This window comes from Sinohyriopsis cumingii, chromosome 14, assembly GCF_028554795.1.
Source record: "Sinohyriopsis cumingii isolate HCF-2022 chromosome 14, ASM2855479v2, whole genome shotgun sequence".
Lineage (NCBI taxonomy): Eukaryota > Metazoa > Mollusca > Bivalvia > Unionida > Unionidae > Sinohyriopsis > Sinohyriopsis cumingii.
The window spans coordinates 62,320,612-62,392,700 of record NC_142974.1 but is presented as its reverse complement, the minus strand read 5'-3'; the positions used below and the strand labels follow the sequence as shown (position 1 = coordinate 62,392,700).

The 72,089-nt window shown below is 34.1% G+C and overlaps 3 protein-coding genes and 1 long non-coding RNA gene across 4 annotated transcripts; all 4 read left to right on the top strand.

The window, feature by feature from the left end:
* Positions 1-28,247: 28,247 nt before the first annotated feature.
* On the top strand, positions 28,248-34,268 carry LOC149783980 (uncharacterized). The gene is made up of 3 exons (XM_089933185.1): positions 28,248-28,486; positions 28,865-29,104; positions 34,126-34,268. The coding sequence occupies exons 1-3, from the start codon at positions 28,312-28,314 to the stop codon at positions 34,212-34,214; spliced, it is 504 nt and encodes a 167-aa protein (XP_089789311.1). The 5' UTR covers positions 28,248-28,311; the 3' UTR covers positions 34,215-34,268.
* A 3,280-nt stretch (positions 34,269-37,548) lies between these two features.
* On the top strand, positions 37,549-41,877 carry LOC149783979 (uncharacterized). The gene is made up of 3 exons (XM_089932926.1): positions 37,549-37,564; positions 40,507-41,730; positions 41,834-41,877. Exons 1-3 carry the CDS (start codon positions 37,549-37,551, stop codon positions 41,875-41,877), a joined length of 1,284 nt encoding a protein of 427 aa, XP_089789052.1.
* Positions 41,878-41,889: 12 nt separating this feature from the next.
* LOC149783978 (uncharacterized) lies at positions 41,890-48,707 on the top strand. Its single transcript, XM_089933184.1, has 4 exons — positions 41,890-42,105; positions 42,388-42,627; positions 45,528-45,620; positions 48,333-48,707. Exons 1-4 carry the CDS (start codon positions 41,952-41,954, stop codon positions 48,470-48,472), a joined length of 627 nt encoding a protein of 208 aa, XP_089789310.1. The 5' UTR covers positions 41,890-41,951; the 3' UTR covers positions 48,473-48,707.
* An 8,593-nt stretch (positions 48,708-57,300) lies between these two features.
* On the top strand, positions 57,301-61,083 carry LOC149783977 (uncharacterized). Its single transcript, XR_016413706.1, has 2 exons — positions 57,301-57,443; positions 60,257-61,083. It is a non-coding gene; the product is annotated as an uncharacterized LOC149783977 (long non-coding RNA).
* The last annotated feature ends 11,006 nt before the right edge of the window (positions 61,084-72,089 follow it).

Genomic DNA, 72,089 nt, shown 5'->3' with positions numbered 1-72,089 from the left:
ACGCTACTGGAATAGATGGAAGAATGTTTCCATTGTGCAAAAGCACAGCCTTGAGACTCAGTTTCGAAGAGTCCACAAATAGTCTCCATTCTTGTGGGTCATGAGTGATTTTTAAAGCATTCATGAGGCCCTCAATATCGGAACAGAATATCAGATTACTTTCCTTTCTGAAGAAAGGCTCCAATTGCTGGTGGCGCTTTCGATATGCAGTAATTGTGACATCTTCTTCTAGAAGATTCCATTGTTAGAGTCTTGATCCTAGCAATTCTGCCTTGTTCTTTGATAAGTCCAAATCACGAATCAGGTCATTTAGTTCTTCCTGTGTTATTCTGTGTGGGGTTGATGATGCACCACAGTGAAAATCTGGATCACTGCATGCTGATGGACCAGGAGAAGAACAGGTCGACTCACCTTTGTCTTCGTCAGATGAATCAAGAGAATATTCTGCTGGAGGTTCTGGAATAGGAAGTCCCTCACCATGTGGAACTGGTCTCAATGCAGACGGAATGTTTGGGTAGACTATTCTCGACTTCTTTCGCTTCGTTATTCCGCCGGAAAGAGGAGGAACCAAGCAGAAGTAACAGTCATTTAGGTGGTTGCTTGGCTCTCTCCACACCATTGGGACTGCAAACGGCATTGATGACCTTTTGCAATTCAACCACTGTGAAAGCTGTGTTGTACATGTAGCACAGCAGATATGCGGAGCCCAAGGCTTGTCTTGGTCACCAACCTTGCATCCGAAGTAAAGATGATATGCCTTCTTCACTTGAGAATTGATACTTTTCTTCTGGTTGGCAAATGTCACTTCCCCACAAATATAGCAAAAATTGTCCGCGGTATTAACACACTTTCGAGGCATTACTGTTCTTTATTGTACGTAAATGGATAAAATAATAAGTTTTATGTAACAGTAGCTTGAACTGTCTCGCACAACGTCTAAAATATTTTAAATGCTGAACCTATCTGATTGGGCTTTATATAGTACACTGCTTACGTCAGCTTCAGCAGCCGCCTGGCATTAGTATAATAGGCCTACACATGTATAGTACACTGCTGACGTCAACTTACTTCAGCAGCCGCATGGCATTAGTATTGCATTGCATCAGAAAATGATGCAATCAACTGTGGATGATGTGAGCATGATGGTATTATGCAATGTTACATCATTATTCCGGATGTTGCTGCAGTCCTACTGGAGAAATTTACACAGTGAAACATAGAAAATGAGGTATATGAATATCTTCAAAACGAGAGCCAATACAAATTTTTCACGGTTATATTCGTGTTCGGCACACCAAAATACTACAGATTAAGGCCTTTTCAAGTCAGTAATGATTTCACTGTTGACCAGTGTTATTAGTGTGTTTGACGATAACCTTTGCATAACAGAAGATGCAAATTGAATACAATATATGTTATAGACAACATAGTCTTAGTATAATTTAAGTTCTTATCAATCGGTTTTATTATCGCTATCGTACAGATATTCAGATACTATGTTGGCTACTATGATAATAATCTGATACAATATTTATTGTGGAATTATTTAAATTGTAACGAAAACCAGTACATTTGTGTAAGATATATTATTAATTTCGTACTTAATGCTTTATCTTGCGTTACACTTTACAGTCAATATATTTAATCCCGATACAGGTAAGAAGGTGAATTCGGCTCGGACGATGCTATCAGATTACTCAAAACGAAGAACCATATCATCAGGATCAACGCCTCTTTAGGGACTAAGAATGCCTTCTAGTAATCATTCAGCATATTGAGAGGACTGAACTATGCGTGATGGCTCCTTGACAATTCAACGAGACCTATGGAGCCGGATATTTGTCGACGTCGTCAAGTGGGCGCACTGATATGCACATAATTTCATTTTCGAAATAAATATGCACCTTATTACTACTATGTGGGGGAAGTATGTACTTCCGTGTCACCCTTGAAGATGTTTGATTCATACATCAATCATATTTGTTTATTTTACAAACGTTGATTACATATAATACATACTCTGATTAGTTCCATTTAAGGACATATACTTATTTAGATCAATTGCTGAACACAGTGCGCATTGTTCTGTTCAAGCCTTCTCATAACTGGATGAGTACGAGTGTGAAATAGGATTCATACATCTTTCAAACAAATTATACAAGATCTCATTTACTAAAAAACCTTCAGTGTCTTCGCTCACTATAGGTTCATCCATCCCGACTTCATCCTTATATATGTTTTATAACCCAAACATATCAAGTCTTCATGTACAATAACATGAATTACTACGTAAGGAATATAAGCAGAGAAGAACAATTCCAAAATAAATTAGCATGACTAACTGTATCAAGATCACATAGGCAATTAGTCTAAAATGACCTTCCAAAACATGACATTATTATCGAGCGAAAGATAATGTAGTCTTATAAATGACCAGTACAGAGCAACAATATGCATCACCAATTATATCACCAATTATATATTTTTTTGGATAATAGTCATTCAATATAATACCGAAACGTATAAATAGAAGTGACTTACAAGGTTATAAGTGCCGTCGCAAATGGTTCAAAATAAATTAAATCCACCCATTTATAGGTTAATATAGTGTATGTTATATATTTATGCCATGGATGTTTACGGACTCCTTATGTTCCATATATTTGGTACGGAGGCAGGAGTGTGTACTTTTGTACCGACAGTAATGTTTGTTTTAAGCCTGTAATTTAATCACATGGACTGATTGTACAATTAGTACTTCCAGGTCACCATTAAAGATACACAGTAAAGGATAGTCTACTAGCACACGATTTTGAGCAAACGATAATGATTGTCTCCGCTTGTGATGTCACCGCATGGGAATACCGTCAGCAATTAGTTTGAATGAGGAGTAATATAACATAAAAATGGTAAATGTATTCGTTTCAGGAGATCATTTAGAACGCATTTTGCAGACTTATCTTCTCTCTGACAATTAATGCTCCAGCAAGAATATTTGCTTGCTCGTTTCGAAAAAGAAAATATCCAGAAGATTCAAGATCCAAAATATGGTTTAATCCACATGACAATTAAGTGACTCTTGTACGTAAAAAACTCTCTTGGAATCATCCAGACTTTAATGGTTTTCCTTTAAATGGTATTAAATACTTAATTAAATGTGACAAATTCGTGAATTAGACGTTGATATTAAAATGTACATTTGGCAATCTAATTACAGTTTGCTCCCAAATATTTAAATTTGCCATTTAGAGAGACAATCTGTTTTCCTTGGAATAAACGAGCTGACGATAAATGCGAATGCTTCTAATACGTTCAGTACATTGCTGTATCTAAACACGTCTGATAAATCTAACAATATTTAAAGTTGGATTTAATTAATTTATTTAATAAGATTTTCATAACCTTTATAGACTGGATGTTCCCTTGCACTTAAGAACGAATATGCAGCATGAAATATAAATATGCTTATTAACATAACTTGTAATAACCGTCAACTAAAACGTTGTGTTTAGATACCTTGCTCAGAATGTAAAGTAGCTGCTTTCAATGTACAGGTGTGCGCGTAATGTATTTCACCAAAAGCTATCGCACTCTTATATCCTTCTGCTGTCAGAATAATGCATGAAATATTTCGTGTGAAATTTTCATTGATATTGGCATTATGTTATCGCCAAATATACTGACTAATAATGAAAGTAAATGTGCTGAGCATCTACAACAGATGGAATGGGTTTAATCACATAATTTGTAGAAAATATACATTACTTTATGATACCGTCTAATGATTTAAAAAATCCACCTTTCATTAATTCCATCACCCCAAATTTCTCAAAAGAATTTGTATCACGTTGCAACCAAAGTTTACTATATTCAAACAAGCTAAACCACCAACTAATAATGCCCCTTCCCTATTTAGCGATCTTGCCAGAAATATATATTTTTTTAATAATGCTCACCATAATTATGAGGTAATTGCAATCCATAATCGACAGCTGTGAATATATTTGGATAGACCGTTAAAGTAAGTCTTACAAAAACAATAAAATCTGACATAGCAACAACAATATCAACATCATAGCAAATTAATAATGCACATTCAACTGTATGAAATCTGCAGAACATGTATGCGATATGGTAACATTCGGTTGCAATGCCAATATCCCTGGTGGCTGAGGTACCTTAATATGAAAACTCGCTTTATCAAGAACAATCTCATATAAAACTAATAATCAAAGGTCCGATATTCAGGTTCATATGGCTATATCCACGGCCACCAATATAACTCTCAAAAACACTCACACACAGACACGCATATATATATATATATATATATATATATATATATATATATATATATATATATATATATATATATATATATATATATATATATTTGTGTGTGTGCGTGTGTGTGTGTGTGCTTATTAATCAACCAATAGCCTATAATTACACTATACCAATGAAATATCAGGGTTATTACTTGTGCTGAAAAAAATTTATATAAAAGATAGATGTCAGTGAGGCTTATCGACTTCTAGCCCTGGTCCAAAGACCTTTTCAGGAAGTATAATTTAGGTCTTACGAATCCAGTAATTAACGCATGTATAATCAACGGAGGTAACTTTAAACGAGTATCATTAACATAGTGTATGTTCTTGAAGAAAGTTTCCAAAGAATTCGTAAAGGTTTGAAATATGTATACCCATCACAGGAATAGTACTTTCAAAAACATGAGTGAATAGTTCAGTAATCTACCTAAAAGAGAAAAGTAGATAATAGCACCAAAAAAATCATAGAGGACCAAAACAGTGGACAGGATTTGTGGACCGTAGGAAAATATATCCAGTAGGCCCCAATGAATCACAAATTAGAACAACCGTGGACGCCCAGACAGTTGTTGTCCCCTGGAATAAGTTATACCCTGTCCGCGAGCATGGGTAGGACTTACAAAGTTGGTTGACCCTTTTCTGAAAGAAAATTGGTGGGTGTACGATTTTCTTATGTGACCAGAATTACAAATTGTACAAATCTGCGTATTTAGATGACTCATCAACACTATACACTGGCGAAAACATGAAGAATTATAAATCTTTGTGTTGCATATAATTAATTTCATAGTGGATCGATGCATAAAGTGAACACAGCATTATCAATGCCAATGTAATCAGATCCCAACCTAAATCCGAGAAGCCAGTTACACATTGTTGATATTACTGTATCAACTGGCCGTGGCCAGTGTATCGCAGGATGCGTCAACCCATCGTTATTATCCATATTTGTTCAAGGAGTTAGCAAACTAAGGAGAGACAGAGTGAATACATTTCTTAGCCAGTCCATTGTATCATACGCAGCTTTGGAATTCACATTCTTTCCCATTTAATGTATTAACTAAATGGCATATATTTGCGGAATCTGCTTAATGTGTGATATGCCGTCTTTAGTGTTCTTAGTTTTCTGCTAATTAGACAATATAACTTTTTTTCTCCGATTACTAATTACAATGCAGTCATAAGAGGGGGAGTTAAGATGTGAGTCACGAACTGGTATCATAAAGCATTATATAATCATTTATTGTTAAAATTAATTGATTAAAAAGTACTGTTTAACCCATATACTTATGGGCTGGCATGGTATTGTTTACTGCTACCTGCTGCGATATAAAATGACAAATGTTCTATTGTTGTAAGAAGTGTAGATCACTCGAGCTGCCCTACGTCAAAATGCGCATGACCGTATAGGATGCGCCCATGTGATAAGTTTGGCCAGCTAAAATAGTATCTGAAAATGATCTATACAAAATATTTTCCAGCATTCGCAGCAAGTTGAAATATACTAGCTAAAACATAATGAATGTATACGTTCAATTCCACTAGAAATAGTCATGTAAACTTTGGCCAACATAACATATATAAGTTTTAATCGTTTTTCTTGTATATTTTGTATTTGCCTTTTGAAAGAGTTTCACTAAGAGTCGACAACGCTTATGCTAGCTGGATACTAGTTTTGCACTGTTGTTTGTAAGTTTTTTGCTTATTAATATATATGTATATACACAAAGATTGTCTAAAGGTGCAAGTTTTGGATTGATTTCAATTCTTATCAACACCTAATTGATGCGTTGCAAGAAGAGCAAGGGTATCACCCAATATGCACGCATGTGTTGGGTTATTAAAATTATCCTTATCTCTGAATAATGGTCAATAGGAGCTTGAAACCGTGGTGCTAAACAATGTGTTTGGGAATGTATGGTGAAAAGAAGAACGTTAATAACGACATAAATGCGTTCATGTGCCTATTTAAGGGATATGTATATAATGGCTTAATTTTAATTGAAACTTTGGAAAAAGTACTAAAATAATTTCTAAACGTGTGTCAAAGAGGAGACAGGTTTATACGTATACAATCCGCTTTATTTAGGTTCACTTTCCCAGATGCATAATTAACGATTGATTCAATTGTGTAATGTCCGCTTTATATCCTGAAATTTAATTGATTCCGAAAATATGCGATCTGATTCACACTAGTCAGCATCTTAATATCCGTCCTGTTTGTATCTCTGTTTAGTGGCCCTGATAGCGGTACTATATTGACTCTTTTAGTTTGTATTATACTCCTTTGCCTATATAGGGGCCCCGAGTGGCTGAGTGGTCTAAAGCGCTCACCGTTACGGATTACTGCCATCTCACCTCTGTCTACGTCGGTTCGAGTCTCGGATTCGGCTAATGTGGTTATGTGAGAAAGCTTGCCAGTAGCTTCGGTGGTTCTTTCCGGGGTTTTTCCGGGTTCTTCCTCCACCATTAATACTGGCCGCCATGTATAGCCTATCTTGTGCTGAAAAATGGTGTTAAGCCCTACAACAACAACAACAACAACCTTTGCCTATATAAATGACAACACATCATTTTCCACTCCCTTTTGCATCATATAATCACACATAAACACACATACTCACACACACACACACACACACACACATATATATATATATGATATCGCTCTGCTTCTGCATGCTCTCTATCTTTTATATCTCTTATTGTTAAAAAGGGCGTTTCTCGTTCATATGTTCTTGTTAGATTATTAGTTTACTAAATGCATGCGTAAATAATTAGATCGAGATGAGTTGATCATATATAATACTAAGTCGTGGTCACGAAAAGCTATAACAATTCAAAATAGCTTGGTATGATTAGATCTTAGATACGGACTTTATACAGTTCACACAGCAATGAAATGTTTTAAAATATTCGATCGAAAGGTTCCGACGATTTAATCTGAGTTGTGGTGGTTTAAATATGTATTTCCCTTTTCGCCCGGTAAAATTTGTCTTGCTCAACTAATAAGATCGAAATAACAGTTTGTTCTTAATAAATAAAACCTGTGCCATATTTCAAACCCACAATTTTATCCTATAATTTGATTTATGGACGTCTGACTTCAATTAGTTCGCACATCATTCAAAATGATTTCCTCCTCCACGGTGCAATCACTTAGACTTAAGTACTTAGATCTGAGTGTCTCTCAAAACACTTAAATGACACTAGAATCTAATGCACGTTCACAATAACTAACTACTAATAGACAATCACATGATCATCCAATTTTTCCGTATGCTAATAATCAACCTTCTAAACTTGTAGTTTTAATATATATATATATATATATATATATATATATATATATATATATATATATATATATATATATATATATATATATATATATATATATATATATATATATATATGTATATATATATATGTATATATATATATATATATATATATATATGTATATATATATATATATATATATATATATATATATATATATATATATATATATATATATATATATATATATATATATATATATATATATATATATATATATATATATATATATATATATATATATATTAGTCAGAATGATACCATACGGGGACAAATGTGCGATCATTGGGGGACTATGTCCCCGAACCTTGAAATTGTTGGTACCCTAATAGTCAAAACACATTTACGGGAAAATAAATGGAAAAAACAACTTTGTTTATGTGTTAATTAACAAAACAGGCTTAATTAACTTAAGTTTATAAATATTTAGAGTTTAGTTAGTCACATTTGAAAAATAAATAGAATGTTCGAAAAGTCGTATATATTTGCTTCTTCTAGAAATAGCGACCTTCGGGGTACCTTTAATTTTTTAACATTTTCTGTTGTACAGTCTATATATAATATGGTTAGAATTTTGTACCATAGTATATAAAGAAGACCTATATTTAAATCAAAAGTGACAATATAAAAATATTCATGACAGAAGAACTGTTCAAAATATATTATTTCGAAGGTGAACAAAACATGGTCTGAATTAAAAACTATTTGTCTTCCAAGATCAAATATTACACGCATGCGTATTAGGTTAACTATAAAGGAAAATGGTGGCACACGGTAATGCAGATGTTGTACTCCTGTGGGCGCAGAATTAAGCTTTGATGAAAGAATGGTATGTACATTGAAAATAACATGCATCTTTTAACTTTATAGTTTTAAGTTTGATTGTTAACAGTAATGGATTAAATGCCAGTTGATGTCATTCACACATGCGCGGCAGACGCGTCGAAGTCTTTGCCAAAGAGTTTAAAACTAGCTACGATGTCGTAGCCTCAACTTGATTTGTTGTGGTTGACGAGGTACGAGTAAGGGTACTAATATTAGTACTAGTTTAAAACATGCTCTAAAGTATTTTTGAAAATCACCATCTCTTTAATATAATTATTAAATTGAACTGCGAAATCCATTAAAAAAGCGTCCTAACTTACGCGCCGGTAGCCGGGTAATTTACAAGCCTATATTTTAAACTATAGCAACCGGCTACTGTTGGAGAAACACCCACCTGTTACTGTCAAATCTGTATGTTATTTCCAATTTTATGGAATGACACGCGAGTTAAATTAATATTTGTTGTGTTGCCAGATAAGTGTTTACTGTATTCGAATATAATAGTCGTACGAAGGAAAATGACACCTCTGGTAGTATCAGGTTGTATGATTTCAAATTGAATATGGCATCTCTAGGAAAAAGTAAAGGAGTCTGACGTTTTATCAATAAAGTAGGGCGAAATCTCTGACAATATGAAATCACCTTGTCGGTAATATAAATGAAAACAAGGACTGCAAGCGTGACCACAGTCCTTCGCTCCATTCGTCTTTTCTCACGCGTCTTTTATCGCTTCAGAATCGCAAAAAGACTGAAAAACTACACATATACATTCAAAAGACAGTGACGTACCAACGCATAACTCTCGGACCACCATCACTCATATGAATCCAATCTGGCGAAGTAACCTTTATTTTCACCATTACGGTTACAAACCCTTTCTAACATAATCCATCAGACGGAAGTAGCCCATTCTACCACAGAAAGTAGAAAGTAATTTCACAAGATAATACGTTTAGCTTGCTTTTTTATTTCAGATTGTATCATTTTATAATTTTATATAAATTTCCAAAACAGAAATATGTAGATTAAGTTCGGATTGTAGAAATAACGGTGATGACATTATCATACTTCAAATATTAAAGACAGATGCTGGACCCGGTAGATTAAAAAATGTGTTTGATCGACTTTCTACAGCTGGCTACCTGATAAGATCATCTGTTGTTTGTACTTATGTTTTTTCATAACAAAAAATAAAAGTGAAGAAGAAAATATACTTGCATGAGAGATGAACTATTTATTATGATGATAAAAATAAAATAAAAGTAGGAAAGGAGAAAAGCTGATACTTATACCACATATTAACCATTGATGATGATGGTGATTGTGTATGAGAGAGAGAGGGAGAGAAAATAGTTGTGATGGATATTATCAATACGTAATATAAAATTAATGATGGTGCAAGAGAGAACAAATGATTCTATTATGATTTACCAATGATGATTGAGAGAACAAAGGCAGATGACAAATGAAAAAATTACTTATATTTAGCATTGGTAACACTGGCGTTAGAGAGGTACAAATGATATTTTACCTGATAATTATACCATGATGAGGTGAAAAACATGGTGATGATGAAGAATAAAAAAAAAGGACAGTGAATGATACATTTATCACATATGACGACGAGAAAGAAGACACACTTGTGAGTACAATATTGTTTACTAGAGATTTACCATAGTTAATAATGATGATGACAGTGAAGAAGGTGGAAAAGAAACATGTTTTACTGTTTAATACCTTGCTCGTGCGAGTGATATAAAGATTTGTACTGAAATTGTTAATAGTTCATCTAATACCTGAAAATTTCTTTAAAAGGTCCGGAAAGGTTACATTATTCAATCTTCAAAACTACCGCCCTTATCTCTCTCTTTCTCTCTCAAATACACATGTATGTATGTATGTATGGATGGATGCATGTATGGATGCATGTGTGTGTGTGGGTATGTATGTATGTATGTATGCATGTATGTGCAGAGTGAGAGCATTTTATTTCCAACTTTTGAAAATAGTAATAATGTAATGCTGTAAATATCATTGTCATGATGCGTTCATTATTCTGAGGAAATTCAACTAATCTATTGATACTGCATTATTAAATTTCCCCAGTATTAAAAGATAACACAGATTCTGCGCTGTGTTTGGCATGATTATTAGAGCCTAACACATATTTACTGCAGGGTAGATACTTTTAGAATGGGCTACTTCCATCTGATGGGTTATAAGGTTGGTTAAAATGCCTGTAAACTACATTTGACCTGTTTGTCTTTAAAAAAACATGTTCATAAACAGAACCACAGTCTGATGATCATGAATAGCATTTTATTATCTCAAAACACCATTTTAAGTTTGTAAGCCACTGAACAGTTCTTAGAGTTATGTGCCTCTCCATGGAACACATTGAAGGCTTTCAGGGATGTGAGCTTCCGCATCAAATACACATCAAATTCTCCAAGGATGCACCTTTTGTGTGTTTAATGCATCTCCACGATGTGCCTCAGTTTCCATCATAATACGCCTCTTTTTATATTTTTTGTTAGCCATGGCCGATCTGCAGAATAGCTAATGATGAGACTTAGGTAAACAGGCATGAACCCAATTTGACTAATTAAGAGCTAATCCTTCTCTGATGTGATGACTGATAGTCTATTGAATGTGTATTTACATGTAAGCACCTGCATTTGTTTGGCACATAAAAGATGCCCCTCATTGTTTAAATCCTGTTTAAGTTGGTATTGATGCATATATAAATCATGAAAGTGATCAAGGCTTTCTCTGAGTTTGAGTTGGACAGTACTGTCCAATCATTATTATGTGACAATAATAATAATAACTGCTACTTCAGTGACTTTAGACTAGGGCACTACTGTATCAGTAGGCACTTTTTAAAGGGTGCAGAAAAATGCTTTGACTCATAAAAATGAGTCACCAAAACCTTTTTTCATATTTAGGAAAATGAACTTACAATGAAAACGACACAAATGTTAATAACAGTCGTTAAATATACAAAAGTTACAGCACAATTAAGACAACAAAGAGAACTACAGGAATATTGAATGCAGACCCTGTCTCAACTATAGTAAAATATGCTGATGATACACCCTAATTGTGAAAAGGTGTCAAAAGAGGCTTTGTTATTCTGAAAGATAACATACATATGATCTAATTGGAGGAGTTAGATTTATTTGTTTTCCCACATCCTACCATATATACTCGCATATAAGCCCGTTCGCGTATAAGCCAACCCCTAAAAACTAAATAGGAAAAAACACTAAAAAGTGCATGACCCACATATAAGCCGACCCACAATTCTGAGGCATCACATGATGCACGCGGCAAGTTCTTGATGCATTTATTTAGGCAAACTTATATTAACAAATATTATGCATATACTTATCTTGAGATTGGCATGTATGATTAATAAAATGAAATGGTATAAACTTGTTTGAAAAGTAATTTTCTGTTTTTTTTATTATTGTTTCTGCTTAATTTAGATTTTGTTTCTAATTTGATCGAACAATGACAAGAATTGTGCATTCACAAGTTGCAGTAACACTACATCTCTCTTTTGACTCAATTATTGTTTGTTTATGCATTATTGCATTGGATATTTTATATCATTGCAGCAGTAATTGTGTTTTTATTTTGCCTTGAAATTGTAAATACCTGACTCACTAAAATGTGATCCCAGTATGAAAGTACAATGAACAACACTACTGTTTGATTCAACGCTCATAATTAGGCTACTGAACGTATTTAAATAATTGCACCACCGCATGTACATTGTAGGTTTGAACACGCATTAATGAAGTACATTCCATTTGATGATGTACACCCCTTAGAGTAGAATCATGGGCACCACTGCACTAAACTTTAATGATATCTCCAAAATACAATAATCAGGTTTCAGAAATAATGCTTTAAAAATTATGCTAATACCATAAAAGCTGAGTTGTAGTTTGCTTTGATGTAAGTGACATTACAGCGGACGTGACAACTTTAACGCCAATAGAGAAAAAAATCCTGATTTTTGGGGTCGCTCCATGCCTACCTCCTGATTTAATATCTCCCGATTTTTGCAGAGAACTTCCAATTATTTCAATATGTCTTTGATTTTCATTTCTCCTAAAGAATCAAAGTCCTACATATTTAGATATATCGTATGCAATCCATGAAAGCCATGTTCTATTGTATCACCTGTGAATATTGTTGTGATGAAATAATATATTACTTTACCAGAAAGAATTCGCTTCTTCACTAAATAGAATGTTAAGTTTAAACATTTTTCACAGAAATTATCTCTACAACAATACAAAAATCAAATTTAATCAAAACAAAAAAATAAACCCCAACAATAAAACTATATGCTATTGCGCCATTCCCATCGAAGAAACTTGTACGAGTGAACATCTGGCATTTTTGTACTGTATATACGAATATTAATTACCATTAAAAAAATAAAAGAAGGAATAAAAATACCTTCCACACATAAAACGTGTGCTCAAAAAACTTTCAGAATACATGTTTTATAGTAAACAATAATAAATGCCTTACGAGTCGACAATAAGGAAATAAGGTCAGATATACAACCAGGGAAAAATAGTTGCCACATGTAAGGTTCTGTGAGGCTGCCTCCTCAGTAAAACAAAATCCTTTATTTGCCAGTCAGTTGCTGGTGCTTGCATAACAGACAGTAGTGTAGAACATGGTTTCTTTGAATTATGATGGAGGGCTAGTCACTTTCACAAAATAGTTGCATCGATAAGGATTAACTTTAAGAGGGCTAGTCGCTTTCACAAAATAGTTGCATCGATAAGGATTAACTTTAAGTTGTGTTGGCTTTCTTACTGGTTTATTTAAGACTAACCTTTAGTTACTATGCATTTTGGCCACAGCTGACCAGAATATGAAAATAGGGCACGTACTTGGGGAACATAAGGCGCGTCACAGGGAGAAACTGCGCATCATTTGCGAATTTCACACATATTGGACCCAGAAGATCTGTTTTAGGTCCCAATATCCCTATATTTTTTTCAATCTCCCTACTTGGCTTTTGAGAAGTTGACAGGTATGCCGTACTCCCCATTTTACAAAACTACGGTAATCTTGCTAATATTATGGAATAAAAGGCAATTGCACATCAATGTACTCGTATAGTTGCCAGTTAAAATTCCATCTTAACATAAGCCAATTTCAGTGTTTTAATGATTAACTGGTTAACAAAAGACAAATTCGCCAACTATCAACAAAGGAGACACTGAAACATAAAGCTGTCCTTTGTGTGGAAAGTTATGATGTTCAGCCAAAACACAAAACTAAAATAGATTGATGATGATCTTTGTTGATCTATAATGAGCATTTTAGCCTTTATTATTACCACTCTTTGTGAGCTTGTAAATTATGCTGATTATGTGCCTTGTACAATTAAACATGCATACCTTTTCATAAATATTACCTCCACTTGTAGGATCGCTTATATCATTGAAAATAAGTAGCTTTTATGGGTGTGATTCAACATAAATGAAACAGCTATTAAGGACTAGCTGGAATGTTATCTGGAAGAATGCAGTTTGGTCGAAAAAAGGAATAAAGCAAAATCTGCATCTAATATACTTGGGAATAACAGGGATTTAAGTGACGCTATGCACACTTTGCACTGTGTAAGTACTGTACATTATAGGTGAGCCTGGTCTCCTGGGTAAACTCAACCGGCCAGCAAATTATGAAGTCTGTATTTACCTTTATTTAATTTCTTGTTGGAGAAATCAGAAAATATGCACATGCAAAGTAATAACAAAATCAATCATGGTACTTTTTAACAGTTTAATAAGTGTCAGGACACCAAAAATTATTTTTTTACATGCATATGTCTTAGGACATGGAAAAAGACTATTTTTACGTGTCTCACGATTTACAGCCATTATAGTAGTCAACAAAAAGACTTTAAATTTTTTTAGATTAGACAATGGCCATTGGATAAGCCGATCCCCCTTTTTCTCATAAATTATTCAGCTTATACGCGAGTATAAGGTAGTTGAAACTTGTGTGTAACTGATAGCAATTACCATGTTTGTTTGCCCGAAAGTCTGTAAAAAAGCATGTTAAATCGATAATTTGGAAAGAAAAACATAAGAAGAAAACAGAAATAGCAATTTTTAAAATAAAAAATAAACATGCCTTGAATATATTTGGAGAACCCCTTTACCTCAAGCCTTGGTGTGTGTCTTTTTTATATGAAGCACTAGACCTGAGATTGCATCATTTTAAAGGTTATGCATTTACATTTAATGTTGGTTTGTTCCCCCTCCCCTTTAAAAAAATACATCATTCTCTCGATCTTGGAGAAACTTTAGTGACTTAGCTGAAGGAGGGGTGTGGGATCAAAATTATAAGGAATCATTAAGATATACAAAAAGAATGGTTTCATGTATTAACTGAGCAGTTCTTTTTCTTCGTCCAGTTGTCCTGGACATGATGGTTTAGAAAATTCACTTGTCCCACCTACCTTTTTCACTTGTCTCAAATTTAGATCACTTATCAAGATTTGATGAGATGTTTCCACTTTAATCCCTAGAGAGAACAAATGAACATTTCTTGAACTCTTCTGATGTATTATTGTTCTTGAATGGTACTTAATTTGTTCTTTATGGTATTCATGTTCAGTTCAAGAATAGTTAATAAAGTTCATAAACTGTTCATAATTTCAAGAACTCCATTTTGCAGGGGCCTGAGTCACTTAGCCTAGTTTTGCAAATTAAATTTCATGACTGTGATTTAAAATGCCTATTATGTGTATATATATATATATATATATATATATATATATATATATATATATATATATATATATATATATATATATAAATTAGCATAAATTAACAAAGAAGCTTTAATATAGATGACAGTAATTATAACAGTTATAAGTGTTGTGAATGAATTTAATTGGTCTCCTAGCAGGTCAGAAAGTAACTGTTTTTCTTTCTTCACATCCTGAATAATCGGTATCAATAAAGACCATACATTAAACAGACTTCAGAAAGTAATAAATATGAATCAGAATTCAAAAAGTTGCAGCATCCACAAAACATTGATTTATAAAAAAAAATGATACTTTAAATTTCACATTTTTATATTCTGTGTCTCTAGACTTGTACCTGCCATTTATAACAGACTCACGGAAAAGGCAGAACCATGGCAGCTGTGCTCACGCGCGGAAAGAGAATGGTAAGAAAGATGGCTTTCTCTGTCATACACGAATGAACAAACAATGTCCATGGGTTTGAAATTATATTGCAGTCTGTTTATGGTATGTGAAATTATTTTCCCTTATTACTAACATCATATCCAGCATTATGATCTTTGCCATTTGAAAGAAATCTCTGGACAATGTGCACATTGCAGATTTTTGTAGAAAGAAAGGTCGCATCTATTTTCTTGTTTTTCAGTATAAGCAAATCAAGACTGATTGATTTTATATTATTTTAGAAATACTATAGGATTAAATGATTATGGGTGGATATTCATCAAAGTGTAAATTTTACCTAATCACTCACAAAATGAACATACAGTCCAGACTTTCTGTTAATTTTGTGAGTGAATAGGTACAAGTTACACATTGATAAATACCCAACCATGATCATTTAATAACTTAATTTCAATTTTCCTACTTTCTGTCATCAAATCACTGAATTCTATCAACAAAACATTTGATTTTAGGTAGTACACAGCTGATATGGATCAAGATTATCAAGCCTATCTTTGCAAACCAATGGTCATTAATCCAGTTAATTCATTGTCAGTGTGGAATTAATGTATCAATAAACCTTGGTTAGTGAATTATCCAGCCTGTAAGGCTTTACAAATCCACTTGCCTCACATCCAAGACAAGCTCAAATTTGGCTTGGGCAAGCTCAAGTTTCCAAGGTAAAAATATTTAGAAAGAGAGAGGTCGTGTTCAATTAATAATGCTTTGTAACAATAGTTTGACACTCTGCAATCTCTCCACAGTACCAGTACATATATCAACACCTTTGTTTGCAATGATATGTACTGCAGTCTTCAATAACATATCGAGCCATTAATCCACACAATATACTGTCAAAGTCTGCCATTTTCATCTTGTAGTCAATGTTAAGGTCAGCCTCACATTTTCAGATGCCTCATATGAATATTTACTGTTTAAGGCAAGTTTTGACAGTAGGAAATAAACATTGATATTTTAACTTGTCAGTTATATTTCAGTTTTAATATTTGTAAGTATACAGATTTTCCGACTTTAAAGTCCTAACCTGGCCATTGGCAATGTGTGCGTTCGAGGTGAAAGAATACTCACTCTAAACAGTCTGCTTGTCAAAGATTGTTTTACTGCCTGTCACTAATTTGAAATTGATGAGGTGATTATTGTTAATAATATAACTCTTGATATTTCTGTCACAGTTGTGTTTGCAAATAAAAGGCACTCATCTCTAATGATTATTCACTTTGAAGTCTAGAGCTCACAATTAGTATTTATTAATCTATTGTTAATGTGATTATTATATGTCACTGATGCATAGTTGCTGTAGGCAAATAGTTAAATGGATAAAAACAAATCTTTGCAAAGTTGGCTTGTCAAAGATTGTTTAGATACATGTTGCGAATTCACAGTGAAAATTGGATGACCTGGAAGTGGAAGCAGACATATGAGTGGACACAACACTCCCCAGAAGAAAAATAAAGAGTGAATTCATTAATATTGGACTATATAATGAGGGAATCGGTTTTAACTGTTTTCTTGCTGGATGGAAACTTAAAGCTGAATGATCAGTTGATCTTTAAATGAAAAGTAGATACAGAAATATGTCATGATATATTGAAACATCATTAAAATTAAGTTCAAATGGTTTTGTTCTTTGCTGTTTAATTTTTAAGTTCGTTTTTTTTTGTACCTAAACGTCTCTTTCTCTCTCTCTTAAAAATCTAGCCATTTCCAAAACCATTATCTACCTATCCATGTATCTGTCTATTTTGATACATGTGTAAGTTTCTCTTTGCTTTTCTAACTATATCTGAGTTCCCTTCCTTTTTATCCCCTCATTTATTTATCTATCTACATATGCTATTTTTTGGATAACTCTAATTATCGACATATGGTTTTAAGGTGCAAGCAAAGATAAAAATCTAAACAAAAGTTCTGTATTTGTGGGGAAGAGACATGCAATAGTCTGGGATTGCAGGGGTGTAGGAGGCTAAAAATGGGTCTTTATTCCAATGAAAAATGCTTATAAATGCAGAATTCCCAATTTTTGGCAATTTATCTACGATTACTCTGTTTCCAATTTGTCCAATTTATCATTAGATCAGATACCCTAAAAATATTCTTTATGGTTTCCTCCTGGAAGAATTACAACAAAGTGTGGTTTACATGCTGTTCTACATGTATTGAATGCACAGGTTCCTTCTCCTGGAAATATATCATTACCAGTTGTACACAATAGCAGCATAAAACATAGTTTTCCAAAGAACACTCAGTTCTTGTTATAATGTGTTTTTGTTATAAAAGTGTAATAAATAATTATATCTAGTTCTTAGTTTTAACCTATTATTTTTGCTGGGTATGACTTTTTTCCCTTCTTTTTTTTCAGCTTAGAGCCAGCCTCAAAAAACAAGAGGAAAAGAATGCTTGTTCACCAAAGGTACATAACTTTACTTTCTATCATTAATTTCTGTTGTATGGTGGTCTTCAAATATCACAGTGGTGTGATGTTTGCAGTTTGGGATCCAAGTAAATGACCACTTTGTGAAGGCATGGAATTTTTCTTTTAACATTTTTTGTATTATTAATATGGCAAGAAATGATGAAGTAAAAAGTCATGATCAGTTAATTAGAGAAGACTGGTATATCATACAATAGGGAATCTGATATTACAACCCATTACTTTTAGAGTTTAAGTTCAAGTAAGCATCACCTTCAGTGAGTTTAATGAGTAAAGTTGGTATTTCCCAGTTATCTAGTTGGCTGTCAAGCGTGTAAAGTTTGCTTATTTCTGTAAGTTAGGTTTTGCATTGATAACAGAACGTAGATGATAACAATAATGTATTCATACAATTTTATGAGAAATATATGTACATTTGAATGAGTGATATGAGTTTTTGCTCTAACTGGTACATTTTCGTTGAGTTTAATAGGATGGACAGCACCTGCAACAATGCAGAGTGGAGGGTTTGTCACGTTTAAATTATTTTGATGTGAAAGCTTATGTGCAGCTGAAAAGAATCATGCCAGGTATTACTTAAATGCATGCGTAATTATGGGTTCAAGATATTTTAGGTATTATATAGTTCGATTGCACCAACACTTTTCATGCTTATGTTGGGCACTAACTTGGATGCTGCATGTAAAACAAATCATAATAGGTGATGTTGTATTTTTTGGAAATAATTGCATTTGAATTCAATGCCTTGAATATTTACTGCAAGTGACCTTTCCAGAATGGGCCAAATCATCCCTTGTTCATTGATATCCTATTAGCTGTACTGGTCATAGAGTAGATTTTATGGGATGGCCTGTTGTTCATCATCTGTCTGTCTGTTGGCTCACGTTATCACTACTTCTTCTAAACTACTTGGAAGATTACCATAAAACGTTACACACACATTCACCCCAAAGTCTATCTAGCTGGTCCTAAATGACAATGGTGCTGCTGGAATGTCCCATATGGCAACTACAGCAACTATCTTGAAAATATTAATGTTACTTCTAGATGAATAGTCATAGTCAGCATGGGATTTCATTAAAAAGCTTTGTATGATGTCTAGTTGGTCTTAACTGAACATGGTGCAAATCTGAAAACCAGTATGACCGTCACATCACTGATGTTCAGAATCTTGTTATTGCTGCTTCACCTGAATAGAAAGTCATACTGACATGGGGCTTTTACCAGAAGGCTTTGAATGATTTTTAGTTGGTCCAAAATTAAAATGGTGCAGATTTGACCTCAGATATGGCTTATGGCTGCCATGGTGGCCATTTTGAAATCTACATGTAAAGGGTTCAGAAAGCCCATAGTCTGCAGACTGAAGCATGCAATCACATAGAAATGCCAGCATTAAGTATAAAACATGCCCAATGCAAAAACCTAGTATTCATAGTGTAGTTGTAATGCTTAGTGTAAATTTTCCAATATAGCACCAGGGCAGCCATCTTGAAAATCTGGATTGGTCCTTGGACTCGATGGATTGTTATATTAACGTAGGGCTTTCAGTGCAAGCATTGTTAGTATGCCAATGATAGATAAGTATGTGAGTCTTTGTATTGAGACTGCATGCAGCATACATTGATAGAGTAATGAATAACAATGTATATTTACATCTGATATAGTTTGTTATTTTATGATCTATAATAATATACTTTTGATTGCAGAAAAGAAGCAAGTGTGTGGACCCAGGAAAAGATGCAGAATGGTGGTGCCATGTGGGACTGGACAAAGATGGCTTTAGCCTCAAATATATTTCTGACTACAAAGGTAGTATTGCATAAATTAAGATTGAGGTAAATCCTTTTGTTATTTGTTTTGATGTAGAAGAGCAGGCTCCCATAAATCCCGGTATTTGTCAGATATGTCCATTAGTTCAAAGGTTTTGACTAGCATATTCTCTGAGCAACCAGACATTGGTCATAGGATATTCCATAAAATCATATCAAACTGTCTTTGATTTGTTTGTCCATGAAACTTACAAAAATACTTTAAAAAAATAAATGTCACTATGTATAGTTTACAGACTGTTTCTTTGTCAGACAAACATTAAAGGGGTCGCCAACTAAACCTAATTTTAAGGTGAGCTTGTTACAGCTCAACTGTATCAAGGATATATTCCAGACATTTAGCTGGCTAAATGGAAGTTAAGAAAGGCAACTTATACTTTTAGCGAACAATAGTGTGGTAAATTTTTTGTTTGTTATTCTATAATTTTGTATTTATATGAGTAGGCTTTATATGCCTAGATGAGACAATAATAAATATCAGTCCTACTTTTACTGCTTGAGAGAGAGTACTACTCACCATGTCAAAACATAAGCATAATCATGATGAAAACTGTAACCCTTAGCCAATTTTGCAAGACATTGGCAGACCTGCCAGCTCTTACGATTCTGCTGTAAGTCTTACAAAAAATTGCCCTTAAAATACAGACTTACGGCATACTAGCAAAAACTATGGAAAAATGATCATTGCCGGAAAAATCCGGATAATAGGTTCATCCGTGTTTTATTGTGATCCAGGTTTCATCTTAGAATTAGTGAAATTAGTCAGGGAAAGAGACTAACTTTACTGTGGCACCTAGACGCTTTAAACTGCACCTATTTGTTGATGTGAAGCATCTGCATGATCAAACTGTTGATTGTAGAATTTTTAAAAATGGCTTCCAGAAAGCGATGCATGTTAAAGGAAAAATAAGTGTCTCGAAAAGTGTTAATAATCAACACAGAAAAATAAAAATGAGAGTTCAGATTCTTGTGAATAAACGCTGGAAAGGACACAATTACGTTTTTTTGGACATCACTTGCCAATTTGAGCATGTCTCGTGGCGGGAGATATGATTGCTGTCGTCATGTGAAATGGAATAACATTCCAAGATTTATGTCAAGTCAAGAGATAGAAACAAGCAATTGAGCTGCATAGGGTTTGGAACTAGAATTTATGCAACTGTACTAGTGGTAAATAAAGTATACACATACTTTGCAAAATTTCGGTTGAACATAACATTTATCATCGATGCGTCAAACTTTTAATTATGTTTTTCAGCTTTACAATAGCAGTACTGTTATTGATATTTTGTTACACCTTACTGAAAACTGGTCAATCTTACGGGAAAAAAATCAACTTCGTTACTGAGACGGACATGTCAGGGTTGGCTGGTCTGCATTGGTTCTACATTACCATGAAGCAACATGTTGATGGATTTTTTTATATCATTGGAGCCTTGGAGATACACCCTATGTGGTGAAAAATTGGTAGCTACCAGGTTTGATTGAGACCCTTTATTGATTGGGACCCTTTATTGTGATGATCAATTGAGAAATCCCTGTGCCGGAACATAATAGTTAATTGATATTTTTGAAATATAAACAAATTTGAGGGCTGAATGCAGTATGTAGTGAATCGACGATAGCAATAAACCTTCTACACTTGAAGTTTTACTGCTCTGGTGGCCTAGTGGCTATAACATCCGCCTTGGATGTGGGAGGTCGTGGATTCGATCCTTGGACAAGTCATACCAACAACTTATAAAAATGGTACTAACAGCTGCCTCGCTTGGCGTTCAGCATTAAGAGGTTAGTGTTAGGACTGGTCAGCCTGGTATCAGAATAATGTGACTTGGTGGGATATCACTATAAACTGACACATTGGAGACATCATAACGATATTACTAACATTATTTAAAGCTAAGTTAAAATCCAAATCACATCACATCTCATCACGCTAAAAGTTTTGCAAATATGTCTTTTAAAAATAAAATTAAATATGACCATTTTGAATAAAGTAAAGCAGGTGGAAAAGAAATGTAAGTAATACAAGGGAGGGTAGGCAAACCACCATGGATTGGGTATAAACTTAAGTGAAATGTATGTTTGTCACCAACATTGTTGGCCAAACGGTCAAAAGAGAAAGTCACTGTGATACAAAGAATGCCATCTATGGTACTCATGTTAGGTACATTATATTCGCACTACTGTCGATGAAGAAAGTTTTGGATTCTAGAAGGTCCCAGAGTGGGTTTGAAATTTGAGTCCTGTTGCTACTTGCTTATTATTGCATTTCTATTGCTTAACAATACACTGGTATTGTTTTACTGAATTCTTGAAATGAAAATAAGCATGTATTTGAATAGGGCATAAATTGCAGATTACCAAATAATAGCAGTCTCTAAGTATATACATGAGCCTTTTGAAGAGAAAACAGGAAGCAATCTAGATCCATTTGGTATTTTTCAGGTTATGGTGTTTTCACTGATGAGAAATGGAAAAGAGGGGATTTTTTGTTAGAGTATTTTGGAGAGCGCATACATATCCAAGAGGCAGAAGAACGTGAGAGAAAATATGTTAAAGATGGGATGAAAATGTTCTATATCGTTTTATACAGATTTGATGGAAAACAAGAGTGGTATGTGTATTAATATTGTGTTTATATGTTTAGAAATAAGATTCAGTAGCCAAAGTCTTTGAGATACACCCACATTGTGCAAGATTTTTGTACTTCATCTCTCTGCTTGGGCGCACATTTTTTACATGCTTTCAAATCTATTGGCAAGATAGGATCTTCCATTGAACCTTTATTATTTGATAAAATAAAGTGGTACTTTGTGAATTTAGCGTCTGCTTTCTATATTATAGCATAGATGCTACATGCACACAGGGCAGACTCTGTCAGTATGTAAATGACGCTTATCCGGAGCCACCAAACTGTGTCATGAAGTTGAAAAAGTTTCAAAATCAGAAGAAACCACGATTATGCCTTTTTGCTCTAAGGGATTTAAAGAAAGGGGAGGAACTGATTTATGACTATGGGGATGAAACAAGAAATCTGTGGTGGAGGAAGAAGGTATGTTTTGAGGTTATCAAAATTATGTATTATACAACAGTTAGTGCATATTGACATTCTTAATTTGTGAAAGCTGTTTTGTCAGGGCTTCACTTTGAGCCACATGTTGATGTACTTGCTTGAGTCCAAAGAGTTTGTAAAAGCTTTTTCCCCTATGGTATCACTTCAACAGCAACGCTGATGATGGCGTCACCATTTTATCATCATTTTTAAAGTAATTGTATGTTCACATTCATTGATATAAAGTTACAATAAATGTTTTGCAAAAAATAAACTCTTACATGCCACATGAAAATCTCATTAATTTTCTAAAGTTTTAAGAAATTTCTGAGTGTATTTATAGTTGCAGAATGAAAGCCCAATATCATGTATGTCTTAAATCAAAGCAACATAAATATTTTGTCTTGTTTTTGTTGGCCGGTTTCGTTGTATTTCCATTGTTTTATGCCCCACCATGAATGTGGAAGAAGCATATGGTGTTACCCATGTCTGTTCATCCTACCATCCATCTGTCAAACAATTGTTAACTTTTGCACCTATGTCATTTCTCAAGGATTAGGGTCCAACAAAGTTGTGGTTTTGCATTCATGTTCATTGAACATACTTGTATATTTTTTGTTTGTTTTTCTAATGTAGAAAAACCGAGGAAAGAATAATGAGATGCTCTCATTTATAGGTAACTGCTGGAGCTTTTTGTCGAGCCACTTTGGCTGAAGCTTGAATAAGCATTCACTTTCGTGGCCATATGTCTGACCAGACCCTAGATTAACCTCAATGTTAAAATATAGATTAACTTCACTATTAGTGTTTTTTTACATTGTTAAATAAAAGGTGAGCTCGACAAAAAGGGATCTCTTGGTTTTGTTTTTGTTGTTTTCTTTTTAATATTTGTTTTTAAAATATTTGCAGCTGCACTGGTAAATACAAAACTTTATCAAAGATAGCTATTTGATTTACCACAAAGCAGTTTCTTCACTTCTTTGCTGTTGGCCGGATTGCAAAGCAGGTTCCAACCTACAGATTGATGGTGTCTGTTAATGCGACTCATGGGAACATTTTGCACTTCAAGTTCTATTTTGCTGATAAAATATATCTGTGAGTAATGCAACATCATCTTAAAAGTAAGTCACATTGACCTATATTTCATGTTACACTGATCATGATTAACCTTTGTCTTAAATTTCATGTCTTGATTTTATATTTCATAATAACCAGTGGCATTAAAATGGTTTGGGGATGTGTTTATACAACATAGAATTGGTCACTCTGTAACCGATATTCAGACTTTTTTTTTTACCCTGGTTTCTTCTTGTATTTAGTTTTTCTTTCCACTTTTTCAAGGTCATTTAACAGGATGAGATTGTTCATTTCAATTACTTCAGAACATTTGATTATGATGAAACACACTTCGCAGTCCGACCATACAGCAGTCAGAGGTCTTCTTTATGGTTCATGCCGTTAATTTTCTTCCATGGCAAATGTCACAGAAAGGTAGATCATGATATGCTCATAATGGTGCTCCCCATCAAGAATAATGAAAACATTCTAAAAGTGGCATTTATTGTCACATTGGTGACTTCCAGCATGTACTATCATAAACGCATAATCACACTGGCAAAACAGGCACTGCATCTTGGGAAAACAAGGTGTCAAGTGTATGCTATCACTTGTCCCCTAAGTGTCAATTTAGGCAATTTTTTCGACCTAAAACCAGTTCTACCTTGGAAAATGTAATAGTCCCAATCCAAAGTAAGAGTACAGTGCATGTTTACAATCTGGGAAAAGGGAGTCTCGTTTTTTACAATCTCCATGTAACTGAGTGTAATCAACACTATTTTTAGGCTAAAGTGGTCATTCTAAGTGGTTATTGTTGTTGTGGGGTTTAACGCCATTTTTCAGCACATGATAGGGTATGTATGGCGGCCAGTATTAATGGTGGAGGAAGAATCCGGGAAAACCCTGGGAAGAACCACTGACCCACGAGAAGCTACTGGCAATCTTTCTCACATACCCACATTGGTTGAATCCGAGACTTGAACCCACGCAGACAGGTGAGATGGCAGTGATCTGTAACGGAGAGCGCTTCAGACCACTCGGCCACTCCGGGCCCCCATTCTAGGTGGACTTTGGTGCTTAGACATTCACTTTAAATAGAAATGACCAACAAAGAACTTGATGGTCATATTAGTTTTAAATTTATGTACCACCAGAGAAAATCATAGCCTTAATGGGGGAAATGCAGTTTTTATTAGAAATATTGTAAGAAGTTTATAATTTTTACCTTTATCTTTTATTTTATATACCTTTTACAAAGTTTTAGTATTATCTTTTTATCTTTTATATTGTTTACATGTTTTCGGACAGGTTGGTCCAAGTTGTTTTATTTAATTTATTTTGTTGCAGTTCTTTATTATTGTTATATAGCTTTTAAATAGGAACCATGTGGTCAATATTGTGCTGACGTGCCATAAACCATAGACAATACGTACATAAATACCTGACAGATGAGATGAATCTACAGCATTAATGAAATTTGTCCTCGGGCTGGTACTCGCCATTTTCATGGCTTGGCACATGACTACCTAAATCTCACAGCCTATATGTCCATGGCATCAAAATTTATTATGGTCATCTCGATACATACAGACATGCCTACCAAATTTTATTTGTTTATCTTAAGTGAGTTTTGCATGAGCTAATCAGTATATTATATGCCCAATTTTGAATTTTAAAAGAGATATTTATCTAGTGAGATGGATACCTCTTTTGAAGTCATTACTTTCTTAAATAGGTAATTGAACTAGTTTATATGCTGAGTTTGTTGACATAAAAGACGGGAAAAAAAATTGAAAATGATCCAATGGATATCTCTAAAGTTCATTTAAAATGGTTAGCTTGGTGCTTAGTTTATGATATTGCAAGCAATCGATTATTTTATAAATTTCCTTTAACTGCTTTAACAGATGTTTATTAAAAACATTTTGATCACTCTTATAATTGGCTGATTATTTTTGTGAATTTCAGTCTCTGATGATGATCCATTTGATCTTGACAAGACATATTCCTGATGCAAGTAGTGGTAAGTTGGTTCTTCAGAGACAAGATATGCCCAGAAGTTTCAGTCTCTTAGTTTTTATAACTTTTCAGTATAAATAACTAATACATGGTATTCTCAGCTGGTGTTGAAACTATTCCTACTGCAGGGTCAAACCCATTTCAGTGCAGGAACACTTTTATAGAGCTAAAGTCACAACCTTTCATTTTAAAACTTGCAATCATTGTCAAGGCTTTTTTTTATACTACAAGACCGAATAAATATCACCCATTTCATTGTACATGAACATATGTCAGCAACACTGTACTCACAAGGGTATTACACACAGGAGAGTTTGAACTATTCAGGATCTAAGACAGGCCTAGCTGATTTGGGTCAGCTCAAGTTTTTTTATGCATGTGCATTAAGGCAGAGTGTATTATGTTATGATGTTATCCACCTGTTACAATTTTGGTTTCTGCACAATAAGTTTAGTTGTCCACATTCAAGAGCTGCCAAATTTTGTTGATAACTTACGCTTGGGGTAAGGGGGAACCCTATCGATTTCATGTTCAAAAGCTTAAATGTCAAGATTACTGACTGAAAAAAGGAAAATGTTTTCTGAACAATAAGCCAAGTTCTCCAGTTGCCAGACTCTGTGGATAGCTTGCACTTGGGATAAGAAAGAAATTTATCGATTTCAGGGTCCAAAAGTCACGATCCTTTTGACTGAGACAAATAAAATGGTTTCTGAACAGTTACTTAAGATCTCCATCATCTATGGTTACCAAACTTTGGGTATGGCTTGCACTTGGCATAAGGGAAAACCTATTAATTTTCAAATCAATAGGACAAAAATCAAGGTCACTGTGGCATCAAGAAGAAAATTATTTTTTTCATAGTAACATAGTAACATTAGTTCTAAATGACATACCTCAAAAAAGTGTTTTGGACAGCTTGCACTTGGTGTAAGGAAGAAGGTTATTGATTTTGGGGTCTGAAATTCAAAGGTCAGGGTCACTGACTAAAAAAGAAAAGTGGTTTCTGCATATATTTAAGTTATCGATATAGACTATTAAACATGGGGTGGGTATATAATGTGTTGTTCAAAGTACTCTTTTTAAATACTGTCAATGAGCATATAGTGTTATCCCTGTTTATCCCAAAGTATGTATGTCCTGAATTTAATTTAAATAGGGTTGAAATAACTCATTTTGTGTAAGATAGGGTGTAAAGGTTTTTCTTTGATAGGTCTTATTTAATAAACGATCTCTTGTTCATTTCAGATTATGTTTCTGACAGCATTACATCAAGCAACCAATCAACGTGTATCAACATGTTAAGTTGTAAGTATAGAAACATTGCATAATTGATTAACATTTGAAAACTTGTTTTAAAAGCTTTTTTCTCACTTCAAGATCTATACAACATTTACACTTCCTTTATTTCAGGGCGTACAATTTTATTCTCTCGAACTCAAAACACTATATGCTGGTACACACCTTATAAATATATGGCATAACACAGGGTCTGTTCTAGGATGTACAAATTGCAAGATTCATACAAATTACAATGCATCATGCCAAAAAATGAACTGAATGTGCAATAATTGTTCATTTTATTTTGCAAGGTATACCTTGTTTACTTAAATAAATATCTCCAATATTTAGAAAATTACCCCATAAATTTAAATTTGGATGGGGGTGTGTTCAAACCACACTTTTCAGTTATAGCATATTTAGAAACTGTTTCTCTTACTTTGCAGTTTTCCAATTTCTCAAACGCTTGTTTCGTATATTAAAAATATAGGGTTACATAATGTATCTTGATGCATCTTTGTATTATCTGAATAAGACAGTAATGATGCCATCAGTCAGTAAGAGTGTGCAAATCATACAGAAATGACCATATATCATGCAGGTTGAATTTAGGTATGCATAGGAACCCCTTATTAAAACTTGAATTTACACAAAACAACTCTTATTAGCCAATTATTTAAACATGGTCATAAACTTTAATTCATTACATGACATGGCATTTTGAGAAATTTGTCTGATATTGTCTTCCCTCCTAGAAGATTATGCTTCGTAGAGCCAGAAATCTATCAAAGAATAAACAGTTGGCTTTTGGCCTTGCATAAGCCAATTGAGCAAAGCCTAAATAAATAGTGGATCTTTAACATTTATTTACAGCTTACTGTCTAGATATGTCTGATGAAATCAGCATTTCTCCTCATTGGATCTCCAAAAGTGAAATAACCAGTGATATAGCCAACATACATACAAGGAATACACCAAATGCCCCTGCTCCCCCATATGACATTACCACCACTACCCCAGAGAACATGGACATAACTGCTTCACTGGACACCAACCCAGCTGGTATGTTTGAACTTTAAATGACATCTGTAACTTCCTAGACTTTATGCACTGTTTTGGTATTGGAGTCAGTAAGACAATTTTCAGTTTTTCCAGCTGTCCATAGGGACCATCCCTAACATACCCTCAGTATACCTGGGGTATGCTGAAAATCTTGAATACACTCAAGGCCACTAAATCACTAATCACATGTTGCTGTAATACTGTTGCCTTGGGGGTATTATGTTGAAAGATTACTTATTTATCAGTAGTAGTTTTGTCTTTACCAGTTACTTAAAAATTACCTGTCAGATTTAATATAGGGCTTCTTTATTGTGTTTGGCTTGTAAAAACATATATGGATTGTGGACCTTGAGAATTTCATTATGGTTTGTTTTACAGGTATGTCTCATACAGTCACCATCTCTGCTGTTTCATACACCCCTACAAATGAAGTTGACCCCTTAAGTGACCCTTCAAAAATCCCTTCAAGTGATACTGATAGCAGTCCAACAAATAGCACTACCAATGCCCTCCCATGTGAAGAGGCATACATTCCAACAGGGACTGCAAACCAAGCTGCTTCAGCTGATACTGCTAGTGCCCCTCTCAGTGACATGGCTAATGTGACCAATGAAGCAGGTATATGTTTTAAGATTAAATAAATTGTTTCGATTATATTTTCACTGTTAAACCTGTACTAAGGTTTAAGTGTGGATGAATCTTGAGGTAAACATTTGTCACACTTCCAGAGCTATTTACTGCTCTAATTTCACTGTTGTTGCTGGGAAATATTTTACAAACATGTCAGCTTTAGTTCAGGGTATTTATTTTATGGGCTGTCATTTTCCTTGAAGATGATGTTGATGTTGTAGGGCTTAACGCCATTTTTCAGCACAAGATAGGCTATACATGGCGGCCAGTATAATTGGTGGAGGAAGAACCCTGGAAAACCCCGGGAAGAACCACCAACCCACGAGAAGCTACTGGCAGGCTTTCTCACGTACCAATGTTAGCCGAGGCTGAGACTCGAACTCACACAGACAGAGGTGAGATGGCAGTGATCTGTAACGGTGAGCACTTCAGACCTCTCGGCCATTTGGGGCCCCTTTCCTTGAAGATGTAGTTTGCCTTTCATTCCATTTATTAAGTTCCACAGTTCTGTCACTGAAGTGCTTGAGAATGCTCTTTGGCATAAATTTCAGCATCTGTAGGATGAGTGAGGTCAAATTATACCCCAGTTCTATTCAGTCATTAGACTTTTTAGCAATATCACTGAAGTGCTTGAGAAGGCTTTATGGCACTAACTTTTAGCATCAGTAAGGTGAGCAAGGTCAAGCTTGCAAGTGTGATTCCATGATGAACGGTTGACAAGTAGATAAAATAATGCCTATGTGATATATGATCACTCTGAATAATAGATGAGATAGTCCTGATAGAAATGATTTGGTTGACTTTGGTATTTTACAGCACAGAAACACAGGTTATTTACTGCTGAGGCAGTTGGAGTAAAGTGCCTAACCAAAGGACACCATGGTACTCAAACCTGAACCTGTTTGGTCGCCAGTCTGGCACACTAACCTTGTACTAGTCACTGCAGCTCCTGCCTCATTCAGTCAACTCTTTTGACATACAGGAGGATGTGCACCGCTCCCTCAATAACTTGCGAACCCGCTTATAACGTGGTGTCCGGCATGGATCCCGTTTTTTTTAAAAGAAGTTTATTTTTTAAAAATGAAGAAAATTGTGATCAGAACAGGTGAATGAAACTTGATAAATCGCCCGTTTTATCATCGAAAATGGCGGTTAGTGCCCAAAAAGTTAGAATCAACATCGTGAAATTTTCAGGTTTTAATAAGAAATCACATATCTTGTTAGATTTTATCGGAAAAAATATTTTCTCAGTTCACTGTAAATAATAATAATGTATATGTATATGGCGAAACAGCCATCAATGAATTATAGTAAATGCTAACAGGTGGCAACACTGAATGAAATGAACACTAATTAAATATGTCTTATTACGGAAAATTAGCGTTTTAATCTTTTCATTGTGTTGCAGTGTAAGCAGTATAATCGTTGCATGTTCTCTTCTATTCAGACATGAACAGAGTCAATTGACCGTCACATCGATGCCCGCGAGCACATCTGTGAGAACCTAATTAAGTGCCGGCTGCGTTTTGATCGAGAAGTGTTTCTTGCATTGTAAAAATCAATTAAAATAGACCTGCTTTGTTTTATCACGTTAAGTCGGTCTTTTGTATGAAATCGGATAAAAGACGTACAATACAACAGTTCAAAGGAATGCAAATCCTACATGCATAAACTCTTGTGGTCAATATCGTGTCTCAACATCAATCAATTTAATTGAACCAATCGAACATGGTTTCAAATAGTATGTACTTATTGTCATTAAAGTATATATTAATCAGTAATTTATCCTAATCATTTGTAAATGTGATCATGGAGAGCAAGGGAATCAAGCGAAAGGCGTACTCGGTGAATGAAAAGCTTACTGCCATAGAGAGGGTTCATAATGGTGAATCAAGATCAAAAGTTTGTAGTGAACTTAAACTTGCCGAGTCGACACTCAGAGGTTGGCTCAAGGATGAGCAGAAATTTCGGGATTATTTGCATGAAGTTGATTCTGATGATGGATTTAAACTGAAACGGGCATGCACTGCAAACGACACAGAATTAGATGATGCTGTGTACACCTGGTTCACACAGCAATGTGAACAAGGTGTTCGGATTTCGGGAACAATTCTCAAGGCCCAGGCAGAGAAAATGGCCAAAACTATGGATACTGATTCAGATTTCATGACAAGCCATGGATGGCTTTGGAGATTCCAGCGCCGACATGGAATAAAACAAAATTCTTTGTCAGGAGAGATACGCTCAGCAAATCAGGCGGCCGCATCTAGTTATCCCAACCAACTCCGAGAGATACTGACCCGTGATGGATATACAGACGACCAAGTTTATAATTGTGATGAGGCTGGTCTATGCTATTGGATGATGCCAGACAAAAGTCTAGCTACCAGAGATGATATACACATAAAGGAGGGTTTCAAGCTGAACAAAGAGAGAGTAACACTTTTGTTTTGTGTTAACAAAACTGGCACACATAAAATGAAGCCATTATGTGTTGGCAAATACAAGTCTCCCCATTGTTTTCATCACATGAATATGGACAGCCTTCCATTTGTATATAGAAATAGTGGAAATACATGGATGACTGCAACAATATTTACGGAGTGGTTTTCTAAGATGTTTGTCCCCGCCGTCAGAAACCACCTGTGATCCAGGGGCTTAGAGGAGAAAGCTCTACTGCTATTAGACAATTGCCTAGCACACCCCCCTGCTGATTCACTACAAACAAGCGACGGAAAGATCCGGGTGGATTATCTCCCTAAAAACATAACATCATTAATCCAGCCACTAGACCAGGGAATTATAAGCACTTTTAAAGAAAATTACCGTCGGCTGTTAATACAGTCCATGCTGGACAGTGGAGAAGGTGTTACAACCTTTCTCAAGAGCGTGAGTTTGAAGGAGACTGTTTTCATGGATGGTCAAGCATGGAGATTGATCACACCTAAGATAATAGAGGGGTGCTGGATGAAGGGTCTTGGAGCTGCCTTTGATATAAAGCAAGACACTGACCAAGACAGTGATGACGAGAGCGACTTTGAAGGTTTCAGCGAAACGGATGTCGTTCGGGCAGAGGCTGTTTGGGAGAAATTTATACAGACCCATGGTGCTCAGATGGATGTTAATCGCGACGATGTGGAGGGGTGGTTATGTGCTGACAATGACTGTCCCACAGCTGAGTACATGACAGAGGAACAGATTGTACATTCTGTAACAAACAGTCGCATTGGAAGACGACTTCAATTGGAGCACCCCTAGTGTCGAGAGTGAAGCCGATTCAGATGTTGCTCCACCTCCCCCCTCTGCACAGGAAGCGATAGAATCTTTTAATGTTGCCATCCGGTGACTGGAGACCCAAAATGTTGACTCTGTGAAGATAATTCAGTTGAGAAACCTAAGAGATTTTGCTCAGCGGCAGAAAAATCAACTGACAACACACAAAAAATTAACAGATTTTTTCAAACTGTGAATTTATATTTGTTAACTGTGTCAAAAACTGCAAGTATTGTCGTATTCTCACTTGCGTATTTGTATTTTTTTTTTTTTTTTTTTCTACATGTCTGACGTTTAGACCCATTAAATTCATGGTTGGTAATGGTTTATCCTTGTGAATTTATTTTTTTACATTTTACTCTATCTGTCTATCCATCTAAATCTATCTATCTATCTATCTATCTATCTATCTAGTGATAGCAGAACATTTCTTTTAGAGCAACACAAGTTTCGACGTTGTCGTTTTTCGATGTGAATGTTATCTTTTTTGATAAAAGAAAACTCTGTTCATTTTGAACAAACAATAAAACTAGAATGTATCCAAATCAATACAAAAAGCGGTGACGTAATACACAATGGTTTAGCGATACACATGTTAAGAGTACTGATACCTCGTGGAATAATGTTTGTTTTTACGATCTTTTCAAGATAGTTTATCCAGAAATTAAAGGTAATTTATAAAGACAAACGAACAACACCTTTATAAAGAAATATTTATTCAGTTATTTTCAGCGCGATTATAAAACGAGTATTTAACAATGCAAACCCCCCCCCCTTTCGCCTCTCTCTGTCGATCTCCATCTCTTTATTAGTTTTTTTTATAGGTCCCTCGGTAACTTGTGCCCTCGCTTATAGTGCGGTCGATGTTTTTGGACCCCGTTGTGTGCGAGTTATCGAGGGAGCGGTGTATTGGGTATATTCTACATCTCTGAACACATAAAGGGGAGGGAGCCTAATAGAAATTAAAATATGCCAGTTTGTGAAAAATATGGTTTGGGTGTGGATGGGTCAGCTGATTAGAGGATCAGCAAGGCTAAAAACAACTAAACAACATATTTTGCAAAGTTCATCGAACTGCGTGTTAGACATTCCAGCTGTCAGAGTTAGGATGACAAATACTGGACAACTGGCTAAATTGATGGACAGGTCACTTTTGTACTGATCGACATTTGTCAGGGTAAACACGTTTGCATTCCATAACTGGGTCAGTGTGACAGGCAACTTGCCGTCTTTTAAACTTGTTTTCAGACCATATTAGATCTTATGAAACTAAAATAACTAGGACTATCTATATGATTCACCCTGAGAAGATTAAGTCCTACATAGCAAAATATTGATTAAGAAAGGCCTAATTATTCTTTACAAACCTTTTAGTAAAAACTAATGTTGCCTTTGCTAACTCAAATCACGCTTCTGAACTTCTCAAATGCATGTTTTCCAAGTTGACTGTAATAGTACATGTTGTTTTGCTACACCTTATCGAAAATTCGTCCGACTTAGCAGAGAAATATTGACTCTCTACTCAAATGATTTTGTTTCAGGTCTGTTTGGTTAGAAAAAAATGGCAGCTCAGCAGCCCTGGTTGGTATCAGTTTCATTTTGGACATGTGGCAATTTCTTTTGGTCATCATTAAAATAAAAATCCTTGTTATGCCTGCAGAGGGAAAAAAAAACGTTATATAATACCCACCTACATATCTCATGGCATTGGTTTTTCTTTTTCTTTTTCTTTTCAGATTTTCATTGTGTCCAATGTGAGCGCAGATTCAAAACGAAAGGGGGTTTCTCAAATCATGTAAAGTCTCATACAAAAAGTAATTTTTAATAAACCTCTAATGAAGTTGAAAAACTTGATAATTTTAACTTTTTTACCAAGGGTCAATGTTTTTTTTGTGGACGATAGGGAATATGTAATGGTGCCTTTCCTTTTGTTCATTTCATTCTTTTACCGTCTGTCCCAGTTTCATTTCTGTGCATTAATTTCCTTAATTATGGCTGGAGCTTTAATTAATCTAGTAATTAGCTTGAAATTGATGGCCAGGTTAGATTTTCAGGTTACACATCCAAATTTAACATTTTTAAAGCCCCAGATTGTCTCACTCACCCACTTTCGCAAGATCTTCTGTTATCATCATTGGATTTAATTCAGATTAGGTGGGTATACAGTTTGATATTAATGAGACTTGGACTGGGTTTGATTGTCAGCTGTCTGCATTATTATTTGGTGAAGTGATAGCCACTGAGTATCTGACCTACCCACCTTTGTTTCTCAACAGTAACTCTTAATTATTATCCTTGGATCACGACCCAACTTGGTATACAGCGTGATACCAATCAGACTTGTAAAGAAATTTATTGTCACTGTTTTAACTTGTTATTCATTATTTTATAGTAGTTATTGCCACCTGTTTTGTTTTGACCCAATATTAGATTTAAGTCAGTTGTGATATTTAGCATTATATCAAGAAGGTTTAAATGACCAGAGTACACTGTGTGTTATTCATAATTTAGCTTTATATAATCTAATTTGAAACAAGTGATCCTTGATAGAACTCTTTCCATTATGGCCTTTGAAAACGGGTATGTGTTTGGGGAGTAGGGGGACATCAGTTACTTGAATTTGATTGTTCCCATAGTTGGATAATTGGATGAGTACCTGTTCATTGTTGCCCTATGTTAGTGTAGGACATTCCCTAAGCACCATTAGCCGAGTAATTTAACCACCTAAATCTGTCAGAGCAACCAGTTACCCTGTACCCCTGTTGGGGGACAACCAAACCACTCATGTTACCTTAAAATCTTTATCTGCTACTTCCAGTTTTATGGAATGCCTTTTATATGTTTATGTACACCCTACCATATGCAGGTCACACCACATAAGAACTTTGCTTACGGTATGTGCTAAATTTTCATGAAAGAATGTGATCAAAGGGCAGGGTCATTGGTTCTCAATGGGTGAACCTGTACTAGAGTGCAATCCCTTCCTGTCTACTGGCATTGGAATGTATTTATGTCAAGTGTATCAACTTCCAACTGGCAAGGCAAGAGTTTTTTTATGTGAACTAAGATGAATAAATTTAATGGTGATGTACCACCAGAGAAAATCATAGATTGGGGGGGGGATATATAATAAGTTTTGATCCTATAATGTAAGGATTTTATAATTTAAAAAAGTCCTTTATCTTTTATTTACCTTTTACAGAGTTGTAACACTACTCTATATCTTTTATCTTGTTTACATGTTTTTGGACAGGTTTGTTTGTCATTTTATTTAATTTATTTTTTTGCAATTCTTTGTTTTAGAACTTACTTTTAAATTGGCACCATGTATCCAGTACTGTGCTGACAAGCCCTAAACCATATACATACATCCATACATACATGCCTGCCTACATTACTTTCTGAAAGACATACCATTTTTGTATATCCTATTATTATCCAATATATAGTATTCCTCTAAAGCTGTTGGTGGGAGGCATGGAATACCACTTTATAGTTAGACAACCTTAAATGAAATACATTTTGCATATAAAAATGAGATCTGTTACTATACCCACAGTATAGCAGTAAATGTGTAACACTAAATGGCCCAGTAGTCATGGGGTGCTGTACTTATTGCATTACTGTGTCCCCACATCATTCAGTATAGGCTGTAAATTGTTAAATTGTCATATGTCCCCCATCTATTTAGTGTCTTATACACTAGCGTGGTTCACACAACCTTGAACAATCCTTGCATCTGAGGAGTTACTTTAAAAACTGCATAGCTCCTTGAGTTATGTGAGGGAATACAAACATCAATATTGTATAAAATATATCAGTTTCTTAATGTAAGCCTTTTGTTTACATGCTTTCCAAAAGTAATGAAATGGGATAAAATTGTGAGTATCAAATGAAACAACAGTTGCTAGAAGGAGTAAAGTCACTTTGCAGTAGTGCCTTGCTAATTACATTTATAAAAGGATAACTAATTTATTAAGAATGGCGCCCAACTAGCAATGAGCTGTATGCAGTTCAAAATGGGTGCATAACCCATTTTCTGTAAGATAAAGTACTCCGCAAAAACTTTTGGAAGTCCTGACATTTTTGAAAGTCCTTGCAAAGTCCTTAGAAAAGCTCACCTGGGCTATCTAAACAATAATAGATAAGCATACAGACACAGAAAGATGCATGCACATTTACACACAGAGATAGAGTTCAGTATCCAGTATATTATATTAAATTGCCATGTCCCCAACCATCCAGTATATATAATGAATTACCATGTATCTCAATCATCTATTTTATATATACTGAATTGCCATGTCCCCCAACCATCCAGTATATATAATGAATTACCATGTATCTCAGTCATCTATTGTTTATATACTGAATTGCCATGTCCCCCAACCATCCAGTATAAATATTGAATTACCATGTATCTCAATCATCTATTGTATATATACTGAATTGCCATGTCCCCCAACCATCCAGTATATATACTGAATTGCCATGTCCCCCAACCATCCAGTATATATAATGAATTACCATGTATCTCAGTCATCTATTGTTTATATACTGAATTGCCATGTCCCCCAACCATCCAGTATAAATATTGAATTACCATGTATCTCAATCATCTATTGTATATATACCGAATTGCCATGTCCCCCAACCATCCAGTATATATACTGAATTGCCATGTCCCCCAACCATCCAGTATATATACTGAATTGCCATGTCCCCCAACCATCCAGTATATATATATATATATATATATATATATATATATATATATATATATATATATATATATATATATATATATATATATATTGAATTGCGATGTCTACCAACCCTCCAGTACAGTACTGTAATTGTACTTCTATATACAGATATTTAAAAATTATGAGACTGATCGTGATGTATGCCAATAAACTTAATCTAATGCTTTGTTTAGTGGCTTTATACACAGATGGACAAATTGAAACAAAAACTGATAAGGCACACAATTTTTTTACCACCACTGATATCTCATTTAGGAACATGTGTAGAATTAACAAAATGTTTGGGCTTCTTTCACACAGTTCAATTTTCATGCTTGCTCACAAGAAATATTCAAGAGGTTAAGTAGCAGACTTTTTCCCAGGTATTTGTCCAAGGGACCAGTGTCTGTTTAAATGGCATTCCAGCTAGGTAACTCTTCTTTGTGAAATGAATGCTTGGTAAGATGTATAAAAACAACAGGAAAAAGAAAATTTAACAAAATTTGTTTGAATTTCTTATTCTTTTTTCTTATCATTTTTTTATATAAAGACAATACACTTTACAAAAGGTTTTGGGGCACATCAGGCACTTTTCAAAAGGAAATTTGTTGATGGACAGGTACTGTAAGATTTGAAAATTGAGCTTGTTTGAACAAGATTTAAATGTTTTGTTGTAATTTTATTTTGTAGAATTTTATTGTGTATTTTGCTTGCAACAGAGAAAAGCTTTCTCTAAACTGTACTGCAGAAACACCGAAAGATACCAATAATGTTTTAAACATTTATCAAAACTTGTTTGCTATTTCTTAATATGCATTCATTGTGCTTTCTTGGTTCATAGAAAATCAAAATCACTTGATTACACCTGTCTTCAAGGTATTGATTATCCATCTGTCAATATTTGCTAGTCTGGCCCATAACTTTGTAACTGTTGGATAAATTTTCTTGAAGCTTTGCTCATGTATATATCTTGACCAGTCAGACTTTGTGTGTCATGTACCATAGTCAGGCCCAGCCTGTAGGTCAAGATCAAGGAAAAATGTAACTCTGTAAGTTTTTTGTATCTTTGTCCAGAATTCAACGTTTGCACACCTGCCGACTCATATGATTTTGTCATACAGTTTACTGAAAATACCCCTAAATTATAGATTTGTGGAACAATAGCCAAAACGTTTAAAATACCGTTGTTGCAGTCAAATCTAAATAATGGCTTGTCTAGGTTTGGTCCAGATCACACTGGAGTTGGTCAGTGAAACAGACTAAACTTTACATGGTGTATCTTAGACACTTTAATCAACCAAATTCCCATAACCAGCAAAACTTTTTCATATACTTTATGGCATGGTTTTTATGCTGTCCATCGAGTGAAAACATGTTGAAATTGAATGGGACAATCAACCTCTTAGCAAGTCCAAGTACTTGGGACAAAAGTATAGAAAATAATATTCAGATACTTTGTCAAGCATGGATGGAAAGATGATTACTGCTGCTGCAAGAATGAAAATTAAAAACACAAAAAGATTACATCAAGTTGATCCATCAAGAAGTCATTGACTGCCATGTGGTTTGTAGATGCAGTTTCTGAAGCTGAAATGAATGTCATTTAGGTTGAAGCGTTTAATGTAATATTGCTTTCCCTTCATTGGACTACACTTCTCAACTTTTCCAAAGCATATTTTCTACATTGACAATAGCAGTACATGATACTTTGTTGCACCTTATTAAAACTTGGTCTAACTTGGAGAAAATATTAGCTGCCTTACTGAGGTACATTTAGTCTTGGCAGGTCTGCTTTTCTACCACTGAAGATATGTTAATAAAATTAGCCAATTTTATATCATAACTAGATGGTGTGTCAGGTACCATAGCCATGCCCCCGTCTCAAGGGCAAGTTCACTGTAATGGAAATATAAATTTGCAAATGATAATCTATGTCTGGAATATAACTTTGTAGCCACTGAAGATATTATAATGAAACGTTTGCCAGTTATATATCATGTATAGATGGTATGTCACATACCTTAGCCAGGACCTCTAACCCCAGGTAAAGATCAAATGCAACTCTGACTTGTATCCTTGTCCCCACTATAACTTTGAACTACTTAAGATATTGCAATAAAACCTTTAACATGTTATATATTATGACTAGACTGTGTTACATACCATTACAATGACCCCTACCTCAAGGTCAAGGTTACTGCAAGGGGGAATATACACTAATGACCTATCTTCATGTATTGATGTATAAGGTAGAACTGTTTAACCATTGAAGATATTTGAATGTAATTTTAGCCTGTTATATAAAAATGGTCTTACATTGTCTTGTGCATTCAGTCATACCACTCTTCCTTTCAAAGTCAAGGTCACAACAAAGAATAATGTAAGCCAGTTGCTAGTTTCCAGGCTGTCACTTTTAACCCGTACAGATATTCTGATGAAACTTTATCCGGGTTCACACCGTATCATACCAGAGTCTAATCCCTAGCTCAAAGTTCAAAGTTGGAGAAAAAAACTCACAAGGTGTGCATGTTGTTTGGGGTGTTCTTGTTATTTTATTTTTATGTTGTACATTGTAAATTTTGATAACTGCAATATAAACTGTTCAGATGCTCTGGTCCTGGTGTATCTCAATGACTTTTTACCCTGTAAAAACTTGAAACAATTGAATTTTTGACTGATACATCTACCCCCAAACTACATAGAGTTTTTAAAGTTCTAATGCTGTGATACCATAATAGCAATAAGTCTTGAACATAAATAAATGTATGCATCCTAAGGCTTATATGTAGGTAAAATATATACAGGTTCTGTGTGTCCCAAAACTTTTAGACACAGAAAAAATGTAAAGACAAAATTGTGAAGATGCCATACACCCAAAAAATCATGTTTATGTTACATGAGGTTATGATAGATAAAATATGCCAGTCAATCAGTAGACAACAAAAAAGTTAAAGGTATACTAAAACTTATAGTAAATGAAAAAAACTGACTTATAGACAACAAATTATGCTATACAGTTCCATATAAAACTATAAGGATTTTGATATGTTATAATTTACTGAACTCCCCCAAAAAGCTGTTGTCCAGTAGAAACAAGAAAACATCAAAAAGATGGCATCTAAGCTTGGGTTGCTTCAGATTCTTAGCACTATTGTTGTCATATATATGAATAAATTTTGATCAAACTTTACAAGTAGCTTCTATCAGCAAGAATATGACTGATACTCAGAGATTTGTTGGGGGGAAGTTGTAGTTTAAATCGTCTTTAGTTTCTGTTAGCTGAGCTTGTTACATTTCTAGAGGTTATGTGAAGAATTTGGACTTTGTATTTGGGCTTACATTATATTAAAGGGATCACATGTTCATTTTCAGTTTCCACTGTTTGCTGCAAACCAAAGAGGCTATGCAAATTCTGTGGACAGTTCTATTCAAAACTGAAGAGACATATAATCCAGGTTCATAAAGATTGTAAGGAAGTGAAACCTATAATAGAAAATCCTGGTCAGCAAAGAGCAGCTAGCACAATTAGAAAAGAGGGTATCTTTGAACAGAACAAGCTGCAGTGCACAAAGGAAAACCCATCATTTCAGTCTCAGAAATATTGTATGGGGAATATAGTTTGTTGTCCAAATTGTAAGGGATTTTATGCAAAGAAATTCTTCTTTAGGCATAGGGATAAATGTCTCTTGGACAAATGTGCATTTTCAAAACCCATTCCAATGGCAATGCTAGCTACTGAAGGTGATACAGTAGATACCAGCTTTCAAGACCTGTTGAAGTCTTTGAGGACAGATGAAGTAGGATCTGTATGTCAAAGAGATTTTACTATAAAGCTGATAGGAGCACGTTTGTGGGAAAAAAACAAAACAAAAACAGAAAAAACAATGGAAGTGAGAAAAAGTGTTCGCTCAGACATCAGAACATTGGGAAGACTTTATGTAGAATTCAAATCTTTTGAGAAAAATGAATGCATAGAATCTGTAGAAATGTTTAACCGTGAAAAATTTAGTTCACTTAAAAGAGCTATCTACAAAATAACAGACAAAGAAGATTCCAGCATCAAGTATGGCTTAAAGGAGAATATCTACTATTTACTGATGACAAGTGCAGAAATCTTGAAAGGAGAAGCATTACAGGGTAAACACGGAGAAGTAAAAGCAACAGAGTTGGACTACTTTGTCTCAGTTTTAAAGTTGAACAGACGAACAGTTTTTGGTGATGCAAGATACATGATTACCCAAAGTAGGCAAGAAAGGCTTCGATTGCCAGATAGACTACCAGAGGATGAACCCGTGGAAAAGCTTCGAAAATACACACTGCAAGTGATATCAAAACACACGGAGGGAAAATTTGATTTCATTGGAAAACATGACTTTGTAGAACTGCGTAATGCAGTTAGTTCCAGACTAACTCTTTTCAGTGCTCGCCGAGGTGGAGAACCCAGTCGATTGAAGATTGATCAATGGTGCAAGAGAAATCAGTGGATTATTGAGTCCCAGATGAAGAATTTGGATTATCTTTCACCAGTTGAGAGGAAAGTGTTTTGTGACATGGAGGTCACTTTCCAACAGGGAAAAGGGACACGACTTGTATCATGTTTGATACCTGGCGATTGCAAGAAGGCAATGGACATCCTCTGTGACAGAAATATTCGTATGGATGCCGATATTTTATCAGCAAATGAATTCATCTTTCCAAGTACTGAGTCTTCACCAAACCATGTCATTGGATGGGACTGCATAGATTACATGTGTCAAAAGGCTGGAATTGAAAATTCAAACATCAATGCCACAAACAACAGAGCTAGGTTAAGTACCATGTATGCAGCACTTGAAGTCAAACCAGAAGATAGAACCTATTTTTACCAGCACGTGGGGCATGCAAAGGAAGTAAATGAAAATGTCTACCAAAGACCATTGCCAGTTATGACTATCGCCAAAGTGGGATTGCATTTGCAGAGTTTTGACAATGGTATGTATCTCTGTGTTTTAAAGTAACTGTTGTAGTATTCTGGAATAAATTCAAGTGCCACTAATAATTAGTCACATGCTCTTGTTTTAATACTGGCACTTTGGTAGTATTATGGTAAAGGGTAGTTCATTTATCAGTAATAGTATTGTTTGTACCATTTACTTCAAAATTACCTGTCAAGAGAGTTTGTCAAGCAAAGTTAGTGGAGGGCATCTTTGTATAGTGTTTGGTTGCATATATGGATTGTGGACCTTGAGAATTTCATTATGGTTTGTTTTACAGGTATGTCTCATACAGTCACCAACTTTGCTGCATCTGATACCCCTACAAATGAAATTGACCCCTTAAGTGACACTTTGAATACCCCTCCAAGTGACACCAATAGCAGTCCAACAAATAGCATTACCAGTGCCCTCCCATGTGAAGAGGCATCCATTCCGACAGGGACTGCGAATCTAGCTGCTTCAGCTGACACTGCTAGTGCCCCTCTCAGAGACATAGCTAATATGACCAATCAAGCAGGTATATGTTTTAAGTTTAAATAAATTGTTTGAACTATATTTTAACTTTTAAACCTGTTACTACTAAAGTTTAAGCGGGGGTGAATCCTGATGTAAACATTTGTCACACTTCCAGAGAAATTTGCTGCTATGATTTTCAAATAACTGGGTCAGTGTGACAGGTGGCTTGCTATTTTTAGACAATATTAAATATTATGAAACCAAAAAACTAGAAAACTGGGCTGTCTATATCTTGCAACCCAAGAAGACAAGTCCCACATGATGACATAGTAGTTGTTGTTGTTGTTGGGTTTAATGCCATTTTTCAGCACACAATAGGCTATACATGGCGGCCAGTATTAATGGTGGAGGAGGAACCTGGGAAATCCCCAGAAAGAACCATCAACCCTCAAGAAGCTACTGGCAAGCTTTCTTGCATACCCACATTGGCCGAATCCGAGACTCGAACCCACGCAGACAGAGGTGAGATGGCAGTGATCCTTAATGGAGAGTGCTTTAGACCACCCAGCCACTCGAGGCCCCTGGTGACATAGTAAAATATTGACAAGAAAGATCAGGGCATAACCGACTTTTGATCCGGAAATCGGATTCCACCGGATAGTATGAACTTCCGATTAATCGGAGTCGGACAAGGCAGGAACGACCGATTCGGATACTAAAAATAATAAAGTTGAATTTCTATAGCAGCGTGTCTAACACTGCGTGTCTAACACTGCGTGTCATTCGATAGTGCGTTAATAAAGTTAAATAAGAAGTCGGAAAAGTCCAATATGGTCAACACAACGGGGTGAAACGATAATACTTGAGTTAGACCGAAAGATTTAAATTTATTAAAATATATAATACAGTCCTACCCGTTTATGTCAACATCCTCAATAATGAAGGCATAATATTGAATACATTGACACATGCTAATGAGGTATTAAAAGAAAATGATTCCGCAAGAGGCCAACTTTATAGGACCAAACAAAAGCCTGTTTTATTTTTATTTGACCGCGACATTAAAGCATGGCGGCAAGATCAACTAATTGTTGAATAAAGTACAGGATGGAACTGGCCGCTTGCCGACATAAATGATTAAGGCGGGAAAATAAAAGCCTGGCGGCAAGATCAACTAATTGTTGAACAAAGAATGGGTCGGAACTGGCAAAAAAATAAAAAAATTTCATGGATTCTTTGTGGCTTTGAACTTCGTTGCATTTTGCTATAGTCCTGCCATATCCTTTCCCTTGTGACATCGGTGTGATATGCAAAACGTGTGTAACACGGTTTAAAAAGTTCATTTGAAAAACCTTTTAATTTAGCATTTCCGATTAATTGAATCATATCCGGAATCGGAAAAATTTCATGCCCAAAATCCGGAATCGGAAATCAGTAGAAAAATGCTAATCGGTTATGCCCTAAGAAAGATGAACATTAAACGTGATCTAATCTGGTTTTTCTTGATATTAAGTTCAGTATAAAAAAAGAATATAATGATATGGACAGCTGACTAAAATATGATATAAAATTATGATATTTTGCAGTACATGTTACATATCCATGACTGGTTTATACGTATGGGTATATTAATAGTATGCACATGAAAGTGAACTAAGATAATACTAGAAAGTCATGTTTTTGTCTATAAAATAAAAATGAAGGTTTCCCCTACAAATGTTTGAGCACAAGTTAAAATTCTGCTTGAAATATTAGCTGGGAAGCTGTTAATTATTACAAGAGTCATTACAGAGCTGAAGAACTTGCTCAATACCCCAGCTTTTATCAAATAATCAAATAATGCCCTACCTTAAGTTGTAAAAATTGGTACACTAAAAAGTAGGTAATAATGATCCCTCAATGGCATGCATGATGGAGAGTTATTTACCTCAAGATATACTATCATCTTCACACGTGTTTTGCAAAATATTTGGAGCCAATTGTGCAAAGTAGGTCAGTGACCCACTGTTGGTGTTGAACCCATGGTGACTTGAAACCACAACCCATCTTTAGAGGCTACAGATGATGAAGTATTGAAAGTATAGTCTGAACAGGAGAGCTTGAAATTAATTAATTATCTTGACATACACAAAAAGCAGGGTTCTGATCAAGAACTATATTAATGGCTATATTGGTTTTAATGATAAATCTTGAAAAATCTCAATGGTTTCCCAGCAACTAAAGCAGAGCATAATAGAGTGGTGATAGGTTAGTATCCCCATTTTATGTTTAGGGAAATACCAATTATATTCCCACAACTAAAACAAAACATGGTAGAGTGGTGATAAATCAATGTCCCTAATTTCTGTTAAGGGAAATATCTGTTAATAACCCAATGCTTTTAAAGAGAAGTATCTGTTAATATCCATATGCTTTGTAAAGTGCCATATATATTATATTATCCTTCCTGTCTGTCAGTCCATCTGTAACTGCACTTTCTTCCTAATGGTTGTTTGGAAATCCACACAACTTATTAATTATCTTGCCCATCTGATGACTTTGAGCAAGAGTGCTATCATTCCTACCTCCCTCTAAATGGGTCCCAGGGAGGGATGCAGCTAAAATATACAAAAATTGCCTATATAGTGACATTTGACCAAACTGAATATATAGGAAGAAGACACGTCATGTATGTGACAGATTTTGCATTTTAATGTCTGGGTCACTGTTTGCAGGTGAGGGTGAGTATGGGGTGGGGTATGGAATATGCTTTATAAAGAAAAGGGATTTGCAATGGCAAGCCAACTAAATTGCCTTGGTTTTTATGCTTCTAGTGTATCTGGATCAAAAGAGTAACAAATGAAGAAGAAGGGTGACTATTCATTTTGTTTTATTTGATTTAACTTCTACCATTGTATAACAATTTTACCAAGTACATGTATGCAGCAAGAAATATATTTAAATATTCAATTGTTATTGCAGATCAAAGGTTTCACTGGGATGCCCCAACAACGAAAGTTTTAAAAGATGCATTCATTGACTGGATTAAAATGCCTTATGGCTGCAGCCTTCCAGGTACTGCTCATACATTGTATACATTTTGTCCAGTACAACCTTGCATACATTGTTTGTACTAGTTTTTCTTGGTTTTGAATACCCATTCTTAAAGCAGAGCTACTGCAGTGCCCCCAGCAGCTATCTCTGTGAACAGGTTGGTTTTATTGCAAATTCAGAAATGGTCCTGTATTGAGTTGTAAAATTATCTAGGTATATTCATCTGGATCTTGTTGTTCTTTTCTACTTCAGTTTTGTTCAGGAAGAAGATGTATGCAAATAATGTAAGGATGATCTTGTATCTGCTGGATTTGCTAACTTGGACTAATTTAGCTCCTTTTCAGTTATGCTGATTTTATGTTTAAAGTGTTGAGGCATAGTTATAGTAGCTCCTTGTTAGCCCTTCTCCCAGTAATGCAAACTAGGGGAAATCTATGAAATAAATATACACTGTTTTATTTGGTTGTTTGGTTATTTTGTGATCATACAGACCCAAGTGTATCAGCAGGTCTCTGGAAAGACTTTGTGGGATGAAATCAACACAAAGATCACTAACATGGACAGGGTCTGTTTCTCATCTCATGTTGTTATATAGATAAGGTTCAGATAGAAACTTATAGCAATTTGTGTATGGCTGCCATAAGGCTAGTTTGGTTTTTGCACAATAACTTTAGTTGTCCACCATCAACAGTTACCATTCTTTGTGGATGTTTTCCACTTACAGTCTGGAAGAACTCTACTGATTTTGGGGCAAAAAGTTCAGAGGTCAAGGTGACTAACTGAAAGAAGGAAAACAGTTTCTGCACAATAACTCAAGTTACAGTTACCAAACTTCGTGGATAGTTTGCACTTGGGGTGAGGCAGAAACATACTGATTTGTTATTCAAAAGATCAAGGTCACTGACCGAAAGAATTGAAAAAAGAGTTTCTGCATAAAAACATTAGTTCTACACAACATACCTCAACCAAACATGGGTGGTTTGTACTGGGTGAAGGAATAAAGCTATTGATTTTGGGGTCATAAGGTCAGTATTTTATACATTTTTGATCGTTGATTGGCTTGTAGCTGCTCTTTCAAGACATTATTGGTTATTGCATGCCAGGGAAATGGGAACTAAGTGCCATTCCCAAGAACACACCAAGGCAGCTGATCTAGACTGGCCTCAGCTGTTATCAAAACCTCTGACCTTTGGATTATGAGTCTGGTACTGCTAAGTAAGCTGCTGCCATGGACATGGACTTTTTCCATGAAACATTTCTGACCAAGATTAAACCAAAACCAGATAAGATAGACTAATGAAATGTTTGTAAGCATATGTAGACAACCTGGTTTGATATGTACACCCATTGGAACATTCTGTCACAATTTTATGCATTTTTTAAAACTTTTTAGACTTTGACTTTTTATAGTTCAGGCATATTTTACAAACACAAATCTAGTGTTGGCTGTTAAACAATGACAAAAAGAATTGTTTTATATCACTAACAGTGAAAAATACAGCTAGGTACATAAGCTCACTCTCCTTTGTTTTCTCTCCTGCTCACTATTTTGCTTATCTATACATGCCTACATCACAGAATGAGCAACAAATAAAGATCTAACCATATAAAAAATCTGCATTCTTTTGAATTGGGAAAAACAAATCAGTGAGATGAATTTGTCATTGCTATTTAGAAATGTGGATAGTAAGGAGAAAAAAAGAGGTCTGTTTGATTTACATAGTGATCACAGAGTGTATGGCCATATATCACTTGCATCCATGTTGTAGCTACTGAGTTACACTCCTCTTTGCAAAGAATGTTCAGTGAATAATGCACATTATTGTCAGTGACCTGGTTGATGAAAATAGATACCTATGAGTGAAAACTATTAATCCAGAAACTACATTAATTTTTATTTACAACAAATGTGCTGCATGAAGTACACACCTATATCAACAGAACTTGGCAGATGGTTACTGGGAGCAACAGTGGTGACAAGGGAAACTCTGCAAAGGGTAATTAAATCAAACAGCCACATGAACCAGATCTATTCATAAAGTGTTTGCATATGTAAAGTTGTCAGAAGTTGTTTTTTTTTAATTCTTTTGCTGCAGCTGGTTTGTTTCATTTTCAAAAAGATTGCATTGATCAATGTAATGTTTTGAAAAATTGCTGAAACCTGAACATAAAATGCTGTGCTGTGAGTCGACATGTTCGTGTACATTCTATCTAGTTATACACCTGTTTTATGATGATACTCTGTAGTTCATTTTTTCATCCAATCCATTTATTCATCCTGGCATTCATTAGACTCCCTAGGATTAAGGCATATTTGATTGTGTGACATAGGCTTGTTTTGTGAATGAGTGATCGAGTATCCATATATTTTCTAACACTGAACAAAAAACATGCCTTTTTATAAAGTTATATCAAAGAAATTATAAGAATTCTTGAAGTTATTTAACATTGGGATCAAGAGTTTTGTTGCTAATCGACTGGTCTTCACAGATTTAAAATAAAGTTGTTCGTAAATGACAATAAAATATAAATAATGTTCTTCCTATGTTATTTATGAAATCATTAAAACTGGTTTCAGCATTTAGAATTTAGTATTCATTCATGCAAACTACAAAGAAAACTGATTAAATATGAATCCAAAATTAATCACAGAGAGAGAACTTCCAAGATATGTGGGCAGTTTGGAGTACAAGCATTGGGATGCAGTATTAGTCTCTGGTCTCTATCTTTCAGGCAAAAGAGCAGTGGAACAATGGATACTGAACAGCAAAATCAATGCACCTTACAACAAAGTCAGAACAAAACTAATGAACATGAAGAGGCTTCAACAAGAAAAAATCAAGCATCAGCTGCAGAAAATTGGTGTACCTTAAAGTGCCTCTTCTTGGAACCCTCATGTCAATCCATTCATCCTTCCATCCATCCATCTGGCACACACTCATTAATTCAGCTAGTCCTGGTTTTCAATGAATGGCCATGAAATCTTGTAAATATTCTCGGCATCACTCAGTGATGGTCAGATAGACATATTACTTTGTTCCGCATTTTGAAAAGTTTCTTGCAGTTTAATTCCATGTATGGCAAAGTATTCTAAACACAATTATCATACATTTTTCAGTGGATTCCATGAAGCATGGTAAATGTTTTTGTCATCAACTTAACATGTGCATATCAACAAATAACTTCGCTCTTCAGTTATTGCCATTTTTATTAATTAAATACATTGTATGTCATAATCTTGTAAATGCAAACAGTCTGTTTCTGATAGATCACTGTAAACTTGATACATATTATGGTCATCATCTGAAGATGCACATGTCAACAAATTACTTTACTCCTGCAATAGTTGCTTGAATTATTGTCTTTAACTTGCAGCTTGAGGTAGTGCATGATTGAATCTTTTGAATGCAACTACTGTCCAAGCTTTAAGTTCATCTCCAGGAAAGATAATTTGAAGATGCACATTTCACCAAATTACCGACCTCATGCAATTCTTGTCGTTGAATTATTGCCCTATTTTGTCATACAATGACAGATTCTTATGCATGTGACTCGTCCTGCCGTTTTGGATGCATCACTGTGAATTTTTGGTACATATAGTGTAAATATGGTGCAGATATGAAAACAATTATGTCCATACTTTTGTGAAGAAGTTTGAAAACCAGACATAATTGATCTTGGGTTCCAGTGAAGGTCGTATCTTGTATTTTTGTACTTGCCATAGCGCAGATCTCCATATACAATATGGATTGCCACATTTCCTCTATGGGGTGGTATGTCATCAGTCCATCCATTAGCACAAGCTTGTTATCGCTACACCTAAACTACTGCCATGAAACTTTACACACACCTTCAACCCTCATACTAGCTGGTCCTAAATGAAAGTGGTGCCATTTGGAAATCCAGTACAGCTACCACTATGGGCATCTTAAAAATCTTATCGCTACTCCTACTGAATGGATGGACAGGTTTTCACTATAAATCTTCTTAATGATGCTTAGTTGGACCTAAATGAAAATGGTGCCGATCTAGAGTCCATTATGACCACAACCATACCCATCTTGAAAATCTTGTTATCGCTACTCCTTCTGACTAAAAGGTTATATTATATTGGATTTTCTCTAAAAGTCTTCTAGTTGGTCTTAAATTAAAATGGTGTCACTTTTACATCCAATATGGCAACCACAGAAGCCTTCTTCAAATCCTATCTCTGATCTTCCGGAATGGATGGTCGTATTAGCCTGTTTTTGTTTTTATACTAATTGACTTCTTATAATATCTAGTTGGTCCTAAATGAAAATGCTGCTGCTCAGATATCCTATAGGGTTGCAGCAGTTACTATCTTAAAAATATTGTTATCACTACTCCTGAATGAATGGTCATATTGGCATTGGGTTTTCACTAAACAACTTCTTACCATCTCAAGATTGGCTGATCTGAACCATCATGGCAGCCATCTTGAACATTTTGTTATCATTACTCCAAAAAGAACAATAAGTCTTGTCAGCTTGAGGTTTCCAACAGAAAACTTCTTATCATGTCTTGTTAGTCCTAAATTTAAATGTTGCAAATATGACAAACAGTATGTCCACCACAACAGCTAATTTTGAAAATCTTGTTATTGCTGAAGAATATTAGAGATGGTTTCAATACTCAGCAGTTAAAATTATTATGAAATGTTCTTCTCTTGAAATCCTGGAAATTATTTTTGGCCAGTAGAACATCAGTCCCTGGGGAACTCTTATTTTTTCATATGGAAAACATAATACTGAACTTGGCCATTTTCTTTTGTAGGAAAATGCAGAGTGTATGTCTTTGCTATTTTTTCACACTTGAGTAAAAATGTGGCATGTGGACTTGCAATTCAGTATGGGCATTAATCAGAATTTACACCTGCAGGAGACACCATTATACACATTTTGTAAAATTGGAGCATTAAAACAAAAAAGTACATTATTACCAAAAAAAATGCCAGAGACAACATTTTTATTTTATTTAATCTTACAATGGCAAGCTAATTACCATATTGTGAAGTTTGAAAGCACTGGTCAGCTTAATTGATTCTTGATAAACTCTGGTCAGTTCCAGATGCTTTAAGCCTGATCCATAGGTTTCATTTGAGTATTAAGATTCTCGTAAAAAAAAAATCTGTTGAATGATAACAAAATTCCTTGAGCTTTGTTTTTACAGAAACGATGAGGATAATATTTTTCTTTTACATGATGGGAGAGGGGAAACAAAACTTTGTTGTGTGTGTCGAAGGTTCAGTATGCTACTTATGCTGTCCAGCTTCACTAGGAAATATTAGTTTGACCAATAGTTTTTACTATATTTATGATATATTAATCCTACTTACATATGCAAATGAGAATTTTGAGCAGAGTTTGTATTTAGTGTATTCCAATAAAGTTGATAGAGGGCACTCGGACAAAGATCAAGACTGAGGTGGGGGTGTTGAATGACAGTAATGTATGTAATTGACGGTGAAAAGGAGTCTCTGATTCATTTATTTGATTCAAAGGATCTAGACTGATCTTATTATGTACATATATATTTTTGGAAGGCCTTTGATTTTTAGCTATACTGGTCATAAAACAAAAGACCTTGTGGGATGGCCTGTTGTCCATTGCCCATCTGTGAGCACAAATTTATTATCGTTACTCATAAACTACTTGGAGGATTGACTTGAAACTTGACACCATCTTGAAAATCATTTTATTGCTTCTTCTGCAAAATGGATAGTAATATCAGCATGGAGGATTTAGTAGAAGACTTCTGATGATGTCTTGTAGGTCCTGAATGAAAATGCTGCTGATCTGACATCTGATATGGTCACCAACATGGCCATCTTAAAAATCTTATCTCCACTCCTTCTGAATGGATGGCCATATCGACATAGGGTTTTCACTTAAAGACTTCTTACGATATCTTATTGGTCCTAAATGAAAATTGTGCCAATCTTATATCAAGTATGATGTCCATCTTGGCAATCTTGTTATAGCTACTCCTACTGAAATGATGGTCATGTTGACATGGGGTTTTCACCAAAAGATTTCAGATGATATCTAGTTGGTCCAAAATGTAAATGTAAACAATCTTGAGCCCAATATGGCTGTCACAGCAACTAGTTTGAAAATCTCATTGCTCAAGAATAACAGCAATGAATTCAACACTTATTGGTTAAAAAGAAAAAAATGCTCTTCAATTGATGTCCTGAAAATTATTTTTGACCAGTATAGCATCAGTTAATTTGAGAAGCTCTTGTTTACTTTTTGAATTGTCATTTATTTGTAGAATCCCCAAAATTTTTAGGTGTGTTGCAGTGGTAGTGACCCTCTTATGCTTGATATTAACTGTGACAAAAGTACATACCTATTAGACAATGGGCTTCAAGATTCACAGTATCATTTAAACACTTGTATACCTCACAAAAAACTGTACTGAAACCTTGTTTTTTTAGCTGCATCACTCCTTCCTCTAGTTACAGAATATGATTCAAAAAGTTATCCCTAGCTAACCTTGTATCCTAATTCTTTTGTCAGACAGGTGAGTGATCTGAGACCCACATGAGCCTCTTACCCCTAGCATAGTTCATGCTAGGATAAACGAAATTGGCAAATGTTTTGTGTCTTATATACTGGATTCTGCTATGTAAAATCAGTCCGAATCACTAATAACAAATACACATTCTTCTCACACACACCATTTAGTTAATTTTTATGTCTAACTTTGACTATGTGCAGATAGAGGCTTTTCATTTTGTGAAAATTATGGGACCCCTTACCCAGTACACAAAATTTAGTATCCATGAAAATGTAATTTACCCAGTTCACAAAATTAGGTATTCATGAAAATTTTATTTTTCACTAAACCACAAATTTAAATATATTTACAGTATCCTATTGCTTTCTTAAAATTGAGTTTTTATTGTGGTTCTGCATTTGTTGTGCATTGACAGTTATAAGTTGTGTACCTTGAGCAGAAATTCATATTGTACATTTACATTTTTAGCTCACCTGGCCATGAGGTTCACATATGTGGTTGTGGATGAAATATGCTGATTAAACAATCTTAATTTGAATGTGTGCTCTTTTTTATTGCTTTGTTGAAATGTGTGTAATGACATGTACATAAGACTCGTATGAATATAGTTTTATATATATATATATATAAAAAGCCAGGAAAACTTGATGCAAAATAATGTGTTTTTGTGTGTCGACCTATCTATCTGAACATCTACATACAATGTCAGTGATGTAACTCACTCTATACTGTTCACTTTAAATCTGCCTCTTTTCTAACTTTCTTTGTTTCTTCCCCTTTCTTTCCTCCTTATTTTCACTATAAAGATTAAAAATTTATTTTCAAATTCCAGAAGGATTTACCATTTGCACAGGGAAACAATTATTAACACTGATTTAATGTTCAGTTTCAAAACATGAAAATTAAAATATCCAAACCAATTTGCAATGCATTTAAAGTGTAAGAGTTATCTAAATGGCTAATGTGTAAATTTTACTAAAACAGGTTTGAAAAAATAAATATACTGATTCATTGCGTATCTGTGATGAGACAGAAAACTTTTACAGTAACATGAAGGATAACCTAAAGGTTTATAACACTATATAGAGTCTTTAGAAAGGATAGCATATTTGGTTACCACAAATGAATAAGGGACTTTGTAAAGGGGAGTAAGATAGTTGTCGGTATATATACATAATAAATGTATATATTTATTTTATGCTGGGCAGTAAGTTACTGAATTTTCCGACTGAAATAACTGATAGGGTGAAAAATAAACATATCTTTTCACTGGCTGTCAATAGATATTATATTGCTGTTGTTGTTGTAGGGTTTAACGCCATTTTTCAGCACACGATAGGCTATACATGGCGGCCAGTATTAATGGTGGAGGAAGCACCCGGAAAGAACCACCGACCCACGAGAAGCTACTGGCAAGCTTCTCACATACCCCATTAGCCGAATCCGATACTCGAACTCACACAGACATAGGTGAGATGGCAGTGATCCGTAATGGAGAGCGCTTTAGACCACTCGGCCACTCAGGGCCCAGATATTATATTCAAGAAATTTCAATGTTTTGCGATGTATAATGTAAATGTAAAGATGGCCATCTGGAAAGCTAAATGACTGGGGTTTAAATGCAACAAGTGATAAACATGTTTGTTTTCTTCATTTTTTTTTATCTGCTGTTTTGTAAATAATGATTTTTTATGTGTAAATATACACACAACAGTGCAGGAAATGGTAAACCACTGACATCAAGCGGGATGCGGTAAGAAATCTGCTACTTCAGTGTATTGATAAAATTATTAGACAATATGACATAACATAAAATAAAAGGAGTATTTGCTCATGAAAATACTGAGTTTTTCACCCACTCTATGAAATATATCTGGTATAAACTCCTTTCAAGCAAATACCCTCTGTATATTTGTGAATGTACCCAAATAGGTGGATATGTATATAGTAAGGCTCCCAATGACATCGTATATGTATAATATATACATTGTACCCTAAAGATCAGTAATGAGCATGGACAAAAAGGATTTGAATATCGGGGGACAACTATCAGGGGACATTTATATATATATGAAATATTATGAAAAAAAATATCGGCGAGGTTTAATTTTATTATTCAACTATGTAACTGAAAAGGTAGCCACCAAATAAACATTTGATAATTATGTTTCAACCATCTAAAAAGGAAATGTCCCCAAATGATTGGTGTTATGCATGTAAGTCCCCCGATAGCAGCATTCTTCTGTATATATATATATATATATACATATATATATATATATATTCATATATATATATATGTAATTATATATATATATCTATATATATATATATATATATATATATATATATATATATATATATATATATATATATATATATATATATATATATATATATATATAATTCTTGTTTGTCAAATAAGTTTTCAAGTTTTACGTTACCGGTTAAGAACAAATAAATGCTGGCTTTGAATGTCCGGTAATTGATGAGGACGGTTGGATAAAATAGTGGGCTTACATTAAAACTAGTGATGTCTAGTTTTTTTATATTATATCGACTATATTGTTGAGGTATAAGAATGTGTCTGTGATGTGGACAAACGTCATGGGAGAATATTACAACGTACATACACAACGGTAGTGAAATAATGTAAAGGCTGTTTACTTGCGAACAGAAAAAGGCCTAGGCCTGTAACATTCAATCTTAGCCATAATTAAATGGTAGGACATTATTTTATTGATAGATGTGTTACCAACTAAGATATACGCAGTTGGTCAAACAACATGCCAACAATTCGAGGACACTATGAATATAATAAAAAAATGCTGAAATTAGCTCAACCTTCTTTACCCAAAAGGAACGAATGCTGAGACTAACTTAATTGTGACTCGCCAGAGAGAGGGGGATTTATATAGACCTTACCAACAACAACAAAAAAACTAGAAACACGCAAACAATTAAATATTAAAGTTGAACCTCCCAAGCTCCCATTTCATTTTAGCAATGTGTTTCCACACCTTCCGCATATTCCCATTTATATAATGCAGATAGATGACTATAATTTCTTTTACTTTCCACTACCTATCATTTAATAATTAAATGTATAATATGTTTTTGAATTTTTATTCCTGGTGAACATCATACTTTCTTCGCAAATGGTGCCGACTACCCAGTTTAACATCCAACAGCTGATACATTATCAACTGACACGAGTAATGGAAATTTGGCTCGGTTAATTTCAATATGTTATCCCTGATGATTGCAAATAATTAGCATGAAATGAACCAGATATGCAATATATTTTAGCTTAGGAAATACCTTAATGTGTTCCTCGTTCATTTTCAAAATAAAGTGTTCCTCAGAGGGAATAATGAACGGTATTGCATAATGTATTTCTTTTCAATGTACATCTGCCTAACACATGAAACGAATTTCAGAACACAACTTTTTTAGAATGGCATCTCTATGACGATGCTCTCTATAAAATACCATTGCAACGTAATTGTGCTAATTGAGCTCTCACCACTCGAACGAGCATGTCTCCTGGATGTACATGTTGTCATAAATCCTCAAAAATAGTTGAGTTTCCAATGTTTCATTAGTAGTTTAATATTTTTATTTTCGTTTATAATTTATGTCAAACAGCAGACATATGCTAAATATACTTTTCTGAAATCTTCTTTATAACATGTGTCATCGTTTTTATATCTAATATGGTGACTTATTTGGTACACAAATTAATCTCGATTTGAATTTACCTCTTCTTAAAAGATTGAATAGATGGGTAACGTGTATTTTTATTTTGCATCAACTTAATTGGACTTTAATGAAATCATCTTTATTATCCTGTTCTGTGAATATGTGTTCCAAGAATCTATTCAAAGGCGTTTGGAGCAGTTGTTAGAGAGACGAACTCGCAATGCAAGGGTCATTGCTTTGATACCTGCCAAAGATACAGCAGCTTGCTTACGATGTGCATTTATAGATATAATTTAGCACCAATTATATAGCCCACTCGGTATCAAATGTGCAGTTAAAACCAATAAACTAAAAAGAGTAAAATAGCAACTATGTAGATCAGCACGTTGGCTTCCTAAATAATTCTCTGCATTTCAGGCAGGCGTGATTTAAACTTTTATTCCTTGACGATTTCAATGATTTCAATACGTAACTCAATAAAGCTATATAACTAAGTGTTCAAATGTTGCCGATAAATATAAGGAGATGATATTATTAAAAGTATCTTCAATAACTAATAAGGAAGTACCCAACTGAATATCATGTTTTTTCGAACATACAACAATAACCAGAAGTTTATATAAACTAAGGAAACGTACCTTATGTAATAGACTTTAAGCACAATTAATGTTGTCCGTAAACTAAATCAATATAACGTGCAGTCCAATTCCATGATGTCGAGTTGACCTTATCGGAGTCTTCAAAAACTATCTGCGGAGTATATGCTTTTGAACTGGAACCAGCCTACTTGAAACTGGAATCAAATCATCATACTACAAAGAACAAATACGTCATGCACTTACTTTAATACAATCATCTGTTGGAGATCATATCAACTACATTTCATCTGCATATATTTTTAAATCATTTAATCGAAACTTCTAGACGTTCGGCTTTACCTATCAGACTCTTCATGGTTCTTTTGAAGATTACTTTTCTCTCTCTCTTTTTCTCGCTCTCTCTGAGTAAATCTAACGCTTCTCAAAGTTAATGTTGCTCCAAATGTAATTTTGAGTGCCAGAAACGTAAATCAGAACCATCAGCAAAGAAAAAAACATAACAAACAACATTAAAAAGTATGTAGTATTGGTATTTCAAAAGATAATATTTATTCACTCGTGCAATTATTTTTGTGCTACCACGCGCACTCTTTGTATCACAGCTTAGTTACAGCCTCTTGGAATAAAGATACTGAAATAAGGTTTGGGACAAAGGCACACCCACACAAGCACACCGACAGAGTACCAGTCATTTTACAGTTTGATGGCGAACAAACAGTGATTTGTCGGACGTCAGCTACGTGACTACATAATTGCATCACTTCGAAGTACTAAGTAGCATGTATTGAGAAGCTCTTGAAATATTTGCACGCAAGACACAAATTACAAAAATAAGTATAGTAGTTGTTATTGTTGTTACATATTACGTAAATATTTGGTCAGGTTAAATCCGATTACACTTATGCTATCTATTAACTGATAAAACGTTCTTTATAAAGAGAGAAAGGTTCACATCATGTTTAACATCTTAGATCTTGCAGGAAAATCAAGTATACCTGAGGTAAAATACGCTCTCTCTGTCTGTACCTTTACTGTTGTCTCTCCCTCTGTGCATAATAGGTTTATTTATTCAACATGCTTAACAGTACTGTAATCTCCTGTCTTTCTGATTGTTTCGAAATCGCTTAAAAACTAAACATGCTAGAAAATTTCGAATAACTAAACAATCACGAATAACTAAACAAACACCACGTATCACTATCCTACTATCAATAGCTCTCGAGTACAATACTTAAGAACATTCTTACCGTGTATGCTACCAATAACGTTATATGCTGGTACATTTAAATTGAACAACAAATTACGTGTTTGCCAAGAGTTTCACAATCTAAAAGAACTATATAAATATGTCTAACATATTAAGTCTTGCATTATCACGTCTAATCCACTGCAGTAATGTCTTCTTAAAATACGGTGATTTACGGTTTAATGCTGTTGTCATCACTACTGTTTATGAATATAACCATATCTCTACTTCAACAGCTGATCAAGCGTACATTTTTGCATATTAGTTTGATTGGCTTAAGTTATGAATATCTATGTTACCAATATTGCTCCAGAACGTAGGAATATATATATATATATATATATATATATATATATATATATATATATATATATATATATATATATATATATATATATATATATATATATATATATATATATATATATATGCATTAGGGACACCAGGTGCTCATGTTCAACTCAAAAAGGCTATCTACCACTTTTTCAATTTTATAGGCATTACATAGGTTACATTTTTTGTACGAAGTCGTGTACAAAGTTGCTAACTCTTAAAAACCACTAATTAATCATATTAATGAAGGTGTCCATGCTCGCGCACTAATGTTTGCAACTTCAATTGGTTAGGCGCATTTCGCAGATAGATACACTAGTTGTTTGATGATCGTATTTTATATTATAAATGTGGTACATTTACCGCAATGGGATTTAACATTTAATAATAATTGCTAGTGCGATAAGTAAGAAAAGACAATATGAGTTACAATGTAATGTCAACAAAACTCAGGAACCTAATCATATAAGATATCATTCTGCGACTAAAAGGAATACAAGACATGGAGAATACATTATACGGTGATTTTATTTCTTGACTGATGTTAAAGTACATTATTAGAAATGACCGTCATTAAATTGTTTATTATATTTTATTAGAATTGGTTACATAATTTTCCCAATTACTTTTTGCATTATTGGTTGGGTATATACATTTTAGATTATTTTCTATACCATTTATAACGTGTGTGGGCACCGATTACAGTGTGGACTAGTCTCCAAGGATTGCTTATATTTTCAACTTCGTCTCGATACATTTTACTATGTTTATAAAATGTATAAGATCTCAGTGATGGCTGTTTAGCAGGGAATCTATTGACATATGTTACTAATTCAGCTACTACTAATACTGATACTACTACTATTGTTAGTACTACGGCTTGTGCTGTTTTTGTTTACTGCTAATACAATTATGCTGCATGACACCTGCGAGCCTTGTTTCATTGTTACAATGAAAAACGCTGAAGTTTCTACTACTACTTAATGGGGATTCGTGGTGCTCCATTGGTATAAAGCAGTTGCCTCTACCTTTCATTGCCATCTCACCTCTGTCCGAGTTAGTTCGAATCTCAGGCTCGGCCATCGTGAGTAGGTGAGAAAGCTTGCCAGTTCATTCCAGTGGGTCCGTGGTTCTTACAGCGATTTTTCTTTATTTCTTCCTCCACCATTTGCGTTGAGAAATAGGGTTAAACCCAAAAGAACACAAGTAACAACTACTAATATCAGTAACAATCATATGACTACAATATACTTCTGTTTTGGTTATTAATACTACTATAATTACTTCTACAAGTAATATTACTACTACAATATTACAAGTAATATTACTACTACAATATTACAAGTAATATTACTACTACAACATTACAAGTAATATTACTACTACAATATTATAAGTAACAGTACTACTACAAGTATTAATACTACTACAAGTAATAATACCATTACTACAATCGATGTCTCCTACTGTTACTACTTGCTGCTGCTGCTGCTACTACTACTATTACAATTAAACTAATACTAAGTGTACATCGGTGTAATATGAATGATGTCTAGCATAACACGTTCAAAATTTTGTTTATGGCCTTTAGCAAGGTGTGTTGACTTGTGAAATATCATATTTAACATCTCAGTAGCAAACCTGCAAAACATGTGATACTACTTCAATTACTGTTAGTACTATTACTCTACTGCTAGTTACACAACTAATGTTACTGCTAATACGATTAATAGTACTACCACAACAACTCCAGTTTAATTTTACTGCCAATGTAAATGATGAACAACAAGTATAGTGAGACCTGACACAGGTCTGTATTGATGATGACGTGGTTACTACTGTTATATTTGCAGCTGCTATTACCATTAATAGTATTGCTATTAATATTACTCCTATATGTACTGGTACCACTGTTACATTCTGCTTCTACTGATGTCAAGACTACTATTGTTAGTACAGCGACAACTGTTACATTCCGCTTCTATTGTTGATAAAAAATACTACTAATAGTACAGCTATCACTGTTGCATTCCGCTTCTACTGATGACAATACTGCTACTACGTCCGTTACTACAAAAACGTATAAGAAAAATGTGCTCCCCTGAATGACACACCGTCACTGTTATTTGTTTATTTCGCTAGTTTTGTTCAGTAATTAAAGCGCAGCAATTCTTATAAGACAGGACACCGGGCTATACAGATTAATAATTGTATGTATCCAATTTATATTACAGGTATCACATTACATCATGCTGAGGAAACTCGTGTACATTCTTATAATAACTATCACGCTGTACGGGTTTGAAGCGGGCACACAGGCCGAAGAATGTAATCATTGTGTGAGTTGGAGTTACAAAAGGAATTGTATCTTTACGGACGGACGCTGTACTGATGGTGGTGGTAAAGCCTGTAGGTGTCGCCCGAGATCTTCACAAAATTAGGACAAACTTGGTGCTGCAAGAGACGTTGTTGCCAGACCTGCTAATGTACAGGAACTAGATTGATGTTAAGTTGTGTTAGAACGACCAGTATAATTGTCATCTTAATTGTCTAGTCATTATAATCGACATATCACTGCCTCTTCTGTAACAAATTCAGTGTATACGTTTAATATAACGGAAATTATCAAATGTCAGACTATAATACAGATGCACATTTTCGCAATCAAATGCGATTATCACCACATGTGGTATTTCCTAAATATTCACGTGCGGTTTTGGAATGTAATTGCCCGATGAACATTGGAGGTTGAAACAAACAAATATTCTATGACAGGTGGTTGTAGATAGAATTAGGGTTTTATTGATTCGCCTGATGCACTGCTATACATAAATAGTAACATACTAGACATGTACTGTTTATGTTTCAAAAGACTTACATTTTGACTAAAACATCTGATGATCATTTTTCGAAAATGGGATCACAACATTTTGCTCTTACTATTTTTCTAACAAAATGTGTTTAGTTTGCTCAGTAATTATGCATAGATAAGAGAATATTCAATATGTGTACCTTTTATTTGTATCCACAATGAAATAAACATAGCCTTCCGTATATCAAACCCCTATGAGCTCTGTCATTTCTTGCTATGCATAAAGTGTAAGGTAATTGAAAGAAATACACGACATGGAACATTTAAGAAAATATGCTTTTCTACATCACACCGCGACAGCTGTTTTCCAGCATACTGTTTCTGGTTTTCAAGATCATCGGTTCCATGGAATTACGTAAATACACATATCAAATGCATGCTTGTAGGACAGCGTCGGTATATATATTAACATCATGCGTATGTAACTGCGTAAACATATATATCAAAAGCGTGTGAAGTTACGCTTACGGAATTGCCTAAACATCCGCATCAATATCGTGATAGTACATTACATGTGTATTCACGCTGATGGCTCGTTTTATTATAGTCCGTGATGGAATCTTAAATGTCAAATTTTAACAATTGTCAAACTTTTACGCGAAAGTTAAGTAAACTGAAATGGCTATAGGCGTATTCTTTACTTTATGACTTTTGTAACAGTCCTTTACCCCACCGCTCCCCATTTATAGAGTTCAATCATACTCGCAATTCTTTCATTTTGTCTCGCATGAGGACAGTATTGAACAGAAGAAAGTCTTCAAAATGCTCACGGCATAGATGTTGTGGACGTTGTTGCTATCGTTGGTTAACACTCCAGTATAAAGCTTTATGCATGGCTATATTTTCACTGGATTGTTACTGCAATATATATGGTATTTTGAAACAATGAAATAAACATTTGTGTTCGCAAATTCTTCAAAGAACGCCAATTTGGATATTTTTCTGCATCTTCCAAAGATCTCACAAACTACCTTAAAATATTTTCAATTTCCAGACTGAATACACATTTTAAAGCCATTATATAACAATGCAAATTTCAAACGTATTATAGTTGTGTTCCTACATTTAAAATAAATAATAATAGCCATGCTATTTTCCCAAAACTAATGTCTCTAACGATATAGGCAACACAATTCAAGTACGCAGTATAACGTAATGCATTTTTTCTCCTCTTAACTGTAACTGTTTTAATGTTCTAAACCTGCAAGGAAGTAGACGAATTAATATTTTGGAAGTACAGGAACATTTACATATTGTTGCTTCTCTAATCTTACCTACTGTTTGAACTTGATTTTTTGGATGCCTCTTTGTACGAAAGGGAGTGAGACCAGTCACCTAGCTTCTATAAAAGACGGATTTGCGACATGCCTTTACATAATATGGTGGAATCTGTATATGCCCACTCACTGTTTCGTCTAGCCATCACATTAAGATGCGATTTGCAAATATATATGAAACGTTCATTGAAAGCCTTCCTATACGAGCTGAGACTTCAAGTGTCAACAACTTTGTCTAAGAGATACAACTTTAAATGACGTAGATCGTACTCACAAAACGTTGTAAATTTATAACTATGCGCAAGAAATCACTATGCTTTTTAAATTTAAGAAAACGTATCTACGACACTTTTCATGAAAGCTTCTTATCAGACGGAAAACAACAACAAAGTAAAGCTTTGAATCAGACGGAAAACAACAACAAAGTAAACGAACAAACAAATAAAGTGCGTTATCATGCGTTCATGATTTGGTTTCCTTTATTAATTAATTATTGCATTAAGTACGAGAAACGTATTGTTAAAAGAAAGTACTATACCAACCAAAACTGATATCCGAGTTTTATTTTTAAGGAAAAAAAGAAATTGTATGAAGGGATATCAGCATAATTTAAACCACAAAAGATATAGCCGCATTTTAATTACTAAAAATCAACTATTCTGCATTTCGGGAGGGTTTGAAACAATCTTATCGGTTAACTAACTGGACTTCCATCAAAAATTGATTAAACTCCAACTCGGATAAAACGTGACGCTGTTAGGGGTTTAGTGTCAGGTGGTGAGGGATATTAAGACGAATGTGATCAGAAAAATCAATTATATATCATCGCCATCCCTCCACACACCATATCCAACCAACAAGATATCACACCTTGCGGCGCAGACACAAGTCGCCATGTTACCCGGATCATAGATGCCTAGGTAAAAATAAACGAAATTATATGCAATGTTTGTGTTGATATCTCAGTGCTTCAACACTAAAGTAACATCCTTGAAATATGGTTACTAAGGAATACATAATTAGACACTACGTTTTCTATACAATCCTCTCAATTGATCTTTTTCCTAACACAAGTTGCGTTAACCATATATATGTGTGTATTATTTATTCACACAGTTGTCACTCTTTCACCCTATAAATCATTTTTAATGAAGGCTCTACCTTGGAATATGACAATATTAATACAAGTGTTGCATGCATAAATATCAACAGCAGTTGTCCCAAACAAAACACCGAAAAGAAAAAGGCCTGTCTCTGTTGTCGTTGTTAGGGATGTACTTTCCTGCAGTGCCCGATCGTTTCATTTATTTAAGCAACCGCTTTGATTTAATATGGATATAGGTGAGTGATCCAACACTTCCTGCATCAGAATTTGTATACTGTTTACACAGAATAATGAATCTGTCATTATTAGTATCACATAATAGACACATACAATAGATGAAAGATAGAATTCTTGTAGAAACAGCCATGTTAAGTTTCGCAAATAACCGTATTTATGTTTATTTGTGTCTGCCTGTGCTTTGTATTTGCTTTTAAAGAAGACTCATTAAATGGTCGAAAGCTCTCAGGCTAGGTAGATACTAGTTTCGCACTATTCATTGTCAGTATTTTGCATTTATCTTGATCAATCCCTGACACACTGATCCTTTTCTGGATCCAGTGCACTTGAAAGGATTGTTATTCGAAAATATGATTTGTGTTCTTTATATATATATATATATATATATATATATATATATATATATATATATATATATATATATATATATATATATATATATATATATATATATATATATAAGAGAGCTGTTTAAGTTTACAATTTGTATATATTTACTCCTTCTGAAGGAAAACTCGAAAATGAGTAGTTTGAATTGAAACCATTTTAACGACAAACAGCAAACAACATATTTTAAAAGGTTAAATATACTTCTAAAAGAACACGTATCTTGTACATGCTTGCAATATTGGCAATGAAAGAATATATTGTTCGAAGGAGTTTATGAAAAAGATATTCATAAAGCAAGCGTTTTTCTTTTACACATTAGAAACAAAACTGCCCTGGATGGCAGAGTTCTTATGAATGTTGGCAGGCAAGCTGTATGGCTCTATCTCATGAAATCTCTCTCTTTCGCTCGGATTAGACACAGGCGTTTGTGAAATTAGTATAATCACAAGCAGTAACCTTGATCTTGCAGCATCCCATGCAACAGTATTAGTTTCTAACGTGTAATGTATTCAGGCCTTCGTAAACATTCGATGTGCAGTAGTCACGTCATTACCGGCAAACATTTTCCGAGACAATATATATTTCCAAAAGTGTTGTTCGTAGATACATATATTCGTTTGGGTTCTTTAGGCTCAGGTAAAGAATTGTATAATTGTGTATCTATTGAGACGTACTGGCTACAACTGGAGTTATTTAAAATACGTTCAACAGCATTAGGATGAAGATCTAGAGAGCAAAGTCATTATACATGAAATGTAATTATGAATATGCATTTGATTTATGTTTACCCTCTTGTTTGTACACAAGTTATATAAGAATTATTAATGATGTTTGCTTCTAAAAGTGTGTACACGTTCCACACAGAAAACAACACATATGCTGACCTTTGTATACGCTCGTGACACTGAGAGTCCTGGTTTTGAATTAACACAACATTTAACTTTAACAAGGAAAAATAAAACAGAATTGCAATGATCAATATGTGGCTGATATGTTCAGACCCAGAATTCATTTCACATTCTGGTATTAGAAAAAGAAATTGCTCCAAAGTTTTGGATCAAAGTTATCCACATATAATTTATCATAACTGGATAAAATATTCAGGATTAGGAAAAAAAATTCCATTAAAATATGTCTATACCTTTTTAAATTGTTCACTTGGTGGGTATGTGATTTCTACAGACTACCTTTTTATTATGAGACTAAATGGTTGCTTTAAAGATTTTATTAATTCTTTTTTGTCGCGTGTTCTTCAAAATAGGTATGCTATATATATATATATATATATATATATATATATATATATATATATATATATATATATATATATATATATATATATAATTTATTGCTATTGAGATTTTAAAAGTTTGATATTCAAGGCCTTGGTATGCAATTTTACTAAGTGTATTATTCATTAGCGTCTGCGTGAGAATAACAGTAGTCCCAAATAGTGTGCAGATAGCTAGAAGACTGCAGTAAAAACCAAAGTTTAATAGTATGGACTCTACCTATGAATATTAGTTTATATATCTTTTTCACGTTATACCCTGAACATATGTTTTATAGTTAATGTAACGATTTTTCGTGGCGAATTAGGTAGTTGTTACATTTAAATCTTGTACACTAGCACGATTCACCGAATTAGATAATTGATGGTTGGTAATAAGTGATCCTCGTCATTGGTTGGTAGTCTATGACCAATGCCTTAAAGTCCTTTAATGTAAAAGCATTGTTTATACTGAGGTCTTGAGGATTCAAACTTCGGAAGTAGAAAACAAAGTGTCAGGATTACGATAAATAAGATTTTCTATGACTCCTTCTCCAATCAGGACTTATCAATCTACAGTGTCTTACGAAACACATTCTCACCACCTTTTGCAGGAGGCAGCCTTCATGATTAATCATTAACTCTTAGCTTTTGAGATGTTATGTTTAACATTTATTATTAGCATTTTGTGGTTTGTCAATAAACTATGAGGTGTCTTGAATCAAGTAAGATATAAGACATATAATAACATGGTATGACGGACAAAGAAACTAATTTTACATAACAGCAAATTGCATCTACATGAGCAATTAAGTATTTTAATTTTATAGCATTTCCTTGAAGTTTGCATAGTATTATACAAAATTGTGCGTTAAAATGTTGTTGGCAGTAAATAAACTGATGGTATACAAATTCAAAGTTACGCTTGTTGGTATGGTTCAATTTTTTTAACAGCTCGAAAAACAGCAAACGGATTGCATGACGACGCCTTTGTGTACAATTATGAAGTCAGAAACCTATACAATTATCATCACGCTTAAAAAAAAATATGTATATAGCAATACATTTTTACAAGATATTCTCATTGGTTTACGACCTGGGAAATAATTTAGAGTGTTTCTCAGGTCACTTTCAATGATGTGAGTAGGCGATGAATAAAATGCATTCGCCTTATCGAGAGCGTATTATTAATGTCGTGTGGACCACGGATATATTGTAATTCCTTAGCGAATAGTTCATTTTCTACCATTTATCCACACACATATATATATATATATATATTCACTTGATACAATCAGATTTGTTATTTGTTACGCTGAATCGTATTGGCTTGGCATAATTTAACTTGAAAAGGCAGACCTTGCACAGGATAATGTCAGTTAATAATCGTCCAGATTCTGCATTGTTTATGTGTATATTTGCAAAGTAAAAGCACTAGTAATATAACAAATATTATCCAGCTCAACGAAAGAACTTTCAAAAGGCACATAAACAAAAAGAAACATTTAAACGTTTTTCGATTCGAAACTGATACTCCTGCTTAACAGGCGGCCATGCTTACAATTAGACGAAGAAAATTACAAACCAGCCCTTTTCGGATCTCTTGCACATAATGTTATCAATATGTATCTGTCACAGTGGAAAAAATAACTAGCTGCGTCGATTGGTTGTTATGTGTTATCGGCATTGTTGAACATTACATGGAGGCAAGGAAATATGGTGGAGGAAGAACCTCCGACCTTATGAAACTACTGGCAAGCTTACTCCTTTGGCCATGCTGATTCAGTCAAGATTCAAAAACAAGATTAAAACTGTATTGTAGGAATTAAACGCACCGAGTTTATATTGATTACGAGTAGTCGTTACAGTCCCGTTTAATAAATATACTTTACATCTAATACAGTCGTTCGGTTACACGCAATGATAATATAAACCATTACCAGAAGGTTCAAAAGCGCAGAAACCTGATACTTAGACAGCACCACTTATGCAAGCACTTTCTCTCTCTCCCCCTCTTAGTCTTAATCCCTACCTTTCATTGTATTTAATACCATTAGGTGATACATATATACTTTAACTCAGCAATATATATATAATACAAACTTAGGCTACACATATGAACCTTTCGGAGAACGGTCGACCTATGGATGGCTACATGCATGAATGTACTTCTTAGTATCTTCCGGCGAGAGTATGTTGGCGAACAAAAGTTGTATGTTTTTCATCTGTTTTAATTTACTCCTTTTTGTGTTCTTTTATTATTTATTTAAGCATTCCATACATAAATCAAACTATATCCTTAGTAATGACTAATCCATGCATATTTACTATGCATAATGTCGCCGAAACTTACGAGTTCACATTCTGCGCCCCGCCCCCCCCCCCCACGTGTAATATTGGTAGACCACCTTTTCTCTCACACCACACTCCCTTGCTGTCTGACATATATTTAAAGTCAAACAGTGATACTTATTCCAGGAGAACGTAAATTGGAGCAAAATGGTTAAATGTATCATAGAGGAATTAATAATGCTCAATATATTACTAAACAGTTATTTTATGATAAAACTGTTCTCCATACATTAAATTTAACTTCAGACTATCACGCTTCCTAATGTCGGATCGAAGGAAAACAAATTTCCCTCTTTCTGGTGTATATGTCTATTTATATTAACTTGAATGCAAACCCAGTTTTTGGCCAAGGAGTATGCATTGAATGTGTATTAGTGAGAAACAATTACTGGGTCACGGTGTGTATATGTCTGAGACGCAGGGTGCTGATATTCACGACTACGTAATGTACGTTTTAGTTGAGTGGGTATGATGACGAATTAATAAATGTAACCTGTATGATTATAGTTTTTGACCACATACACACATACATACATAATACATACCTACATAGATAGATAGATAGATAGATAGATAGATAGATAGATAGATAGATAGATACATACATACATACATACATATATTCATGCATACATACATATATACGTACATGCATGCATGCATACATACATACATACGCAAATTGACACCAGATATATATATATATATATATATATATATATATATATATATATATATATATATATATATATATATATATATATATATATATATATATATATATATATATATATATATATATAATGTCTAGACGCATATACGCTCAGATAGCTCATGTCATATATATTTAATTATTTATATGTATTGTAACCAAAAAGAGAAAATATTGATTCTTTTTCAACGCTTTATTTTGCACATGTATCGTCAAGCAGATGTCCTATGCATGCCGTAATGTATTTATTATATGCAACAATCCTACAATTTTCTCCTTTCAAGAACTGTGAACCGCTTCAAATTGCTTGAACTTCCATTGACATTATAATTTTCACCTGAATTTTAGTTGTGCGAGAATTCATTGAGGAGCAAAATGATTCAGTAAAAACTTTTCAGCAATCCACCACCACGTTTCTCAGGAAAACCCCCTTTGGTGCCCAACTACAATGTTTATTTGACAATTATTTTACGTTTCACTATACTTAAAGAGCCAATCTGCTGTTCTTGCAGCATAGTGTTCTCGCTAAAAATTATCAATATAGTATTCTAAATTAACTGGATACCATTTGATTCGGGAACAGTATTACTGAGGTCAATAATAAAGCAAGATTAAAAACTAAATATAATCTGTATCAAATATTTATTTAATTCAACCTTTCGGATGTTACCTAAAAAGGCAAGGAAAGTAATCGTGTGGTCATTAAACATCTAAATTGTATTATCTATATTAAGTTCAGATGCCAGCTATAGCTGCGTCATCGTTGACGTTAATACTATGAACATCTGTCGGCTAATGTCAAGCACATTTGACTTTCACTCGATACAGGAAAAACTTGAAGTACCTTTTATGTTTTTGGGTTCTACGTGTAGTCCTCAGGAATAATGCACTTTAGCAATACTTGAAATAAGATCAAATATGGCTTCAAAAGGTATCCCCCTACACACTACTTGAACAGTATTTAGAACAAGACCCATTAACCTTATTCATTAATATTCCTATCCATAGCAAACAACAATTCGATTAGGTACATGTTTTGTTATGAATCATTTTAATATATATATATATATATATACATATATATATATATATATATATATATATATATATATATATATATATATATATATATATATATATATATATATATATATATATATATATATATATATATAAAGTCCAGCAGCACATGCGGATAACCGACTTTTTCGGTTTTTATTAGTCCATTTTTTAAATTGTGGCCTTAAGAAAACTTTGTTAAATTGTATTACAAACTCCGATCCGAGCCACGAGAACAGCCACCCGTGTAGGGAGTATTAATGGGGGTATGAGGATGTGTAATAAAAGAGTAGTGCTGTGCTGACATGCTGCTTAGCCAAAGATAATATCGAGGCCAATGCGATATCGCGTTTTGTTATAGTGTAAATTAAATATAATGAATCCACGTGAGGTTTTAATTTTTATGCTGAAAGAAGTTTTTAAACTTATTTTTGTCCATATCAGCAGGGAACCAGGTCCGAGTAATATTTGGCAGCTTATGTGTATCAAAGGTGTTAAGATAACACAAACATTACAGTTATATCTGATCGCTTTGGGGGTCTGATCGTATCGCTGCGTAACGTTTAATAACAACGACGCTAATGACCTAATCGTGAAAATATTATGGATGGATTTGTTTGTCGTCAAGCATGATATGGTTGTATGGTACAATATTATTGAAGCCGCCATCAAGATCATGGAAAAACGGTGCATCACTGAGGTCAATGATAAATTCAACAATATCTTCATCGGTTGGCCGCTCGCGTTGAAAATAATCCTTTGCTGTTTCATTTAATAATTTGATGACATCGTCTCATCAGTGGTCGACCAGGGATGGTACCACAAAATAAAGTTTGTCCCATTTGAGCCACCTCATTATCAGGTTGAGTAGCATCTGAATTTTACCAGGTACAGACCGACCAAGGATGATGGCACAGATATGATTTGGTAATGCTGCATAATGCGCATTTGGTTCTTGTTCTTATTTTGCTGAAAGGTCAATTACGTTCTTGTTATTGAAATATAATAGTATGCATAATCATGAGTCTTTATTGTGTACGATGCAAGATTGCCACAGATAATATGGGAAAAAGCAAGCGGTTACATATAAGTTAGTGCTAAGGAAACAACGTATAAGGCAGCTGTGTTTGTTTGCAAATATTGTGATGGCCTTTCTGATAACGGTATTGTTATAGATCATATAAATGTTGGTAAGACTGACAGTCGCTTAGAAAATATTCAGGATATTACTCATCGCGAGAATTCCAGACCGGATGGCACTGACTGATACATTAAAAAAGGTTTCGTCGGCGAATTTAAAAACCGGTGAAACAAAATTATTTATATCAATATCCGTTGCTTGAAATTATTTTGACATTCATCAAAATTCATTGAAGAGTGTAGCTGTTGGCATAAATAATTCAGTTTTATCTAAGCGGTAAAAACAGAAAATAAGACAATAATAATGTGCTATATTTCTCCCTTACCATAACAGGGACCGCGCCCTCCACAGCAGAGTAAGTATACGCTGATAAAAATAGAAAGGAATAAAATGACGTAAAACAGTATCGGTTAATACACTGGACCTAACAGTGCGCTTGATTTCCGTGTGTGAAGTCAAAACGCTACTACCATTCTTTATATTTCACTCGAATGACAATGAGCCAGGGCAGACCGATTTCATTGAATAAATTACGAGCCAGGGACAAACAATACTCATGTTACGAAACGACTGAGCGTGGTTTAAGTGTGATGTAGTGTTTAGTAAATTGAGACGGTCCAAAGGACACCGGCCAGGATTCCTCATTGTATTTATAAGGCAAATACATCAGCTTCCATGCCTTTGTATCTTGTACATTCCAACGAAAAGCTAATTTCAAAGTGGAATTTGTTCGCCAATATAATATGGGTGTCTAAGAGACACATATGGATCCATCGCTTTATTTATAAGACACTGAAATTAGCTTGCTTGCATGCGTATACTTGTGCACTCCAAAGACCTATTTATTGTCCATTAACCAGACGATAAATATATATATATATATATATATATATATATATATATATATATATATATATATATATATATATATATATATATATATATATATATATATATATAGATATATATATATATATATATATATATAGATAGATATATATATACATATATATATATATAGATATATATATATATATATATATATATATATATATAGATATATATATATATATATACATATACATATATATATATATATATATATATATATATATATATATATATATACATATATATATATATATATATATATATATATATATATATATATATATATATATATATATATATATATATATATACATATATATATATATATATATATATATATATATATATATATATATATATATATATATATATATATATATATATATATATATATATATATATATATATATATATATATATATATATATATATATATATATATATATATATATATATATGTATATATATATATATATGTATATATATATATATATATATATATATATATATATACATATATATACATATACATATATATATATATATATATATATATATATATATATATATATATATATATATATATATATATATATATATATATATACATACATAGATATATATATATATAAATATGTATATAGACATATATATATATACACGAAATATATTTATTGTATAATGAACCCAGAAGCTATCAAAGTGATTATCTCTGCGATTATGAAATAACAGCGGGTTGGTATTTTCGACTAATTTATTTG

Excerpts from the sequence above, each read along its gene's own strand:
- LOC149783980 (XM_089933185.1), top strand. The coding sequence starts at position 28,312 with ATGTCTGATGAAATCAGCATTTCTCCTCATTGGATCTCCAAAAGTGAA. Across the intron at positions 28,487-28,864 it reads ACTGGACACCAACCCAGCTG|GTATGTCTCATACAGTCACC; the intron begins GTATGTTTGAAC and ends TTTGTTTTACAG. Across the intron at positions 29,105-34,125 it reads TAATGTGACCAATGAAGCAG|ATTTTCATTGTGTCCAATGT; the intron begins GTATATGTTTTA and ends TTTTCTTTTCAG.
- LOC149783979 (XM_089932926.1), top strand. Across the intron at positions 41,731-41,833 it reads AGGGACACGACTTGTATCAT|TACTGAGTCTTCACCAAACC; the intron begins GTTTGATACCTG and ends CATCTTTCCAAG.
- LOC149783978 (XM_089933184.1), top strand. The coding sequence starts at position 41,952 with ATGTATGCAGCACTTGAAGTCAAACCAGAAGATAGAACCTATTTTTAC. Across the intron at positions 42,628-45,527 it reads TAATATGACCAATCAAGCAG|ATCAAAGGTTTCACTGGGAT; the intron begins GTATATGTTTTA and ends TTGTTATTGCAG. Across the intron at positions 45,621-48,332 it reads TTATGGCTGCAGCCTTCCAG|GCAAAAGAGCAGTGGAACAA; the intron begins GTACTGCTCATA and ends TCTATCTTTCAG.